General features: G+C 46.0%; 5 protein-coding genes across 5 annotated transcripts; 3 read left to right on the top strand and 2 right to left on the bottom strand.

Moving 5' to 3' along the window:
- The first annotated feature begins 4,896 nt into the window (after positions 1-4,896).
- TMCO1 (transmembrane and coiled-coil domains 1) lies at positions 4,897-22,963 on the top strand. Its single transcript, XM_050307174.1, has 7 exons — positions 4,897-5,009; positions 6,332-6,409; positions 9,619-9,678; positions 12,669-12,715; positions 13,294-13,361; positions 16,890-17,034; positions 22,631-22,963. Exons 1-7 carry the CDS (start codon positions 4,940-4,942, stop codon positions 22,727-22,729), a joined length of 567 nt encoding a protein of 188 aa, XP_050163131.1. The 5' UTR covers positions 4,897-4,939; the 3' UTR covers positions 22,730-22,963.
- Positions 22,964-23,085: 122 nt separating this feature from the next.
- Positions 23,086-32,518, top strand: ALDH9A1 (aldehyde dehydrogenase 9 family member A1). Its single transcript, XM_050307162.1, has 11 exons — positions 23,086-23,309; positions 23,962-24,107; positions 25,202-25,331; positions 25,635-25,769; positions 27,801-27,997; positions 28,800-28,940; positions 29,645-29,833; positions 30,348-30,435; positions 30,786-30,927; positions 31,432-31,544; positions 31,649-32,518. Exons 1-11 carry the CDS (start codon positions 23,129-23,131, stop codon positions 31,741-31,743), a joined length of 1,557 nt encoding a protein of 518 aa, XP_050163119.1. The 5' UTR covers positions 23,086-23,128; the 3' UTR covers positions 31,744-32,518.
- Positions 32,519-32,723: 205 nt separating this feature from the next.
- MGST3 (microsomal glutathione S-transferase 3) lies at positions 32,724-38,399 on the bottom strand. The gene is made up of 6 exons (XM_050307175.1): positions 38,320-38,399; positions 35,668-35,791; positions 34,707-34,780; positions 34,025-34,082; positions 33,284-33,356; positions 32,724-32,948 (listed from the first exon to the last, which is right to left on the bottom strand). The coding sequence occupies exons 2-6, from the start codon at positions 35,782-35,784 to the stop codon at positions 32,821-32,823; spliced, it is 450 nt and encodes a 149-aa protein (XP_050163132.1). The 5' UTR covers positions 35,785-35,791; positions 38,320-38,399; the 3' UTR covers positions 32,724-32,820.
- On the top strand, positions 37,797-58,787 carry NUF2 (NUF2 component of NDC80 kinetochore complex). Its single transcript, XM_050307168.1, has 13 exons — positions 37,797-37,868; positions 45,138-45,212; positions 46,634-46,710; positions 47,354-47,415; positions 48,321-48,418; positions 48,847-48,920; positions 50,098-50,194; positions 51,143-51,205; positions 52,100-52,237; positions 53,203-53,343; positions 54,149-54,324; positions 56,305-56,440; positions 57,093-58,787. The coding sequence occupies exons 2-13, from the start codon at positions 45,162-45,164 to the stop codon at positions 57,240-57,242; spliced, it is 1,263 nt and encodes a 420-aa protein (XP_050163125.1). The 5' UTR covers positions 37,797-37,868; positions 45,138-45,161; the 3' UTR covers positions 57,243-58,787.
- On the bottom strand, positions 39,622-42,819 carry LRRC52 (leucine rich repeat containing 52). Its single transcript, XM_050307126.1, has 2 exons — positions 42,189-42,819; positions 39,622-39,878 (listed from the first exon to the last, which is right to left on the bottom strand). Exons 1-2 carry the CDS (start codon positions 42,811-42,813, stop codon positions 39,622-39,624), a joined length of 882 nt encoding a protein of 293 aa, XP_050163083.1. The 5' UTR covers positions 42,814-42,819.
- Positions 58,788-60,017: the final 1,230 nt, after the last annotated feature.

Raw genomic sequence — 60,017 nt, 5'->3', positions numbered from 1 at the left:
GGCATCCTGGTGTCAGCAATGGTGCGGCCAGCGGGACCAAGGCACTGATCGTCCCCCTGTTCCGGGCACTGCTGAGGCACCTCGAATACTGGGGTCAGTTTTGGGGCCCCTCACGACAAGAAAGACATTGAGGTGCTGGAACGAGTCGAAAGAAGGGGAGCGGAGCTGGGGAAGGGTCTGGAGCACAAGTCTAATGAGCAGTTGGGGGGGATCAGCCTGGAGAAAAGGAGGCTCAGAGGGACCTTATAGCTCTCTGCAACTCCCTGAAAGGAGATTGTGGCCAGGTGGGGGTTGGCCTTTTCCCCCAGGTAACAAGTGATACGAACAAGAGGAAATAGCCTCAAATTATTCCTGGGGGTTTTCAAATCAGATATTTGGAAAAATTTCTTCACCCGAAGTGTGGCAGGCATTGGAACAGACTGCCCAGGGAAATCGTGGAATCACCATCCCTGGAAGCATTCAAGAAAGGTGTAGATATGTCACTTGGGGACACTATTTAGTGGCAAGCACAGTAGTGCTGGGTAAACGGTTGGACTGGATCTTAGAGGTGTTTCCCAAACTTAATGATTTTGTGATTTTCCCACCCCACCTGGGCCCTGGTCCTGTGAGCACTTAAAAGTGCTTAATAACAACCCAAAAGCAGGAATAAAAATTATGCTTATGTCTTTGGCAAATGGACCCGTGTGGGAAGAGTCATGACTGCTCTGGAGGCCACAGTTCAGTCAAAATGCTCTCGACAAAATGGAAAAGACTCTGCAAAATGTAGGGTGCAATTCCATGCAGACAAGTGCAAAGTACTCTACTTAGGTAGGGATAATGATCCGTGAAATGCAAGATGGGAACCTACTGGCTAGCCAGGCCTTTTATAGATAAAGTTCCTAAGTACAATGGATCAAAGAGTCGATTCGTGGTGCTGCAGTGAAAAAGGCAGACGTCCCACTGGGGCATATAAACCTTGGCAGGTACTCTGTTTTGAGAAAGGTGAGGCCTGATGGAGAGACTGCAGTGGGGTCCCGGCATGAGCCTGGGGCCTGGTTTTGCAGGACTGCAGGAACCATCCGTGTTTAGTTTGGGGAAGGTCCCTGCAGGGCTGTAAGGCTGCGGGGATATGATAACCATTTCCAAATACTTAAAAGGCTTCCACAAACAGGAAGGGAATACCTTTATCTCACCTATGGGGAATTAGAACAAAATGTTGCCAGCTCAACACTGTAAGAAAGGCAATTCAGGATAGTCATTCAGGTACATTTTCTAAGTGTGAGAATGGTTAAGTCCTAGAACATGTTGTTTAGGGAGAGCAAGGACTCTAATCCACAGAGTATTTAGAAAAAAAAAAAAAAAAAGCATTAGGCAAGCTCCTGTGTGGAAAATGTTTAAAGGAGCTGATCCTGCATCAAGGCAGGAGATGGCCCAAGCAATGCCCCAAGGCTCCTAGCAGCCCTGTTCATAGGATTAGAACTTTCATTTATGTTTTTAACTCTCCACTTCAACAGAGAGAAACAGGTGTGGAAATGTTTGCCAGAGAGGTCCCACACCCCAGCCCTCATCACACAGGATGTGAGACAGGATCTCCTAGGATGCTGTGCCACCTCTCTGCCCACCATTTCTAATTCCTCTGCAACAGTGCCCCACAAGACTGTGGTTTGTGCCATGGGAGCATGGCACTGCATGTGGCTTCTACCAGGAGAGGAAGTGCTACATGTGCACAAGAACTTCCTGCAGGGATGAATTCCAGTGGATTCCCATGGCCCTGTGCCAGTTTCCAAGCCCTGAACATGGGCACAGCTCCTGTGCATACCACCAGGCCCTGGGAGCTATTCACAGCTCTTCTTCTTACCCCTGCACTGACATAGCTGTATCTGAAAGACAAAACCCCCTCAGTACAGTGAGACCTTCAGGTTCTTTGGTCCTCCTCGTGCCTACAGTCACTGCTGCCCTGTTGTGCTGCAGCTGTTTCAGGCTGTGCTGTCCATCCTGAGAATCTCTGTAGGATGCCCATTGTGGCATTTCACCTCCAGGTCCCCTTATTGCTTGACATGTGGCAGGAACAGACATACCTGCAGGGGTACTCCTGCAGGGAAGGATATTCCTTGATGGGAAGGATACCCCTTGATGGGCCCTGAAGGAGTAAGACCTAAGTATATCCAAGACTTATTTAGAACACAAGAAGAACTTGCAATGGCTGGAAGTGAAGTCCAAGTCCCAGCTAGTTTTAGATGGCACCTTTCCTCAAAACTGAGAATTTTACACACTTTTCCTATCTGCTGGTCACAAACACACTGTGCAAAGCAATTGAATCTTTTGTTCAGTTCAAGTCTGGAGACTTCAGTATATGAAATCTATTGGGACGTGTGCCTCTCTAATCTGGTTTCAAGGTTACCTCCATAAATATTACCTCTGCTGTATCTAGAATGTTTATAGACTGTGCTGGCCCTTAACTCACACATCCAGAATTGTGTATTATGCCAATAGTTTTCTTTTTCTCATATCCCAGGGTGTTACATCGAATCTAACTGCACCCAACTCTCATCTGTCCTTTACAAGTTGATCAAAGCACATAATGCTGTTTTAAAAAGGAAATGCCATTGAGAGTAATATGCTGTCTGTTGTCTGAAAAAACCCTACTGATAAGGATCCTGGTGTGATTCAAAATGACAGGATGAAATTACAAAGAGACTGTGTCACCTCTACCTCCAGTTCAGAGCACTGACACTAGAGAGGAAAGAGGTTCATGTCACTGACTGTCTCCTCCTGGCCCAGCTCTGCCAAAACACCAAAACACCAGTATCAATAACTGATACTCTGTGAATCATTTCCCACAGCAGTATAAGAGAGAGTATTTCAAAACACTACCTTGATTGATGTTGATACCACAGCCAGGAAAGCCAGGGAGCTCTGAAGAGAGAGAGAAAGGGTGGAGGATGGCATACAGCACAGGGAAGTGCATGAGGTGGCACACAGGAGGGCACGAAATAATAGAGAATCACTGAATGGCCTGTGTTGAAAGCAACCTTGAAACTCATCTTGTTCCAGCCCCTGCAATGGGCAGGGATACTTTCCACTGGACCAGGTTGCTCCAAGCCCCATCCAACCTGGCCTTGAACACTTCCAGGGATGGGGCAGCCACAACTTCTTTGGGCAGCATGTTCCAGTGCCTCACCACCCTCACAGTAAAGAATTTCTTCTGTATATCACAAGTCCTGCAATATCATCAGCTGTCAGTATCTTCCCACTGCTCACCCTAAACCGAAATATCCATCCTTAATTTCATCCCTGTCTCCCTGATGGCTCTGAATCCCACTGAACTTGCATCGCTGACGTTCAGTTCTCAGTTCTCCCCTGATGTTGCAGAAAGCTCCCCGTGCCCGGAGACAGCACCAGGACTTTCCTTGGGTGCTTATCTGCAACTTTCAGTGACTGACTCACTGGCAGCCACCTGCACACACGCGGCTCTCGTGTTTCCTCATGTGCATGTCACCAGGCTCCCGGAGGGGTTGTTTGCTGTCTAACCTCACGCTCTCACTCATTGCTTGCACTGTCTCCTCTGAACGACAGTTTCTCACCCTCTTTCTGAATGGAGTGCTTAATTTAAGGGTGATAGGCTTTTTACCTTCCCTGTTTTTCACTCAGCTCTGCCTATGTAATCCCACAGCGCATCACTGTCACTGATAGCAAACTCCTCCGTTATGTAAGGACAGGCACAAACCTGCCCTTCCCTGCCTGCCCTGTTTCCTTTTCTGTATTTCTGCTTTCTAGGTCTCCTCACCCCATTAGAACCTGTGGATTTGGTCTAGTTCTGCTGCTCTAGGTGTAACCGCTGGAGCCTCAATAAGTCAGTTAAGTCTCTCTGCCAAATCCTTGCCATTATTACACTGTCCTTATTAACGTTCTTCTTAGTCTCATCCCATCCATGAATATTTTACACATGCAGAGCAATGGGAGATTTAATTCCCTGCTTCCAGCCCTGTGAATTGGGAAATGCTGTATTCTACTGCTGGCTCTACAGGGACAGCAACAGCCCCTGGTAAAGGGCAAATAACAATATTCCTGAATATTTGATCACAAAAAATGCCTCCTGGTGGGCTGCACTAACAGGATATTCATAGAAACATAGAATGGTTTGGCTTGGAAGAGACATTAAAGATCATCTCGTTCCATGGGCAGGGATGCTTTCCAGATTGCTGCAAAGCCCATCCAACCTGGCCGTGAACACTTCCATTCATGCCACTGGCAAATTCACCCAGGGCAGAGTTTTAGAAACCAAGGCTGTTCGAAGCCAAACTCTTTGCAAGGGGTATGTTGAACAAAAGCAAACGCTTTGTGCATCTTCCCCTCCGAGCGGCTCCAGGCACCACATCCCGGCAAGGCGCAGGGAGGGCGGTGCTGGCTGCACACACACGGACTTTATAGTCTCAAACTGCAGCTGGGAGGTTCAGGTTGGACATTAGGAAGGATTTCTTCACAGAAAGGGCGATTAGACGTTGGGACGGGCTGCCCAGGGAGGCGGCGGAATCACCGCCCCGCGAGGCGCTTAAGGAAAGACTGGACACGGGTCTAGTTGCCAAAGTGATGTTGGGTCACGGGCTGGGCTCGATGAGCTCGGAGGTCTTTTCCAACAAAACTGGTTCCGTGTTTCTATGACCCCCACCTCGGGCACCAGCACGCCCCGTGTGCGAGACTCGGAGAGTGCTGGGGCAGCAGCACACCCAGACCCCCGCAGCCATCACAGAGGCTCCCTCACCTCGCCGTGATTGACAGCCGCCTCAGCCAATCGAGCAGCGAGGCGTCAATCGAGAGGTGTCAAACGTCCCCGCCCTTCGCCCTCTCCGGAATGGCGGATAGTCACTTTCGGTGGTTGCTAGGCAACGCGTAAAGGCAGCTTCCGGTTGTGGGGCGCACTTCCGGGTGCGCGGCGGCGCTGCCGGGGCGGGGTAGCACCATGAGCACCATGTTCGCCGACACCCTCCTCATCGTCTTTATCTCCGTCTGCACCGCGCTGCTGGCCGAGGGTGAGTTGCCGAGTCCGCGGGTGGAGCTCCCCAAGCACCGGGAGGGAGCGGGTGGAGGGGTGCGGTTGGGGGTACTGGGGCTCAGGGCCTCCTGAACCTCACGGGCACCCCGGCGGACAGTGGTGAATAAATCCCGAACGGCAGTGAGTTGTGGTGCAGAGGAATTGGGTTTGTTTCCTCTCGCAGGAGGGGTGGAGGGTGAAGGAAGACACGGTAGTTTTCCACCGTAGCTCTTGTGGGAAGAACGTGAAGAAACCACCTCAACTTGCGACGGTGGTGGCTTGGTCTACTTGAAAGGACTTCTTTTGTTTTTAAATGGTTGAAATAGGTGAAGCTCTTTAAGGATAGATCGGATAGGTGCCTTTTTGGGCTAGTCACAAGCCAGAGGCCCCTTTCCTGGTACTGAGCTGTATCCCTAAATCCCCTTTATCCCCTCTACCCCCAAACCTTCATCCCAGAACTGCAAGACAGCACTCTTGTGCATCCGAGGGAGAGTCCTCAGAGGAATATGGCACTGGTACTCTGGGAGCCCTCCTGGCATTTGGGGTTGGACTGTGTACATGTTCTCTGCCTTTCACAGCATGGACCTGTGTTGACCTGGGAAGTGTTTCCAGGGTTCTCTTCCCTGCAGCTGGTGATTCCAGGGACTCAGCAGCACAACCCTGCTGTCAAGACGAAGCCAAAACAAGAAGGGGCCAAGAGTTTTGTGTAGGGCCTGACACTGAGCTGCTCACAAACCACCTGTGGCTCAACTTGTTTTTATCATGTTTAAGTGCAAGGAATTTAGACTGGAGAAACTCCTGAGGTCTCTTCTAGTCTAGTCTAATATCTTAATTTGCCTTTTCCAAATGTGATGCTGCTAATGGACAGGTCCTGGTAGGAGCAGGAATTATTCCTCAGGCCTTAATTAGCTACCGTGAAAAACCAGAACACAAAGATGTTTATTGCCTTAATCAAGCTTTGATTTTTAAGGTGAGCAACAGCTGGCAAATATGAGCATGAGGTAACCGAAGCTGGTCAATTTCTGAAGAGATTTATCTTATATGTAGTTTATATACAAAATGAAAAACTAAAGACTTTTTTTAGTTTCATATATAGATTATTTCATAGTTTATTTTACAGTTCCATTTTATGTGAAACATGAGAAGGGGTTATGAAGAAAAGGGAGGATACCTCTTGCTGGTGCTTTGTGCTGCCTTGGCTGTTTTGTGACGTGGTTTTGTAGACATAATGTTTAATTTTTGCATGTGCATTTGCTCACTTGCATCACTGTTATTGCAGGAGCCTTTGCTTACCTGGTCACTGCTGAGTGTTTGTTTCAGGTATCACTTGGGTGTTGGTTTACCGGACAGACAAATACAAGAGATTAAAGGCTGAAGTGGAAAAGCAGAGCAAGAAATGTAAGTACCCTTCAGACATCAGAGAAAGTGTCCTGCTGCTCCTGCTTTAGCAGGTGTCACATTGAGCAATGGCTGTGGTATGAGAAATTTCTGCAGGGGGTGAGAACTTCCTTTAGCTTGGATTTCATAGAAGCCAAATTCTACAAGTTATATAAATCTGTAGTGAGTGGACTTATTTCTGTCCTTAATTCTTGCCTTTTGCTGGAGGAGGCTCAGCACAAAGTCCTGTTGCCTTGTCTGAATTGCCCTCTCTGTTAATGGAGTAAGAGATTGGTACTGGCATCTTTTTTTCTGAACAGGAGTGGCTAATGTCTGAAATAAATGCCTGAAATATGTTCAAAGATGCAATTTCTGCCTTTCAGGGGTAAAAAGGTGAATTTGAGGTCTGTTGTGAGAAAGTTCTGGAGTTGATTAATGAATAACATGAGAGGAAAGCATTACATGCGAAGATTAAAAGTGATGATTAATGACGGAGGATGAGTAAAGAGCAAGTCATCATAGAAGGTCTGAGCTATCAGATGATGTAAGAATAAATTATACTAATGTGAACTGAAAACTAACAGAATGGATTAAGGAAATAAGCTCCATTTTCATTCCATAGGGAGGATATTAGAGAGACCTGGGAGAGGCTGAGCAAAGGATGAGGGAGGAAGGGGAAAAGGAGCTGAGGGCAAGCAGTCAGAAGATGTGCTTTGGATATTAAGAGGAATGGTAAAGGAGAGGGGCTGATCATGGAGCGTTTCAATGGACTTGTCTGTATTGGAAACGAAGGAGTAGAGGAGAAATTCATCTTACCTTTCAAACTCAACTGTGTGAACCCTACGCAGGTTACAGCAGTAAGAGACACCACGCGACAGCTGGAGCCAAAACAGAGCTGGTTTTACCTTAAAAATATTTCACTGGGATGTCAGTGCTCCTAGTGCACGAGAGAACAATATTATCACTTATTGCTCTTGCCGGTCCAGCTCATTCCAGCCTTCCACGGGGCAAAATAAACTGAGGAGTTGAAGTGGAGTCATGCTTGTATCACAGCTCCTACATTAGGGGCTTTTGTCACCACAGCAGCAGCAGATGGGGATTGCATCTCTGCCTGCCTCACTTTAATCCCACTTGTCCTATGTGTACGATGGAATTAGCCCCAAAAGAGGAAGTTAGAGAAGTAGTTGAAACCCAGCTGAAAACTTAGTGTCCTTGTGTGTTTGTGCTGTTAAATTCCAAAAGCAGTTAGCAGGGCTTAGTCTCTGGGGCTTAATGACTGCTGTAAGAGTTTAATAGCTCTCCTGGTATCTAGGGTATCATCTGTGAAGGGAAAGACGTGAGGTTCATGCATCTCAATTAGTTTCTGATCTCCTTGTTCGATTCCCCACCCCCAACAACAACAAAAAAAAGGTAAAGCTAAATAAGGAGTCACTAAAAATTCAGCTTTTCCTTCCCCTCCTGTTCTGAGGACATCTGGCTGACTTGGTGGCTTACAACTTGCTAAGTGGACCACTTGAGCCACACCTTTTAGCTGTTATCTAACACATCTGAAACAGGAAAAAACACATTTGAGATCTTTAAGCTCTCCCGTGAGAGTCCTAGGGATCCTTAGGATTTGCAAAAACAAAGGGGCCCGAGTAATGTGCTTAAGGAGATATTGTTACTCCTTAGTTGCGTCTCTTCCTGTCCTCCTAGGGAGGAGGCACAGTTGCCTGAGGCTGCTGCAGAGATTATAGTCAGTGTTCTGGGGGTAACTTTGCAAGGCTGAAGGCTATCTCTGGATTTTCTGCTGTGTTGTCATGTATGTTCCCATGGCTTTAGAGACTGCTTGACACTCTTTGTTCTGCTGGAACCATAGGGCAACTGGGGCTGTTCCTTTGGGTTTGCATAAGGCTGTCTAGAGGTGGGGGCTATGGGGTTATGTGGGCCAGGGTAGGGGTGGACTGATCAATCAGGTTTCCCCATCTGGATTTGGCAAAAGGGAAGTTATGGAGAGAGCTCTCTGTGACTGCTGGGTGCGTTGAGTCATCTGGCACTTCTCTCCAGTATTCCCTAGGGCACAAGCTCCCTGTTTTTCCTCTTGTTTCAGCTTGCCTTTCAGAGATACACTTGTTCTTAGGAAAAAGCAGATGTCTCAATACATTGCTGTGGAAGAGATGATCAGGTAACTCGTCTGGGCCAGAGTGGTTTTCTGAGCAGTTGTGACTGACTGACAGGCGGTGAGGAGGGCAGCTCTACAAATCCTTGTGTGGCTTGGAAGACTAACTGGTCTTTATTTCCTCTGTGCTTTGAAATCAGGGCTAGATCTGTGCTGAGCTGGTCTTTCGTATGGGTGGACAGTCCTAGCACTCAGGTATCTGTGGGCTAACAATGAGCCAAATCTCTTTGTTGATAAGGTAGATATGGTAGATGCAGTTTACATAGATACACAGAGTAAAAAAAAGACTGCTATCTGTTGCTAGACCATGGTCACTCCTCACTTCTTGTAGTACTTTTGTTATTGTTCTTGAATTAAAATGTCTCTTACTTCCTAGAGAGCCCTTCTTGCTGTCAGCAGACATTTGCAGACAAGCAGCACATTTACCATGTTACAAGTTCGCTGTGCTGGCTCTATGTGAACCTTGCTTGCTGCAGTGCTAGTGGGTTGCAGATGCTTGGTGGATGTCTGATTTGGGGTTTTATACCTTTGAGCTTAGGCTCCTACTTTAAGATATTGCAAATACTTCAGTACTAATTCATTGAAGAATGGAGAGGCCGTGGCCTACTGCTTGGTCAGCATTTCTCCTGAGAATGCCAGCCTGTGGAGAAGGGATGTGCAAGAACACAGGCTGTCCTGTATTCTGCTTCCTACTGCAGATAATTGTGAGCAGAGCTGGCCACAAAACTCTTTTCATTGCACTTGCTGAATCAAAAGTACTGTCTAGTACTAATGACAAATCAGCAAGGTCACTTAAGCCAAAATTGTCCCCCAGACTGCTCAGTCTATAATGTAATGGGCTCTTGACAGGGTTGTGAATTAACCCTTTAAATATGTTCATATCTCATACAGGGTTTTGAATTTTTTAATTATAGGTTTTAATTGGTAGGTGTAATCATCCCTGATAGTTGATAACTTACCTAGCTGCTTTGAGCCCCACTTCTCTATAGGAATAAAATGTTTTTATTGATGTGTGAAAAAGGAGTGGTGGTAACCCTGTGCAGAAATGACGGAATATCTTTTCATTTGGCAGTGGAAAAGAAGAAGGAAACGATAACTGAATCAGCAGGCAGACAGCAGAAAAAGAAGATAGGTAAGATTGGTGCCTCAGAAATGGGGAAAGCTGAGAAACTTTTGGAAGCCATGATACTTTCAAAAATATTTATTCATTTGCCTCGCTCTTCCAAGACAGGAGACATCCAGCCTCCTAATTGCTTTGGTCACATGGGCAGATCACGGAGAGGAGCAGCACCACTTGCTGAACTCATTGACTTTCTCTCCCATTTTAGCCATGATTGTTATTAATTACTAACAGAGCTGAAGGTGGCTGTAACTGTCACCTTATGCTGACTGTAACTGTCCGTAGATTTATTTCAAGTTTGATAAATTAGTTTTGGTCAATTTTAGGCAGTGATTTATTTTTCCATTCTTTTTCGTTGTCAATAAGCTGAAGTCTTCCTGGGTAAAGGTAACTCTAAGTACTGAACTAAGCAAGAACAAGGTAAATAGATGTTTAAGGGACGTGAGCTTTAGGAAGTTTTGTTATTTGCAGGACTTGCAACGTGCAGCAAAGCTCAGTTAAGTTTTTTCAGAAATTGTGGCAGGAACACTTCTGAGAGCTCCTGGGAGTTGGTTTCCTCATTCCTTTGTAACTCCAGGTAGCTGGATTAGTCATTTGATCTGTACAAAGCTTGGGAATTATAAACACATCTTCAAACAGTTCTTCCTAGGTAGAAAACCTGTTGTCATTAGATTCCCTTAGGGACAGAAGCCAAAATGCTTCCTCTTGTGCATTTTCAGTTCTTAATCTTGAATAATCCCTATGTGGGATGAACACTGCTTGGTGGATAAGGCAACTCTGAAAGTGACCCTATGTAACAATTACACATAACATTAAAAAGTGTGACGGTAGCTTTTTTTTGCGGGGCACCATCCAAGCTATGCTTTTGGGAGACAGTATTGCACTTGTGCTTGGGCTAAACTAATAAACAGTAGAATCTGAGGAATTCAGATGCTCCACCAGTTTTTTTATGCACTGAAATAATCTTGTTTTGCTGATGAAAAACAAAGCACAAAGGGACTAAGATCAGAACTTAGGAAGTGACCACTGATTTTGTTTGCTGTGATGCTTACTGGCAAAACGTAAGATACTGAAACTGATTTTTTTATTTTTCCAAGTGCTGCATAACTTCAGTGTCTCATTTGTTTTCAGACAAAGCTGAATTTTTGATGTTTCTGAAAAATTAGGCCCTAAATGTCAGGCTGGACTTCCAGAAAATGACTCACAGCTGTTAACTGCTTTTGAAATCTCAGATTTCATTAACTCCGCTGGATGTCAAATCACTCTGCAAGATGTGGTATTGTTGTAACAGCAGATTTACTTGTCCTGGAGTTCCTCTGAATTCTACCATTTTAGCTAATGACAAATAAATATTGACTGGGGCTTTATGGATAAGTAGCAGCTGTGGTACAGACCTGCCTCAGTTGCCATCTGTTCTGTGCACAGAATAAGGCAGGAGGTGTGTGGATGATATTTCTTGGTTTCATAAGGGATGAATCATGCATATGCACAAGGAGGTAGGGTGAAAGTTGCAGGAGAAGGTTTAATTTGCTGCTTCCTACTTATGAAACTATGTCTAAATCACCTTTGACACTGCTGAAAAAGGACACCTTTAACATCATGGTGTGGCTTTTTGTCATTTCATCTTAAGAAATTAATTTATTAGCTTAAACTTTGCTACTGCTTCCTGTGTCCATGTGCCCCTGGAAGGAAAGACTGACATTACTGGGAATCCATGTGAGTGCTGGATGAACAGCAGCACCCAGAGCCTGTTTGTTTGGAATTTGTAGAAATAGGTGAGAGACAGTTCAGGTATATTGGGGGATCAGGGCTGTGTTCTTTTTCCTATGTAACCTTTAGCCCACCTAAAAAGATGGCTAGTTATGTAACAGAGGGGAAAAAACAAGTATTTGTGCCAAATGTGATTCCTGAAGAACTGGCTTGAGGTTGCTGAAATGTCCCAGAACAAAATTCTCCACCTGGGTCAGGAAACAGGTGTCTGGAAAGTTCCTGCCAGAGTGGATGGTTTGTAGTCAGGAGTGATTGAAAATAACCAAGAGGATTCTAAGAAATTGGGTAGGGATGTTGCTATTGCTTTTCATAACACTTACAGTGAGTCCCTGTGCTTAGAGAGAAAACTGTGGAGCTTCTGTGCCATTGCACCTCTTATACTGGAACTTCAGTGGGATCCTTGGAAAATCGTACTTGACAGTACTTCTGCATCACTCCCTCTTCATTCACACTCTGGATCCTCAGAGGAGCACAAGGGATGATGGGGACATGGGACAAGAAAGGTGACAGTAGATAATGCTCAAGGCCAGAGCAGTCCTCCAATGAGGGGCATGGAAGACGTCCTCTCCGATCTCTGAGTATCTTCGAAGTTTGTGGTGACTTAAGGACAGACTAAATTTCCAAAGCAGTATTTTAAAGTATTTTCTGCAAAGCACGATAATACACACATTACTGAATTTCATGTAGGAAATCTTTTCTATCTTTGGAGAACCTCTGAGGTGTGACAGGAGTCCAAAATTCATTACTGAGACAAGCAGGATGTTGGCATTGCTGAGGTGCAGCTCCCAGCTCTTTGTATTGTTTCAAAGTCCCTTCTGACACCTCCAAAATGAAATCTTTACTTATACAATAGATTTACAGTGGTGTGCAGCAAATTGAGACTGCTTTCTGTGGGAACTGCGATATAGGAGCACTGTCTGTTCTCTGGCAGTAATGTTCATGCTACTGTATCGGTTGAGTTAGCAAATGTGACATTCGGTGCATTTCTTTCAAAAGTGCTGAATGTGTGATTCCAGCCGCCTCCTCTTTTTGTGCCAGCCTTGCTGCACATTGCGGTGGAGAAATTGTTGGCTATGTACAGTTTTTCACCTTCTACTGTCTGGCAGAGCTGGAGTTGATTTTGGAAGTGTTATTTGTTTGCACAGCCAAAAAGGTTAAGTCTTCCTGGAAATGAAAACACTCTGGTTTCTAGGTTGACAGAACTGATTATAACTGTTGTTTTTGCTTTGCAGAGAGACAAGAAGAGAAGCTGAAGAATAACAACAGGGACTTGTCAATGGTACGAAAATTAAACAAAGTTCCCAACTGCTGGGGATTTCAGTCAGTTTTCCAGCAGAAAGACTTTATTCAATTGGCAGACATAGCTGCTTTTCCTCCTGAAACGTCCTTCTGGGTTTTCTCTAATAATTCTCTACAAATTTTAGTGTGAGCCACAGAGTTCTCCAGCAGTTACTGCCTCATTTCAGCTTTGTAAGACTCCATGATGTTTTCAAAGTAGAATTTGTCTGACTTCTTGTAACTTCAGTCATTGTAATGATCCCCTGCTGACTGGTTGTATAGGCTTAAGGAAAAAAAAAAAGCCTCTAGAAGGTAACAGGAAAATTCTAGAGCGCTTTTGGTTTTGTCCCCATGATTCCTCACATGTGGCCCACGCTGTGCCTGCCTTTGTACCCAGCTGTTGACCAAACTTATCTTTGGGAGTTCTTCAGTCACTTTTATAATCTCTTTGCCTTTTGGGTCATCCTTTTTCCTTGTAGACTTCAGTGATCCGTACAAAGCCTCTTCATGAGGGTGTGAGCTCATAGTACTTCAGTGTAGGCCTGTTGTTTTGATTACCTCTGACCTTTTTGCTTGCAGGTTCGAATGAAATCCATGTTTGCCATCGGCTTCTGCTTCACTGCCTTGATGGGAATGTTCAACTCCATGTAAGTATCAACTTCCTGGATTTTTTTCCTAAATTTTTATGGTGAATATATTTTCCACCTTCCCTTTAGCATCTGAAGTGTTCCAGTGGCAGAGTCCAGCCAAGAACCAAACTAATCTGTATAAAATGGATCAGTATTTCATATGAAGTTGGGGTGGTTTGGTCACCACGTGCATGTTCTGCTCAAGAGGGAACATTGAATACTGAAGACAATCAAGCTGAATAAATTGCATTCAGTCTAGACACAGTTCTCGTACCCATTCTGTGTGGGAACATCCTGATTAGGGCAAGTTTGGGAGATGTCAGGCAAGCAGCTTCAGTCTTCAGCTGCTTTGGCTTGAGTATAATAGTGTGACCACAGAATGCTCTTGCAAGCAAAACTGGATCAGCTCCCTGGCCTGTAGAAATGAGCTGGAATTGCAGAATTTGTTGTTGCCCTACTTAAGGTGATCAGAGTCCAGATATTGACAGGTCCAGGCATGGGCTCCAATCTTCCTTTGCTTTAAAAGTGACCTGGGATAGGTCTAATCTAAAAACAAAAACAAAGATAAAAACCCCCAAACTGGTTTGCATGGTTATAGAAAGCTTTGGTTTAGATAAGCGAATTTGAAAGACCTGTGCTTAACTTTTAAAACTTTGCTACACTTAAAATGTGAACTGTTGGCAGTTAAATCTGAAGATGACATGAATATGATTAGGATAACCTTTAGGAGGTTGTTTGATATCTGGGCAATATGCTTGTCCTTCCAAATAGGAATTTACATCGTTGGGCACCAAAGCCTTTGGCCTCTATGTTGGCAGTCCCTAGGATACACTCAATTGTTATTTTACTGGAGATCTGTGGGTGGATAAATTGCAAACTTGGGGTAACATAATAACAGAAGTGCCACTGTGTGGATTCTTTATTTATTCAGCTTAGTCGGTCTTCAGCATCTAGCGTTCTCTGGATGCTAGGAAGCTGAGCAGAGCAACACGGCACTAAAGGACTCTAAAATTTGGGTACAGTCTTGAGTCACTGATGTCTCATTTCACTGCAGCCCTGAGCAGGGCTGGAGACGGATTTTGAGTCACATCCCCAGCAACAAGGTGTCTGAGGGGGGATTTATAGCGCTGCTGCACTCGAGGCCTTCAAGTGCTTACTGTGCTATTTGGGTGCAATACAAACATCAGCACTGCCCCTGCACTGAAACAAGTGGAAAAACAAAACTAAAAGGCTTTACCCTACTCTACCCATTTTCCTATAGGGGGAAGAGACAGTTCTGAGTATGCTGTGCCCAAGTAGTGTTACAGAACTGTAAATTTATTAAGAGCTTTAGGAAGGAACTGATTTGGGTTAAATCCTTTTTATCTCTTCCTGCCATAGATATTAACCTAAAAAAAAAAAAAAAAAAAAAGAAACCAATAAACTTAAAACTCACGAAGTTTACTTGTCTTGTTCCTCCTTTGAGGATTCCTGCCCACAGAGATCATGCTACTAGACAGAGGCTTTATGTGAACCTTTGGGCATATTTTTCCTTGAACTGCCTCTTTCTTTACAGAAAGCATGAATACCAGAAGTATCCAGAGAGCTCACTGATTGTTAGAGCTGGAATAACTTTCATGCTAATAGCTGAGGCTATTGAATTAAAATCTAAAGATTTGATTGTCTGCCCTTTGGGGCTCCATAATTAAATCCTTGCTCCTGGTCTCAGTACAAAGTAGCCAGTGGACCTGAATCAAATGGCAGCTTTGGTGGGTGGTACCTGCACTATCTGAAGCTGACAGTGGTCTGATGGAGCTGGTTCCATGTAACATCAGTCTCTTGGCATAATATAAAGAGTAGCTGCTTGTTGCAGGAAGAGCAGCTCAGTTACAGATTCAGGAGGCTCCTAGACTTCCTCTTCTCCCTACTGCTGGTTCAGCCGTGGAGGCACTGTGGGTGTGGTACAAAAAGGAGAAAAAAGGGTGGCTGAGACATGCAGTGACTGCGGCCCCATTTGCTGCTTTTCCTGTTCTTTAGTAAGGTCATGGCTCCAGGGCACAAAAGGAGCAAGGTGTGTGTGCAGGAGCAAGGAGCAATTGAGTGCAAATGCTGCTACTCTGTGGCTCGGCACCTCACTTTTGTCAAGTGCCAGCTCAGCCATAAATGGAAATCACTGCGATGAGCTGTTCTGTTTCTTAGCTGTCAGTAGTAATGGAGCAGCAGGTTGGACCATGCTGGAAAGAAGCGTGAAGAAGGCTGATTTAAACCCAAAGAGCAGACTACTGTGCTCGAGACAAGCAGCTGAATGACTGTTGTGGCTTAAAAGGCGGCGAGATGTATAGCAGTGGTGGCCTCCAAGCCACCGGGGATCTTTCCTCGGAGAGAAATTAGCTTTTGTGTGTCTCAGTTCTCTCTTGCCAGAAACTTTTTAATGCAATCAATTCTCTGCTTTAATCTAGGAGTTGTACATTTCAGTACCTCTTCATAACTGAAAACCTACTGGAATTAAAAGCAGGTACCTCGGGGTGCTACTGCTGAAGTACTTGTCATTCTCACAGCAGGAATAACATAGAATTTAAAGCCACCAGGGGATGTTACAGGGAGATAAACATCCCTTCTGAGCTCCTTTGCCAAACTGCCTGTGAGATGTAAACAAAGTTGGCGTGTGTTTGAGCTGTAGCTGTGTGAATGCCTCTCCACAGGAAAGAAGGCTCATTTAGGATCTCTTGAAACAAGAAACACCTGTTTGAAAATCAGCACATGCAGAGAAAATAACATCCAAATATGCACATGCTGATGAGGCATCATACACACTTACTTCAAAAGATTGGGTTGACTGTCTGACTTGGGAGAAATCTTTGCAAAGTGGCCAGAATTCACACTGCCTGATGCCCTGGAATGTGGACCTGGAGGAATTCCAGGAGTGGGACATGCCGCTTGGAATATGCACTCTCGTACTACCTCTGCACTGCCTCGTCTTCAGCGCTAATGCAGAGAAGACTGTGGGTATTAAATGTGTTCTGTTGATGGGCCCTCTTGTGCTGAGGTTGCTCCAGGAAAGAAAAAGCTGTCTTTTGATTTATTCTCTGCTTAAAAAATGCTCTTTTGCTTAAAACAAAGAGTCTGTCTTGTTGCAGGAACCACAATACAGCAGGGTGACAGTCATGTCTTCTATTGAAGTGCTGAGTGGGAACTGATCTGCTAAATTTGACTGTTAAATAAAATGCACCAGAAAACTGCAAAATACCAACCAAGATTTTATGAAACAACAGCTTATCCAGTCCATCACTTAAATCGCTATGAACCTCTTTGACTGTGCCAAAACTGTCATTGAGGGAAGCCTCCTTACCCTGTGGATGGTTGAGTGTGGAGGGCTTGGTGAGTGAGGCGTACTCAGTCTCCTTGGTGGAGTGTGTGGAGAGGTGGGCTGGATAAGGCAGAAAGGCTTCTTAACCTTCCATGCGGTCTCATCTGCCCTGGCGCCATGTTGAAGATGCTCACTTGTTCTTTCCATATCCAAATGCTCTTTTACTGTCCCTAGTTGTGATGCAGTGCTCTCTTTTCCAGATTTGATGGCCGAGTGGTGGCAAAGCTTCCGTTTATCCCCCTCTCGTACATCCAAGGTCTCTCCCACCGCAACCTGCTGGGTGAGGATTACACCGACTGCTCCTTCATCTTCCTCTACATTCTCTGTACAATGTCAATCAGACAGGTGAGCACGTTGCTATCTCTCCTGTGTGCCTGGAGCAGGGAAAGCACATCTCCATGCATGAAGAGGAATCTACTGCTGCTGTCAGTATTGCACATATTATCTTTGATCCATTGTTTGCCTTCATTCCTCGGCCTCATATTCAAAGCCATTCTAGTCTGAGATCATAAAAACAGTCAATATCCTGGACTGACCTGGAAGACTTGACTGGAGACTTGCACCAGGACTCTAGGACAGAGTTGGCAGAAACGGATTCCTGATTTGTATGATAACTTTATGGATTGCCATACCAAGAGATTGTCTCCATCAGATGGCAATCTAAATCCCACTTTTTAGTAATTATGACATTTTTACAGTAACGTGTACATCTTTACAAACTGGTGTCTTCAGGGGAAATTTCCTTGGTGACTGGTAGTTCTGTAAAGGTTTCATCAGTCCATAAAGTTGCTAGAAAAGTGAGGAAAGAGTTAAACCTGCTCTTTTGGGTTTGTCCTTCCCATTTTTGCTGGCTGCCTGATATTTTTCAGAGTCTTAAGAATTTTATATTGAATGTCAAGTCTCTCCCCGTATCAGGGACTTGACACAGACAGAGGGGGTCTAGTATGATAAGCCAAGAGTAGGATCCACACAGCTCTCCAGATAAGCTTGATAGTCCCATCTTTTGGAAGAGGGTGAGGATATCAGTGAGGATAATAGAAGTGCCTGTTCAGGAAGGTTCACTGGCAGCTTAAGTGTCAGAATGCCCAATAAGGACAGGAGGGCCTTCTCAGTGCAGCCAGAAATTTACTTTGTTTTCCAAGTTTTCCCAGATTAATGGACTCTGGGGGCTGGATGAATGCTGTGCAACTAGCTGCAAATTACCTGCTCTTCTGTATTTCATTTTCCTTTTCTTTGATTTGCTTCCTGAATTCTTGCTGCTTTTACTTGGGGGTGACAGGGGACTTAGGCTTATAGCAGATCAGCAAAGGGAAGTGATGTGTTATGCCAGATGCTGTCAGAAGTTGGGATGAGCTTCATGAAGCAGCTCTGTAACAGAGACTTCCTTTAGTCACGAAGTGCATGCTAGTAAATGGAATTCTCCCTAGCCTTTTGTATTGGGTGCTTGTGTTGAAATGAATCTGTGTCTGGTCCTATGCAAGAGCTGGTAATGAACTGTAGAATAACTTATGTTGAAATGATCACTTGGAGTTCACCTGGCCAACCCCTCACTTCAGCCGGGCGCAGCTTCAGAGTACCAAAGGCCAGGGGCTTCCTGTTTGCTGGAGGACAAACTCACTTCCCAGTGACTTGGGAACTGGTGCAGTGTTTGCTGCTTTGAAAGAAATTAGACATTTTTAGCTCTTAAGATCACCTTCCAGAATTCCTGGTATGCTGTGGTCTGATGCTGTTCCTTCAAGCAATCTTGTCTGGTACTGCTCTATGCTACTCATGGGAAGTCCTCTGTTTGCAATGTTGCAAGTTACATGAAACTAGATAGCACTGCCAGCAAGATTTTTCTTCACCCATCTGGTTGACTGGGGAGCTCCTTTGCTGAAAAATCCCCCATTTTTGTCCAAAAATATAATTTTTGGACAAAAATATAATGTGGTTAGTTCTGGTCCTGGGCATTTCCTGCTGTTTCATATGGTGAAACTGGTGGATGGCAGGAACTCAGAAATGCCGAGCTCTTTGCAGTGGTTTGGGCTTTCAAGAGAAATTCCGGGAAAAAAATTGCCCTTGTGCTTGAGAGTTCGTGCTGGAGGCCCTGTGGAGGAGGGGAGTTAGTTTATTGCTTTGGAGAAGGGTGTTAGACTGCAGTCTTCATAGTGCTGCCTTATCTATGTGATTGTGGTTAACATGGCTTAACCTGGATTCCTGCAGTTCTCCAGCTGTCAGGCAGTTTCTTCCTCCTTGGTACCTGGAGGGAAGGGCAGGGACACTCCAGTTTGCTCAACAAGTAGGAACCAAAGCTCTGATTGCTCCTAGCATCCTGCTCCTGGCTTTATTGCTATTTGAAAGAACCTAGGTGATAACAACATTGGGAAGAGGACTTTGGAGCTCTGTGAGAGGCCTGGGGAGAGGGCATGGAAGTAATTAAGGATTTAAAATGGTGCCAAAGATTTGCACTTAGTGCTTTTCAATGACCTTGGAGGTGAAAGTTTTGTGATCCTTTGTATTTCACTGTGTTCAGAAGGGGAAATCTTGCCATGCTGGCTTCAAAACAGCTGCTAGCCCAAGGGAGGAGAACTGATTTGGGAGTTTGTGTCTGGCTTGATGCTGCTCTCACAAGAGGAGGAGTGGAGATGGACCAAAAGTCAGGGAACAGGTTACAAACAAACGAAGGAGATCATTCATCCTTCAGCCTTCCCTGGAGCTGCCTGTGAAGGGATCAAAGGCAGGGAAGAGAGATGTTCCTGTGGAGCTCAGAGGTGGAGGAACTCTTGTGTGTGTGAAAAAACAGTGACCTGATGGGAAATGCAGGGGAGTACGTGAGGGTGGGAGACTTAACTGGACGGTGGTTAAACTGACATTAGTGGGACAGGCAGGAGCAGCATCAGGCCCTCTCTTCATGGGGCCCTAAGGCATGTGGAGGTAATAAACTCTTCAAACACTGACAGGGAAGCTTGCTGCCTGTGACCTGGCCAGCATCTCCCAAAATAGTCACCTCGCAGTGAGTAACTTCCTTTGCGCTGTTCCCAGCTCTCCCTGGCACGTAAATCCTGTCCCCTAGTTCCTCCTGCCTTCCTGTTTGGAGAGAGGAGGGTTGTTGGGAGAGGCCTTCCAAGGGTCCCTGAGCTGTTGGGTTTCAGCTGGGAAAGTCTGCTGGGCTGGGCGGGAGGTGTAATGTCAGGGTTACATCCTCTTTCCTCACTCATGGTTCTGAGCTCCCAGCCTTCACCTGTGCTGTTTGGGAAGAGGGATACGCTGCTGTTCCTCAGGCATTTGCTGGTCTTCACTTCCTTTTCACACGCATCGGAACTGTAGATTAGGCTGCTTCTCACTGAAATGTGTTCCCAGGGGGAAGGGGAGCCAGCAATTATCCCTACTGCCAGGAGTGCAGTTTCCCACAGAGCCTGGTCTTTAGGGCATGGAGCCACTTGCTGCCTTGAGGCCCCTTCTGGGTTTGAAGACAAAAGCAGAAGCAGCTCCTGTCCTTCCTACAGTCGTTTGAGGAAAGATCAAAAGAGCTCAGATGAGAAATTTGGATTTTTAGTCTTCCCTCCCTGCTTCTGAAGGTAATGGTTGTGTTTGTGTTGGAAGTAGACTCTGCAGACTTCCTTGTGCAAGGTGGCCTGCAGCAGACAGGACAAGGTTTCTGCTGAACCTTGCCCCATCCCTGGTGTTTCCAGCTGTGTAGACTTCAGGATTGCTGTCCAGAAAAACTTGCTTTGGAGCTAGTGCGTGATCCTATCTGCCTTCCACAGCATGGAGGGAACTACATGGAAGGATAATGCTGGAGACTGACTGTGGTCTGGAATTCACATACAGTCTGTCATCTCCCTTCCTCTTAGAACTGTTCAAGCAGTTGGAGTAAACTTTAGCACCATTGTTCTCCTCTCTTTCCATGGTGAAAGGAACAGGTTTGGAGGCAGTGCACATTTCCTTGGTTCCAAGGATGCTCTGCTAGGATCTCTGCTCCACCAGTGAGACGGTAGGAAGCTCACAGGATAATGGTCCCTGCCTGCTGCTGGCTCTACAGCACCCTCTGGTGTTACTGGATCTGTCCCTCGGCTGCTCTTATTTCCTCCTTTCTGTCCACTGCCTGACTAAGTGCCCAGAAGAGGAACCTCACAAAGGAGTTAATGCTCTCGTATATGTTCCGTTGCCGAACATCAGCCAGTGGCTAGTTTATGGACTTTTGGACCTCATGTAATTGCTCTTTAAGTGTTCTTCTCCTTTACTGTCATGCTTCTGTGTGGGCTGAAACCTTCCTTTTCATAGTCTCCACCTGATTGTTTTATTTTAATGTAGCTACTATGGCATTACAAAACTATCTGCCTTTTATTTTCTTTTTTTCTCTCTCTTTTTTTTTTTTTTTTTTGTTTGTCTGTTCTCCTTCCTGTCTGACCTATCCTGACGGTTATTTTGGAGAGGACACTCAGGTTTGAAGAGAATCCTCCTTCCTCCTTTTGTTGTCTCAATAGCCAGGACTCAGCTGGTGACATGAGGAGGACGCAGTTGTTTTCTTCTCTCCCTTGCATAAGATGTCCCTGTTGTGCTAGCACTGCAGGAGCAGCATCTTGAGCTGGAGTTCCTTACAGTGAAGCATGAAACCCAAAGAACTGGTGGCTCTTTGTAGTTGCACTGTTGCAAAATTTAAAAGAAATTTCACAAAAATCAGAAAAAACATCAAATTTAAGTATTCTGCTGTGATTTTTTTTTTTAAGCTTATGCCTGACTCTGCTAATTAATTCTTTCCCTGTTTGTTGTTTTCCACTGAAACATCCTGCTCGGATGCAGATGAGATCATCTCAATAGTCAGGTTTTGCAGTTTGCTACATAGGTCCTGTTATCCTGCATGTCTCCACCACCCCATTGTTCTGTCTGCAGCCCTAGCATTCATGCTAATTCTGTACCTAAGCTCCTGACTTGGACTTGGCACACACTGTGGTTGCCATGCTGCTGACCCAAATTCCTGCTGCATTAGGAGAGGGCCTTCCTTGCCAGCCTGCAGACCCTCTGGCTCTGAGGGCTGCCATAACAGTGCTTTCTGGAATTTGGGAAGACCAAGGGCTGCATGGTTCTGCCCGTGAGCAGCTGTTGGGAACACACTCCTGAGTGTGCACTGCATTTAAATTGCAAAGATGTTATAGGTTGATTTTAAACCAACACGTGCATAAAGACATTGACAAGGCACCTGCCAGCTGACTGTGGGGTGTGTAGCTGGAGGTAGAAAAGAACCCTCAGCCAAAATGTGGATTTGGGAAGGAGTGGTACAGCTCTAAATGTCGTTGTTGGGGATGGTTGTCTGGCTCTGTGCTAAGCTAGTTTGAACATGTAGGGATAGAGGTCCAATATATAGTAGCCAGATGGATAAGGCTGTGTGGGTGAGAACCTGAATCTGTTGAAACTAGGAAGGAGGTTTTACTTGTACCACTAGAGAGGGTCCAGCAGAGGCCACAAAGATTATTTGGGGTCTGGCACATCTCTCTAAGAAGGACAGACACTGTGAGGTCAGCCTGTTTAGTATGGAGAAGACTGAGAGGGGATCTCGTTCATGCACATAAATATCTCAAAGATGGGTGCCAGGAGGATGGTGCCAGAACTCTGTTCACTGGTGCCCAATGACAGGATGAGGAGTAGTGGATGTAAACTAAAACTCAAGAAATTTTACCTCAACAGGTGGAGGAAGAACTTCTTTATGTTGAGGGCGGCAGAGCACTGGAACAAGCTGCCCAGTCTCCCTCTCTAGAGACATTCCAAACTCACCTGGACGCATCCCTATGTCACCTGCTCCAGGTGACCCTGTCTTGGCTTGGTGGGGTTGGACTGAATGATCGCCAGAAGTCCCTTCCAACCTAACAATTCTGTGACTCTGTAAGCAAAGTTGGGATTTCTTCCTCTTTGTCTCCCTCATCATGGTCTGACACTATCCTGCTCTTTGTTCTTGTTTCCGCAGAATATCCAAAAGATGCTCGGTCTTGCTCCTTCCCGGGCTGCCACCAAGCAGGCAGGAGGCTTCCTTGGCCCCCCACCTCAGGCAGGGAAGTTCTCCTAAAGCACAGCCTTCATGGAAGGCCTGGCCAGTGCACAAGACTCCCTTTGGGAGGTCACAAGATGGGATTCTGCACCAGGCATCACCCGTCCAAAACCAGGCTATGCAGTATTGAAATCATCATCCATTTGGAGTATTCCACCAGCAGTTCATCGCTCATTAAACCGGGAAACATCTCTGAGAAGATAACTCGACCTTTTGTTTCTGAGAAATAAACGGCATGGGCATGTTAATTAATTAATGTGTCTTAATTGGGTGATGGAGCGCCGCCCGGGGCCGCGGGTTCGGCTCCGTCCCGGCGGGCACGCCCCTGGATGGGGCGGGACTCGCTGCCCTAACGGGAGAAAAGCGTCGGTGGAAGAGGCGGTGCTTCTCGCCGCGGCGCCTCTTGGGATCCCGCCGATGTTAGCGCAGACCCGGCTACCCACCCTCATTTCCCGGCTCTGCGCACTCGCTCCCAGCCTCACCATGAGTAGCGCGACCGGCACCGTCACCGTCCAGCAGCCCCTCAACTACCGGGCGGGCGCCCGCGTCCAGCCCACCGACGGCGGCCAGGTGGAGGAGGTGTATGAGCCGGCCACAGGTACCGCCCGCAGCCTGCCGGGGTGGGGGTAACCCTGAGTTAGAGAGGTCGGTGCACGGGAGAGCCTCCGCGGTACCTCTCTGCGAGGCCTGGCTGCGCTCTGCTTCCCTCAGCTCGCCTGGGTGCCACCTGTGCGCGTGTCCTGCACGCCCTGCTGCCCCTGTGCCACCGTGCTTTGGTGGCTATTCTACCTCCAGCGTTTCCCCATCGTCAGTCTTTAACAGCAGAAGTCAGCTCTCATTGTCAGGCAAAAAATCCAGTGGTGCTTGATCTTGGCAAAACCCCACGATTAAAATATCTCTCTAAAGTTATATATTTTTAGTTATCAGTGCCTAGGGTTCAGCAGAAATCACTTGAAGAGTGTCTAACGACGCTGAGAAATGTGTAACGGAGCCCTGAAGATGGTAGTAGAAGTGTAACAAACTCCACTGGGAAACAGAGGAATTTTGTAACAACTGGAGCTAATTAGTAACTAGAACGTGGCTATGAAAGGGTGGCAACTCTTTTAATTCAGTGGGAATCATGGGGGAAGTTCTGTACTGGTATGGGTGGCTGGACTGAACTATTTGGTTTTTGGTGCAAGGTAGACCACATTCTGAGCCCCTTTTCTGAGACTTCTATCTTATTTATTCCCTGTTTAAAATGTACACAGGTCGTGTGCTATGCAAGCTGCCCTGCTCTGGGGAGAAGGAAGTTGATCTGGCTGTGCAGAGTGCAAAGGCTGCCTTTAAAATATGGAGTCAGATGTCTGGCATGGAGCGATGCAGGGTGATGCTGGAGGCTGCCAGAATTATCCGGGTATGTCTTAGGAGCCAGCTGAGTCTTTTGGGGAGCAGTGGTTCTGTCTGTGAGCTTCCTTGTGGGTTATTGTGGCTGTTGAGGCCTTCCAGCAGGACTTGCAGAGCTCCAGGAGAAGCTCAGGAGTTAAAACCCACCTTTGACCAGAAGAGACAGGAGGCTGCCATGGGCAGGGCTTTGCTCTTATCACTGAATTCGGCGCCTGTTTGTGCAGCTTTGGTCTTATCACTGGATTCAAGGCCAGTGTGTGCCTTCTCAGCTTAATTCTGTTAGAAGACATATAAAACTGAGGCCATCCAGTCCATATCTTGCAAGGCTTGCGCTTCTTTTAACAACTCCAAAGATTAACTGCCCAAGATTTCAAAGCTAAAATTTCATAACTTGCATTGCTGAACTTTTGGCTGGTTGGAGGCTGTTGTCACATAACTGGAGTGTGTCTTGGCAGCCAGAGAAAGCAGGAATACTGGTTTTTATCAGATAATACACGTGGGAGAGGATACACATAAGTGAACTTTATCACAAACTTCTTTGTGAGATAAGGTTCTTGAGCATCAAAGTTAATCTTCATCAAGGCACTGGTCTGTGAGAACCCAGACCTTCTTTCCCCAGTGTGTATATGTCATGAGAAAATTGTTTTTTTTCTGCCAAATTCCTGCTGCTGCCAGACAGCAGGATAATATTTCTACGTAGTAGCTGACCTGTCCCCAGCTGTGTTGCTTTGCCTATCCTTCACTAAATTCTCTGGTTCCATCCTGGTCTTGATGTTTGCTCTTCTTCCCAATTTAGTTCTGTGAAGTCTTATCGTTGTTTACCTGGCAGCTTCTAAGTTCATGTTTGTTCATGTCTTAGGTAAACAGGGATGTTAAGCAAGACTGGACTAACAGTGAACCCCACCACCTTTCTCTTCAACATTCCCCTGCCTTCAGTCACCACTGGGAAATTGATGTATAGCAATTGGGAATGTCCCTTTTGGAGATGGCAGTTTCCCATGTCAGAGGTTCATTTGGGACTCATGCTTGGGAAGCAGCTGCCTCCTTGTGGAGTTCTACTACGGGCTTCTCTAATGTGCTATATCTGTCCTATGCCTCTCACAGGAGCAGAGAGAAGAAATTGCCACCATGGAAACCATCAACAATGGCAAGTCCGTCTTTGAAGCCAGAGTGGACATCGATATATCCTGGCAGTGCCTGGAGTATTATGCAGGGCTGGCAGGATCTCTGGCTGGTGAGGATGTTGCTGGAGTTTGCTCTTTGTTCTCTGTCCCACATTCCTGATATCTCTGATGGCACCAGGCCATCTTTGCTGCTGATTTCTCTATGAGATGGAGCATTCCATTTTCTGAATATCTTTGAGAGATCTCTACCTGATTCTGCTGTGCTCTGTGGGCACTCACACACCTCCTGTGTTTGAGCTTGCTGGGGTAAAACTGTCTGTCTGTTCCCAGGCAAATCCAGATCTGACTCCTAAAGCTCTGGTAAGAGAGGAAGAGGCTTTGCTCTTTTCTACCTTCTGGCTGTTTCTTTGCAGGTGAACACATCCAACTTCCTGGGGGATGCTTTGGGTACACTCGGAGAGAACCACTCGGGGTGTGTGTTGGGATTGGAGCATGGAATTACCCTTTCCAGATTGCCTGCTGGAAGGCTGGCCCGGCTTTGGCTTGCGGTAATGGAGACCTGCCCACACCAGCGTCTCTTCAGACCAACTCATCCTGTGGTGGAGAGAGTCTAGGATTTGGGGATAAAGTCTAGGATTACCTTGAAGTGTTGAAGGATTAGTAGAATCTTCAGACTGTTGCTCTGGCAGAAAGGGAAAGGAAATTAAAGCAGGAACATCTCAGATGTCAAGAGGGTGGGAATGAATCACGAAAATGCTGATAGCTTGGCTTTGTTCCAGAAGAGGAAGGTCTCTGGAAATGTCTGCAGGGCAGGACCAGCAGCCCCCTCTCCCCCAGCCTTCCCACCAGGAAGTGCACCCTTTTACTAGTTGTCGTGGTTTTGCCCTGGTTCAATTTACTTTTATACCCCCATACAATTACTATCAGTTGAGAGAAGGTTTATGCAGACAAAAAGAGACTGAATTGAAAAAAAAAGTATGAGTATTTATTATTATTATCAAACTAAAACTAAAGAATTATATCTACAATAATTTTACTTAAGTAAAAGGTATTATGTATTTACAGAAGATACTTCTCCCCCCACCTCCCTTTATATCAGTCCAAGGAGGAGAAGCAGTCCTTTTCTGTTCTCGGAATTCCAGCTCTCTCTCTCTCCAGTAACTCTGCAGCACTTTCGTCGCAGCTGGAACTTCTTTATCTCTCTCTCTGTGTTGGCCTCCAGGGCTGGGTCTACCCCCCTCCTGGGCTAAAACCAAAGGCTGGGGGTTACCCAGGTCCTGAAGGGTCTCCTTCCATAGGCTTGCAAGGGGACACTTGCTTACTATGGATCTTCTTCCACAGGGTTACAGGGGATAATGGTTTAAGAGTTCACCCCTGTTTCCCTGTGGAGGTCCCTCCCCATGGGAGAACAGTCCTTGATTGACTTCTCGGCATGGGTCTAGTCTGGATCCCTTACTCAGATCCCAATATCCCACCTGAGCTGTTTTCTGCTCCAGCGTAGGTTCTCTCATTCCCCTCAGGGTCATAAATCTTCAACATCCCTACCCGAGCCATTTTTCTGCTCCAGCGTAGGTTCTCTCAGGATCACAAATCTCCAGCACCAGCAGCATGGATCCCACACATGGATCCCAACATCCCTACCCGAACCGTTTTCTGTTCCAGTGTAGGTTCTCTCAGGGTCACAAATCTTCAGCATTAGCAGCATGGATCTCTCACTGAGATCCCAAGCTTATCTGAGCCGTCTCGCTCCAGCATAAGCATCGTCCCCTTCGAGGGTTACAAAGTCTTTTAACAGGACTCTGCCTCATCTGAGCCGCTCCTGCTCCAGCATAAGGCTTTCTCTTTCTGTTAAAGTCACAAATCTCTGGTGCATCCACAAGCTCCTCTGTGAGCCGCACGGGGGGTCTTTTCACCCCAACAAACTTTCACTAGTGGCAGGGTTTTATTTTTCAGTCTTTACCCTGCGGAAGGGAGGGAGAGCGAAAAGGAGAAAAAGTAGCTCTCCCCCCTTTGAACTTTTCTTCTCTCTCCTGTTGCAGCTTCAGCTGCCAGCTTTGACCTTGGAAGTCCTGTTATCTCATGGCTGGAATTCTGCAGCGGTTTCTCGTCTAAGCAGTTCGTCTTTTAAACCTTTTTTTTCTTCACTCTCTCACAAGAGAGAAGGGAGGCTTCAGTGCTGCACCTGCCCCCCCCAGCCCAAGCCGGGGAGGAGGGGGCCTTGGCCCTCCTCGGGCCCGCTACCCTTCTACATGGCTGCTGTTCCTAATTTCAACTGTGCAACGAACTTTCTCTTCCATTTTCTTAAAGATGTAATTAGCAAAGGCGTCACTGAACTTTTTGATTGGTTTTTTGTCCGGAAATCACCTGGACAAAACCATCCTCAGCCCCAGGGATGGGCTGGTGGGCAAAACCACGACACTAGTTGTCAGTGATCAACTGAAAGTGTTTCCTCCTCTTTTGGGGGAGACTTCTGGTATCTGTTCAGACAAACTCATTGTGTGTGGTGGGGATTTGTTTTGTTTTTTACTCAAAGCAGTTGGGGTGTTAATTCCATTTTGCCTCTTTCTGGGTTCCCTTAGGCAATGCAATGGTCTTCAAGCCTTCTCCCTTCACCCCAGTTTCTGTAGTGAGGTTGGCAGAGATCTTCACAGAGGCCGGGGTGCCCAAGGGGCTCTTCAACGTGGTGCAGGGTGGGGCAGCCACAGGCCAGTTCCTCTGTCATCACCCAGATGTGGCCAAAATCTCCTTCACTGGCAGTGTGCCAACTGGCATGAAGGTAAAGGTGCCTTTGAACTTGAGGACACAGGACACATTGTTGTCGATACTTCCTTGAGGTTTTCTGCATGAGGCTTGTAAAAAATGGGTGCAAGTTGGCATTTTTGGGACTGAGTAAGGAGGTGGCATGTACAGGGTCATGCTGGGGATCTAGTCAGCCTGCTGGACTTGGGCATTTGGTCCTTTCAGAGGAACGCCTTGGTCATCTTCACTTGTTTACCCATGATTGCAGTGAAGTCTCTGAGCTGCCTAAGTGGATGTCAATGTGGGGAGGAGGGTGTGTAAAACAGCAGCACTGCGAAAATGGGTGAATGTTTCTGGCAGTAATACTTTGGTTCAGCTGCACGCAACCTACTGTTTTTAAGCAAGAGGTTAATATCTGTGAATTTGTCACCCTCAATTTATTATTCAAAAATTAAAAGTCCCTAGAAGGACTTTAGAAAAAAATTCTGATTTTGAAAGAGGGGAAATGTCCTTTGAATGCTCCCTATGTGTGTGCACCTGTGGGTTGCAGTGACTCAGGTGCAGCTGCTGGCACCTTTTGCTGAACACAAGAATTCCTTCAGATGCTTTCTCAGGTGCTGTTGGTTTTATCTTTGTAAATGGACAAAACCCAGACTCTCTGAGGCTGTCCTGAGTCTGAACTAAGCACATCTAGGAAACCCAGTTTACCCTTTGTGCTACTTCTCTTGTTGGGGAGGTCATGCAGGGCCCTTTCATCTTTTTGGGTCTCTCTTACCTCTCTCCACCAGTCTCCCCTTGGCCAATGGGTCACTTGTTTTTTCTGTCCTTGTTTCCCTCAGATCATGGAGATGGCAGCTAAGGGGATCAAGCCAGTCACCCTGGAGCTGGGGGGCAAATCCCCCCTTATTATTTTTTCAGACTGTTCCCTTGAGAATGCTGTGAATGGAGCCCTCATGGCCAACTTCCTTACACAGGGCGAGGTGTGTATCCGTGGCACAGGAATGGCTCTTCCCATAGAGGCAGGGTGGTTTCAGAACTGGGCAGTGGAGCCAGCTCATGGTTTTTCTGGTGAGGGATGCCCTAGAGCTCCCGTCCTGACATGCATTTCCCAGAAGAGATTAGAAGGGATGCCCTTGCAGAAGCCAGGGCAGGGTGTACAAGCAGAGTGTGCCTTAGCCAATGCCCTGTCCTCCCCAGACCTGGAGCCTCCCTGACACCCAGTATCCAGCTCATCACAGCTGTTCCTGTGTCCTAGGCCCTGGTCTGGCACTGCTGATGTCCTCTGGAGGGGCAGCAGGTTCCAGTCCGGTGTGCTGAGCTACAGCACTATGGGGCTCTGTCCTTCCTAAATTTGTGATATCCACACATAGTACAGGTTTTGTGTAATCCTTTGCCAAATTTGCTCAACGAGGTCATTTTTGGGAACTGAGAAGTCAGCTCAAGGTCTCTTCTGCTGGTGACCTGATGTGTTTTTGCCACCTGGTGGCATCAGAACCATTGTGTCCAACACGGACTGCTCAGTGCAGCTGTGGGCTGCAGGGTCATGTTGTGTTCCTTGTTCCCAGGGACAAGTTAACTCTTGTAGCAGCTGTGGAGGGTTTTTTCTGTATCTGTAGCAGGATCCGAGCAGGGAAGGAGTGTGGAGTTCTGTTTCCTATTCTGAACAGACTGTCCTGTATCCCAGGTGTGCTGCAACGGCACACGGGTGTTTGTGGAGAGGAAGATCCTGGATACCTTCACAAAGGAGGTGGTGAAACGCACCCAGAAAATCAAAATTGGAGACCCACTTCTGGAAGACACACGGATGGGAGCCCTCATCAACCGGCCCCACCTGAATCGTGTCCAGGGCTTTATCAAGCAGGCCAAGGAGCAGGTGGGGTTGTGATGCTGCCTTGTGACTGCCCTGAAATCTCTCTCTGGTTAGACAAACAGATTAGCAACTGCTTTCCAGCCCAATGCTTTCCTAGTTAAGCTGGGTTTTTTTGTTGATGAGTGTTTTGGGCCACTACATACACAAGTCTATGGGACCTGAGGATGCATCCCAGAGTCCTGAGGGAATTGGCTAATGTAGTTGCCAAGCCACTCCTCATGATACTTGAAAAGTCAGGGTGGTCAAGTCCAGAGGAGGGCCACAAAAATTATCAGGAGGCTGGACCACCTTACCTATGAGGAAAGGCTGAAAGCTGGGGTTGTTTGGCTTGGAGAAGGGAAGGCTCTGGGGACACCTGATTGAGGTGTTTCAGTTCATTAAAAGGGCTTATGAGAAAGATGGAGACAAACTTTTTAGCAGGGCCCGTTGTGATAGGACAAGGCCCAGGCAGAGCTGCAGCAACTGGGCAGGGTGCTCCTGAGTATGCCTGCCTACCTTCCTCTTGCCTCTTTCTCAGGGGGCTGAGGTGCTGTGTGGTGGGGACCTGTATGTGCCAGATGACCCAAAGCTGAAGAATGGCTACTACATGCGACCCTGTGTGCTGGGTATGATCCCTCCTGCTCATGGTACTGTGGTCTTGTGTGTGGATGTGGTTGAGTTTCTTCTAGACAAAGCTGCGTTCAGCATAACCTGTCTCTGTGTATGTCCCCAGTGTGGACAGGATGGGTGTACCAAACACCAAGAGAGGCTCCCAAGAACCGCATCCATCTGCTGTCAGAGGGTCTGACAGAAATTGTGCAGTTAGTGGCTTTTGAAATGCAGGATGGGACTCGCTCCTCTGCAGGGAGGCTGTGCAGTGCTGAGCGCTGTCTCAAAGGCTGTATGGGTTGCTGAATACACAGCCTGTGCTGGTAGCTCTTCGTCCTGAGGCACGTGTCCTCTGCCATGCTTCCAGGGAACTGCAAAGATGATATGACATGTGTGAAGGAAGAGATCTTTGGGCCTGTCATGTCCATCCTACCATTTGACACGGAGGAGGAGGTTTTGGAGAGAGCCAATGCCACCAAATATGGTCTGGCAGGTGGTGTCTTCACCAGGTATGACTGGGTAGCACTGCAGGAAGGCTTTGAGGGAGGGGAAGAGATGGAAAATACTGCAGCAACTTGATGCTGCTCTTGCAGTGCCTTGGTACAGGCATCTTCCTCCAGAAAAGCTGGAGCAACAGATTGCCAAAAGGGAAATCTGTGAATGATGTATCTCTTAGTTTTTCCTGAAGTACTGGGTGGGCCCAGCTGTCCTTTAGACTCCTCCCAGCCTGTGCTGGCCTGCTGCCAGCCTTCTTGCATCTCCAGGATGCACCAGGAGCCTGCTATGCTGCTCTTGGCCACTTGCCCTAATCCGCATTGCTTGTGTCCTTGTCCTGCCCTTGCAAATCAAACCAAATTTTAGTATCCTTGGGAATAGGTGCTGCATCCTTGGAGCAGGGAAAGATGGAGTAGGGAAGGTCAAGCTCCAAACCCCACTGTGACCTGCTGGTCTTTCTCTAATGGAATGTCATCTGTGAGGGAAGGGGATCCAACTGAATTGCCTGTTTCCTGCAGGGATATCCAGAAGGCTCACAGGGTAGTGGCTGCTCTCAAGGCTGGGATGTGCTTCATCAACAACTACAATGCCAGCCCCGTGGAGCTGCCTTTTGGAGGATACAAGTCATCAGGTGAGCTCTGTCTGACCTTCCCTGGTACATGCCAGTTACAGGGGCTGTGAGTGGCACCTGGCACTGCCAGGAGCCGTGTTCTCACTTATTGCTCTTCCCTGCAGGATTTGGGAGGGAGAATGGACGGGCAGCCATCGAGTACTACTCGCAGCTGAAGACTGTCTGTGTGGAGATGGGTGATGTGGAATCGGTGTTTTAGGGGCTCTGGGTCCTGCTCAGGGGAGCATCAGGCAGCCCCTGCCTGTCAGCCAGAGATATAGATCATGTATCCAGCAATAAAGTACTCCAAAACTGTCAGTGCCTGGGGGGAACAGTGCTGGAGCAGCATTTAGCCACCCTGCTCCTGAAAGGGGGAATGTACACACAGGGCTTGGTCTGGGGGCCTGCTCTGTCCTGCCTGGTGAACAGTGGGAACCCTGGGGCAGAAGGCACCAATATGGCCTTTGGTAGCAGCTCTTGCAGCTATGTAAGTTACCAGAAGCTTATCAGTGGCCAAGGCCTGGTCCAGGCTGCTTCCCGTGCTGTGTGCCTTGATTTCCATTGCCTTCTACTCTCAGTCAACTTCAGTTTTGGCTTCTTAACAGGTAGATAATACTCAATGCACGTCTAAGCTCTTGGACACATTGATATCCTGTAGCTCTGTCTATTGCCTGACTACATGAAAGCCTTATGGTAGAACTGTTTATTCCCTCTAGCTCCCTTGTAACCACAAGTTTTGTTTTTTTCTATCTGTACCTTACAAGTGGGACAAAATACTGTGGGAAGGGTTGGCTGATGGTGCCTGGGACAGGCATTTCCCTGAGAATCCCCTCCACACAAGAGTGGTAGCAAGCTCCAGCATAGGAAAATGAAAGCTATTTTACTTCCTTCCTGTAAGCTTACTGTTCTTTATACACATGATGAAGCAACTACTCTAAATGTTTGCCTATGTCTTTTTTTAACAATCAAATAAATACTAACTCTGGAACATCTTAGCACAGAGTGACATGGATTGAGCGGTCCAGAAATGGACCTGCTGCTGTATGAGTTAAATGAGTTTCAAGGTGGCTTTTCAGTCACTAAAATCATACAATCTAGAAAGAACATCTTTGCCTGATGGGCAGATTTCTGTAGTCCTGCAAAACCAGAGTCACTTTAGAATTCTGCAGAGCTTAAAGAAAACGCTCTATAACTTTAGAGTGAAAATACAGAATGGAAAGCTTCATTTTATTGAATGAGACAAGAAAAAATCTACAGGAAATGAAGTGTTCTAGAAGAAAACAGAACAAAACTCCCTTTAGCTTCTGGGGCAGCCTTCCCCTTGACAGACCCAGCCCAGGTGCTGGCAGGCTGAATACACTCCTGTGCCCAGTAGCCCAATGAGTGCCACTGAGCCAATGGCCCCTCTTCTTCGGTTTTTGGGATCTGGAAAAAAGGCAGGTTTTGTCAGTTCAGCAGCCCATCACTGAGAGAGAGACTAACCCATCCTGGAAACTGAAGGCAGAGCAGGAACTAAAGATAAATCCCAGGCCCTGTACCTGCCCTCATTAGCATATCTATCCCTCTTGGATGAGTGCTCTTCCTATCAGCAGGAAGAATGTGCTGCAGTGTTAGCAGCCTGTGGACCTGCACCCTTTCCTTCACACCCTACCGGAAGCTTTATGCTGCCTCCCTTCTGTAGGCTGGAGCAGAGCCCCAAGGTCACTGTAGGAGACTTAAGATTCCACACACCCGCTGTGTGCTGCAGGGTAAAGACCTACCTCCTGTGTAGTAGCCATAGGCATAAAGGATTCTCCCAATGATCCAGGTGATACCAAGCCCTGTGACAACCCGCTGGAGAGAAAGGAAAAGCTTTAAAGTTTTGGAGACTTGAGCAAAGTCATGCAGGCAGCATGTGCCAAATCTCATTTCACCACTGTCCAGTTGGTGAGCCCAGACCAAGGGCCAGGATCTTGGAGGCAGCTGCTGCCCTGGGTCAGGAGGTGTTCCAAACTTCCACCTTGCCTCTTAATCTATAGTTGGCTCCCATTTTCCAGATACGCCTATGCTGCTTCCTTCCCTCTCCAAAAAGGAGTATTCAGGAAAGACCTGGTTTGTCTTTTGGGGGCAAAGACAAAGGTGTTGGCCTTTCCCAAACATCTGCTTCCTCCTGAGTTGTCTATATCTTTCAGTTAAAAATAATCCAGGCTTTTTTGACCTCCTTGGGCAGGGCTTGGAAGAACCAGGCAGGGAAGGATGGAGGGACCCTTCCCACTTGTGGACTGGAGGCTGTGAATGCTTCCCTTTTGTCCAGCAAGGCACCCTTAGGGGAAGGAAAGGGGCCTAGTAGCTGAAATGGCAGTAATGAGTTTATTAAATACCTGTGATTCCCCTGCACAAGTACATTTTTAGAAGGGGCACTGCTGTGCTGTGGCCAGTAAAGGGGCTAACTTGGCCTCCTGCCCCAGTCAGGCAGCAAGAGCCGAGTTTTGACACACAGACCTGACCACAGTGTCACTTACCGGGTGGTAGATTCCACCGGTGGCTAAAAAGAACAGGAAGGCGGGATAAGCTTCCAATCTGAAAATAAAAGTGAAGAGGTGGTGTTTGTGCTCAAGTTGCTTACAAAGAGGAAATTCCGGAGGGCAGAAGCTGCAAACATCCCCTCCCAAGGGCTCTTTGGGCCTATTATGAGTCTCTGTGCTCAATGCTCTGACTAAGAAGGGATCTGAGCATGCACAGGCTTTTAGGGACTTTCCCCAGCATGTGCATCTCTCCTAGGCCACCCACCCACTCTTTCCATTTTGTGCCCTAAGCCACAGCTAAACATCAGCCAGGAATTGTGTCTCCAGCACCCCTCTGATGTGCTGTTGTAGCCTGTCCACAGGAGTGGGGTTGACTTTGGCCTCTTCCCCAGGAGACCCAGGCAGGCTCTTCAGGAAACAAGATTCCTTGTGTCTTAAGATCCACCCATGGAAGCAAGTTGCTGGGACCTGGGGAAGAGGAGGCTGCTTCACAGCCCCATCTCACAGTTTAAGGCATGGGAAGGAGCCAGCACAGCCTTTTTGCTAAGCGTTACAGGGCTGTGTGTAGTCTTCAAGCACTGAGCCTGAACTGGAGCATGTGGCAGCAGCACCTCTGTTGCTGTGGGCCCTGCCCACAGCCCTGTGTGTCTCTAGGCCTCTGTTTGTACATGTTACTCACGTGTTCTGGTGTGCGCGCTGGATGCAGTTGAAGATACGCCCATTTTCAGGGTCTGTGCTGTACATGGTTGGATACTGCCAAAAATATAAACCAGCAGGAAAACATGAGCAGGCACAGTCTGGGCTTGGGAGCCTGTTCTCCAGCAGAGAGGGTGCTGCAGCACCTCTCCCCAGGGCAGCCTGGGTGCTTGCAAGACTGACTTGCAGTGGCAGGTTAGAGCCTGTCTCCTGCCCCATGGCCCACAAAAGCTGTGTTGAAGGTCACTACCTTCCTCACCGCTGGAGCTGCTGCCTGGCTGCAGAGGCTTCCCCAGGCCTCAAATCCAGCCCTCTGTGCACCACGTGCACTGGGTACATTTGCTACAATCCTGACTTAATGTAGTAGGAGTGGGATCACCCCAACAGGCTGTCCTTGTGGCCACCCCTGCTTGCCGTTTCTGTGGTGAAAGAGCAAAGGAGCTCGAGGGTTTGTGCTCCAGCCAAGTGGCACAGCAGCCTCTGCATGCCATTGCCCTGACTCACAGCAGGACTGGCTGACCCCACCCAACCTACAGCCCTGCCCAGCTTAGAGGCTCCTCAGTGGATGCTGAGGGAAGGTCACCTTGAAACGCTTCCTGTGACAGGACTCACGGGCTCGCCTGAGTTTGAGAAACCGTCCTGTCACTTTTGTTCTAGTACGACTCCTTTACCCCCCAATGCCGTATTTGCAGCCCTGTGGTTTCTTGCCCACTGGTGTTGCCAAGCTGTCTCAGCTTGGTGCCAAGTGCCTGATGTCCCAAATCCTGAGCTCTGTCTGAGTGCTGTCTGGGGAGCCATGACAGCTCCATCCCTTCTGCATCTGTGTGGTGGGGCAGGAAGTGTCAGCAAGTCACCCCAAAATAAGCAAGGTGTCCCCTAGCCTGTCTGCAGCACCCGCAGGAGACAGGCTCTGACCTCACTATCCCCTCAACCTGAGCTCTCACCTCCACATTGTACTTCTTGCGGGCCTTGCCCACCTTCACAGCGAGGTGCATGACCAGGACAAAGCTGGCAGCCCCAGTCAGCATGACGTAGCCATACTCCTTGGAGAGAACAGCCATCCTGGTGCTGTCAGAGAGAGGGAGCAGGTTAATATTTTGGCATGTGACTGGCGACATGGCAGCATGCGGCACACGGATATGCCTGCATGGAAGAATTGCTGAGCACGGATCCAAGACCTCCCAGCACGGGGACTGGCTGAAGGAAGAGAGAAATGGTGAGTGGGGGAGAATTTTCAGCTCTTGGAGCCAGCTGGGCATTAAGCAGCACAAAGCAAGAGCTTTCTGCACATTTCCTTCAGGCAAGCCTTAAAATCACCTAAGCATTGGTGGAAGGTGATGTCTGGAGGACACCAGTCCAGACTGTGGCTCTGAGCAGGACAACAGCTGTGTCCCATCAGCTCATGCTACTCTATGCTGCAGGGATACTCTGGAGACAGGGAAAGAAACCTGATTGCTCATGGTCCCTTCCAACCCCAGAGCTAGGGACCACCAAATGAAGTCAGGGAACACACTGGAAACAAACCAAGACAGGTGTTTTCTCATGCAGTGGGAACCTGACCTGTGGAACTCCTTGCTAAGGGTCAATGTGAATGCAGGCAGTCCTCATAAATTCAATAGGAAAGTGGGCAAGCTCTGGGAAGAAGAGGTAAATTGGAAAGAAGGATACAGAGAAATACAAACTGGCTCAGAAACCCCCTGAGCTGAAAGGAGCTGGGCTACATATGAATGGTTATTTTGTTCCACTAAGGTGAAGACTAATAAACCTCACCCCCATGGCAATAGTAAGCGAACCTTTTGAGTACAGAGGCACTGGCTGGACGAGCAATGCTCAGCCCCACAGCTCCCAGCAGCTCTCTCAGTCAGGAATCGGTGACCAGCCCCAACAACACACAGCTGCTGATAGTTACCAACGTCTGCACAAGCAACTCTGCAGCAGGAGATACCAGGGCCTTTATGGCTTTTGTTTAACAGTTCTGTGCTTCCTCAGGCAGCCTGAGACAGAACCACGGAGCAAGGGGAGCATCTTGCAGCCTCTGCCATGCTGGCCAGCATTGCATGTTCTCCCTATTTCCCTCTGCCCATCCCACCATCAGCCTGCCCTGCGCAACACAGAGCACTCCAGCTCCCTCCCAGAACAAGAGAGGACAAGGGCCCTTCCCCACAACTCTCTTGCACAATCCCAAACCTTAGAGGTTTTCTGGGTGACCTAAGAGGGTGCTGCATGACACAGCTCAGCAGAAGACAGGAGAGACTTCCCTCCAGTACCAAGATAATTCCCTCTGCAAACCAAACACCAGTTGGCGCCTGTCTCCAGATGGTGACTCCAGGATATAGTGAGGTTTTGGTGTCTCCTGCTCTCTGCCCCCAGCTCAATCTGTCAGTGTGGGGAAAAACAGGCCACCTCAGAGAACCAGCACAAACAGCCTTCCTATTGCAGCAATGTCTGCACCTCTCACAAGGAATCTTCGGGGACCAGAGGGCTTTATTTCTCATTTGCATAGAGATTATTATTGCTGGAGCAAAGTGAAGAAAACAGCTGGCTTTGTCCACATGAAGTTTGGTAAAATATTATCAGTAAGAACATTAAAAGCCCCAAGTAATAAAGAAGAGTCAATGGCATGCACCTGTAATTAAGGTTAGCACTTGACAGATGACATACTGAAAACAGAACATGTTCCCACCTAGTAGAGCAGGTTGATGGTCACATTTCCCCATTCAAATAACAAGGTTGTTGGAGAACCAGGCATTTTATCTTCCAGCATTAGATTATAATCTGGGGGTTTATTTTGGGAGCAGAACTCAGCAAAGCATTAAGCCAGTTGAGTTATACAATTATGCTACTCTTACACTAGTGGTATAAAAGTGTACCTCAAGCCTTTGCTCTATTAATTTGGAGCCATATAAAGCACTCCAAAGTCACCCAGGACTTTCTGCCTCTCCCCCATGATCGTTTCCGGATTCTGGTGCCCGGAGTGTTTCAGCAACCTTTGTCCCCAGCTGCAAGGGCTTTGCTGCCATGCACCGTCACGGGCACGAGACTCAATTTCTACTTTCCATCCAGAGATGTTTCAGGCTGGAGCCACGCGAACAAGAGATTCTGGAGCACGACAGAGCACACAGTGGGAGCAGAAGTACTACCGGAGGTACTTTTACTGCAGAATAAGGGTTCTTCCCAAATTTGCCATAACACTGAAGCTACTGTGAGTCAGCAAAGTGCATTAAGGCTCCTTGAGCAGACCCACGCGCGGATTCTGACAGGATTTCCCGGTTTAATCTCAAACTTTCCAGGCTTTCTCTCGAGGCAGGAGAACCCTTTGTCGTTCCGTCCCCCCCGTTCGCTCCCAGGGCTGAGCCCTCCCAAACCAGGCGGGGCCAGGCTCAGCCTAAGCCGCCCGTGCTGGGGGGCAGGCATAGCCCCGTGGCCTGCTCGTCCCACAGCCACCTTCCCCCGGAGCCTCTCTCGCGTGGGAGGATGTCCCCGGCGCTCCTTCCATTTTCCCCACCGTCCATCGGGACAACCTGCATAACCAAGCCCTAGAAGCATCCCCCTCGTCCCCGCGACCACGCTACCGAGGTGCCCGGCCTCGCACTCACCCTGGGCGCGCTGCGGGACGCAACCGGGGACCGAGCCGGGGATGTAACCGGGGACGGAACTGGAGCGGCAGCGGGGCCGGGCCGCCCGCAGCACCGCCCGCAGGCGGGGCCCGGGGCTCGACCAGGCACGATCAGTCTCACTGCGAGAGAAGAGTGGAACAGGGATCCATCCGTGTGGCTCTACAGAGAGATTTGCCGTGCCAGTGTGCCCCAGCAGCTCTACGTGTGTCCCCAGCACACGCAGACATCGTTATCCCGCTCCTCGCCCTTTCTGCCATACCCATTATAGCTTAGACAGATCTCGGCTCTCGTTCTGAGAGTCTACAGTTTAATGGCTCTAAATTTGGTAATTCGTACGGTGCTTGCTGAAATCTCCTGCTTTTCCCTTTTATTTCATCAGACTCTGCTAGTGTCAGATGGAGCAGACAGTGTTTCACTCGTGGAGCTGCCGTGCTTGGTCGTTTAGGCAGGTACTTCCCCTGGCAGTTCCCAGGGCCAGTGATAGGAAAGAGGTTTTTTTACATATTGCTTTATTCTGGTCTGTAGATGCAATCCTGGCACTTTGGTATGGACACACAAGCCATTTCCAAGAATACTTGGAGAGTGTGTAAGCAGTATTTTTTACTTAAAAAAAATTCCAATTTTAGGATTATGTGACACCAAACCAGAGCTGGACTTTTCAGTTCTGTAAATGCACATAACTCAGTGGAGGAGATACAGGTGGTCTGGCTGCAGAGGGATAGAGGGTTCTTCTGCTGTCACTGGTGTAATGGGGAAAAAAGTAGGAACCAGTGGGAACCCGGACCCCTAAAAGTCCTGTTTTTAACTTATTTGCCTTTCCACAGCAGAAAGTTCTTGGATTCCTTGCAACTCCAGTAAGCTCTCTAGGCTGGTCCCAGTAAGCTCTGCTGATCTTTTTGGCTAGGAAGAGCCTGGTGACATCCCTAACTACAGCACAGTGCCAGGGCCTTTCCCGTATTGCAGTCAAGCCAGTTCCTGTACCCCTACTCTTCTGTGGTCTCATAGTAAAGTAGGAGTAGAAATGCCTGGCACTGTGCACATCTCTCACTATCCCCTCCAAAATTAACATTTTTCCCGTGTCCTCAGTCCCAGTGGCAGGAGAAAAATGGAGGTAGTAGTACAGCAAGTGAAAATAGATATCAGAGACTTCCTCCTCTTGCAGTTTTATTTCACTTCCAAAAAAAAAAAAAAAAAAGCATCTAGAATGGGACATCATGTGGGAAAATCAGGCAGGAAGGGCCTGCCTTTGGTTTCCACAATGGGAGTTCAGAAGGGCTGGTCCTAAATGGCTGTGTCTTCCTCCTTCTCCTCCTCTTCCTCTCCCTTTGAACCATGGACTTTGTAGATAACAGCACAGATGCCGGCCAGCCAGGCTGTAATGGTGCCAGCAAGGAATATGCAGAAGCCAACGAGGCACAGAAAGACATAGTCTCTCTTGTATAGCTGGGTCAGGCAGCTGACGTGAAGCTGTGCCTCCGCTGCCGGCATCCCCAGGGCTCGCAGGCCTTCTGGGGTATAGCAGGTGATGTTGTCAGCATCTGCAGAGGGAGAAGCAGAATAAGGCTCTCCGGCCTGTGTCTAAAGCTTTAGTGAACAGAAGTCCTGCTAGAGAAATGGTGGAGGAGTTTGCACAATGCCTGAAAAACATCTACACACTTCATACCCCTCTGTCTCTGTGGCTTGGGTGAAATCTGAACAGCCAAACCCCTGCCAAACCACAATTCCTGGGTTGCCAGAATGATTTCTGTGGTGTTGCCTCCACAGGAAAATATTGCCCACTGGATTACGCCACTGCAGCAAACTGCTGTCCCTGCACCGCTCACCTCTGCAGATTGAGCACATTCATCTTCATGTGAGAGCCCTTGTGTGTGTTGGTTTTCTCATTCTCAAACACATTCTGAAGTGATACAGCCTAAATTATGCTGGAATAATGAGGCTGCTGCTCATTTGACAACTAGAGTGGTTTGCAGTTAGGCACAGCCTTACCTGCTCTGTGAGAGAGGCAGAGGCAATTCATCAGTGATTCAGTTCCACTGAAACAACTGTATCCTGTCATATTGAATACCTGCAGTGATAAAAGAGATGCTGGCTGTTCCCTCTCAAGTTAGTGAAGGGTGAGTGGGGTGCCTTATGGAAGCTGGGTGTGCCCTCAGCCATGGCCCTCTCCTTCCTTTGCAGGTTTGGAACCCCCCAGACACTGTGCTGGACACAGGCTGGGCACTGTGTGGGGCACAGGATGGAAGTGCCTAAGGGAAAGGGAGCAGTGGAGAGGAATGAGCCATGGGAGACTTTTATCACATGACATTGTATTGTATATGGCTGAGTGACATCACTGCTGTTCACACTGATCTTTGTAATGGTCCTGCGTAAAACTTGAGAGCTTTTGTTCCTCTATTACCCAAATCCATCCAAACTTGGGCAGCTTTGTGTCCACCCCTAGGCTGCACAGATCCAGCTGAGCCCAAAACATGGGTGCACAGGCATTTGTGAAACATCAGTAGCTTTCTGAAGGTCAGGGTGGAGATCTTCTTGCAGCAGATTCCAGGGCGCTGTTCCCATGTCCCTTTGCAGTGGAGCAAGCAGCCCCTGGAACAACCCTCACTTTAGGGCTACCTTTCCCTGCCCATGTGTTTGTGATACAGGATGTCCATCCTGTGCATGCTTTCCAGCAGCCCTCCTGGAGACACACAGCCTCCTGTGGACTCTCCTGCAGCATCTCACCAGGACAAAGCAAAGTCCAACAGAGCAGGGAAGTGAAACAACCTCTGTGGCTTCCTTGGTTTCTTTGGCCTTCCCATTTTCAAGAGTGCAGGGTAGGGATCCATACTCATACCTTCCAGTCTTTACTATCACTGCCTTTCCTACTCCTACCCTCCCAAGTTGCCTTCAATGACCTTTAATCTCCTGTTGCAGGGTTCAGTGGGTTATCTCTACTCTCACTGCAAAGAACTGTACTTTATTACACTGTTCCATAACTGCTTGTAACCTGTATGTGGAAAAAACCCCACTTTACTTCCTATAGGGAGCTTCATCTAATGAAGACACAGAGATATCTTTAATTGGATTCTTTCCTAACACCAGCTTTTATTTGCCCTTCCCTTTTCTCCCCTTGGATTCTTTTGTGACCCTTTCTTTTTCAATGGACAGACTTTCTCAAACAATTTCTCTCTTGTAGCTCTCTCACCGTCATGTCCTGCATTACTGAAACCAAAGCTTTCCTCTTTTCGCCATGCTGTGCTGTTTCTTTTCCGTTTAGAAATACCAAGTTCATGTGCTGCAGCTGCAGAACAAAGCTTTGCCCTTGGGACCAGCATTTTTCTGGGAAAGGCAGCTGGTGATCACCCTGCCTCAGCCTGTCCATGGCCCAGTTGTAGAATCACTCAATATGATGGGAAACAGCTGATTTTGGGATGGAGATAAGGCAGGAAATTCAGAGCAGCAGTTTTCCCCGTGTACATCTCCCCAGAGCTCTGTTAGGATCCTCATTCTTGGCACTGTGGCCATGGGGTGCGATGACTCACAGGCACGGGAACACCTGAGTCTGGATCCAGATGTTTTAGAGCAGCAGCAATATCCCACCTACAGCCTACACCTCCTTGACTGCCCTGAGGATGTGAGCAAGTATGACTCTCCATGTGCGGAGGGCATGAAACCCAACTTTGGATGGTGTGTAACCCAACTGCTCCCACCCCTGGTTTGTGTAACAGCAGAAGATGGAACCCTCAGATGACATGCAGTGGCACAGCCCCATAAACTGAACTTTGGGCAAAGAGAATAGAGAACCTTCTCCGCTCCACAGAGATCTGTGGAAGTAGGGAGGAGAGAGGTTCTGCTCACACAGCCCTCACCTGGAAAATGAATGTTGCTCTCTATTGTCCAGGTAATGAAGTCCAAAAAGGAACAGTTGCAGTGCCACAGGTTGTCACTGAGCCCCAGAAACTTCAGGTTGGGTAGGTGCTGGACGGTGCTGGTGTCCAGGAATGTTAAGCCTGTCCGGCTCACGTCCAGGTGCCTCAGCCAGGTGTTGTTGGCAAAAGCATCCTTCTCGATGGCCACAAGGTTGGGATTGTCTGAGATCTTCAGCACCACCAGGCTGACGAGGTGTGAGAAGGTGCTGAAGGTGACCTGGGTGAGGTTGTTGAAACTGAGGTCCAGATAGACAAGCTTGACCATGCCAATGAAAGTGAAATCCAGGTCATCCCCAAAGAGGTTCTTGCTGCAGTCCAGGTACACCAAATCAGCCAGGAAGCTCAATTCCACTGCTGGCAGGTACGAGACATTGTTTGCCGCCAGAATCAGCTGCCTGGTGTCCAGAGGGATGTCTGCAGGGAACTCCTGGAACTGCTGCCCAGTGCAGTTCACTTCCAGATACTGACAGCTACACCTGCTCGGACACTTGATCCTCTCTGATGCCATCCCTATCCCAAAATAAACCATGAGGCTCAGAGGCCACAATCTACCCAAAGGAGGCATGGTTTGAGACACTCCAGACCACTCAGCCCTTTGGGGGCTGCGAGCTGCCCTATGAAAGCTGCGCTACCCTCACAGCCATGCCAAGGAGATGTCCAGCTGCCAGGCTGTTGGGAAGCACTTTGTGTCTGTGGCTCATCTGACCCCTTGGCAGAGCGCCCAGCTGGAAACTGAGCCTGGTTTTTACATCGACAAGTGTGGAACAGTGGCTGGAGCGTCTCTGCCAGGTGACACCTCCGTGTCAGTGGCTTGCAGAAGCTGCCTGGTTTCGAGGACAGTGCCGTGACCTTGCTAACCTGCTTCCAGCTGCATTGAGGTGCGGGAAGCTGTGTGTGCGATAAGAGCACTGAAACTGTGTAGGGAGAGCAGTGAACAGTACAAATTTTGTCAGAAATAGTGTCACAATGCAGGAGGTGCTCACTGGTTACTGATTAGGAAAGAGATCTGTGCAATGCTGCACTGGATTGGCATTATCTTATGGCAGGAGCCAGGAGGTTCTTGTCCCCACCTGGAGTGCTGTGTCCAGGTCCAGGATCCTGGGCACAAGGAAGATGTGGACCTGTTGGAGTGGGTCCAGGGGGGCCATGAAGATGCCCAGAAGGCTGGAGCAACTCTGGTAAAGGAAGGGGACAGGATGATAGAGCTGGGGTTGTTCAGTCTGGGAAAGGTTCTGGGGAGACCTCATTGCAGCCCTCCAGTACTTATTACTTAAGCCTTATTCAGGGTTTATGGAAAAGAGGGAGTTTTTACATGGGCAGATAGTGGTAGGACAAGGGGGAATGCTTTTAAACTAAAAGAGGAGAGCTTAAGATTAGATATTTGGAAGAAATTATTCCCTGTGAGGGTGATAAGGCTCAGGTTGCCCAGAGAAACTGTGGCTGCCTCATCCTTGGAAGTGTCCAAGGCCAGAGTGGACGGGGCTTGGAGCAACGCGGTCTACTGGGAGGTGTCTCTGCCCATGTCAGGGGGCTTGGAGCGAGACGACCTTTAATGTCCCTCCCAACCCAAACCACGCTGTGATGTTTTCACGATCCTCCACAGCCCGCGACAGCCGCGGCCCACCCCGCCCCTCACTGCCAACGGCCGCGGCGGGGGCGGGGCCTCGACAAACCACGCCCCGCCCCCCCCGCCCGGCGCGGCCGCGGATAGGTCGGGGACTCCCCAAGCCCTGCCCCCCCCGGCGGCGGCGCTGCCGCTGATAGGCCGGCAGGTGGGGCGGTGCAGTGCGCGGCACATTCAAGCGGTGGTGCGGCCGTTGTGGCTGTGCCGGGCTCGGGTTGTTCCTGCTCTGCTGCCGCCATGGAGACCATGACCTTCCCCCGCTACAGCCCCGACGAGATCATCAACTCCCTCCGCACCTACGTCCTGACGGGCGCCGAGGGCCGAAACCTGGTCAAGGGCGACCTGTTCGGCACCCCCAAGGTGGGTGAGGCGCCGCGGGGCAGCTCGCTGTCTCTCCCCTCCATCCTCCCCGTGCATCATAGGGCGCTACCCTGGCCCTTATCACCGCGGAGTGGGTGCTCCGGGGTTCGTTCGGAGTCCCGGGGCTCTCCTCGTCTCTCGGGTCCCGCCAGTAAGTGGGGGTGGTGTCATCACAGTACCCGGCCTGTCTTTCCCAGTTCTGTGGGACCTGGATTAAAATAGCTGCAGTGTTCGGTAAAGTCCCAGTGTTCCAACAGTTTGGTTGATAAATTAGTGCTTTAAACCGGCCTCCGCTTCTAAACCCCTCCTTGCTTAACCCTTTTCTTCCTGTGTCGCTCTGACCATTAATGTTGCTGTTAGTGTGTGTCCTCAGCGGAAGAAAAGTGGCCTTAAAGTGAAATTGATGCCTCAAGGTGGCTCCGTGTGCTTTTGCCTGTGGAGAGAGGAGTCTGGCCCTAACTGCTTAAAAAATGACAGGATGATGATTTTTAAGAAGCAAAATTGATAATGGATTAGAGCTATAAATGGAAAACTATTTGGGTTATAGATATTTTTTTCCCTTTTGTTTTAATATTGTGATGAAGGGCGCTCTTTGCTACAAGATTCTAGGTTCCTTTTTTTTTTCCACTTGGTTTGAAAACTGCTTAGTGAGCAATAATGTAATGAAAACTGGGCCTGGCATACATAGAGCTGTACTTGTCTGAGCTACCTGCTGTCCCTTAAAACTGAATCATGAGCAAGTATTGCTTGAACTGCAAACTATTGAAAAGCTAAACTTATTTGTCTTGGTGGCTCAGCGAAATCGGCATCCCTGTGTTAAAGGCTGAACTAATTTTATGGCCTAGCCTGGGAGCTCTGAATAATAAAAAATATGGAATAGTGATTCATGTCTTTTCTTCCTGCAGCTTGAAGTTTTACACCTGATTTACATGAGAATCCTTCAGAAAGTGTATGGAATTGGACTGGAGCACTTCTACATGGTATGGCTTTGGTAGCAGAGTAATGGAATGTGAAAGGAAAAGAATATTCACTTTAACAAGTGTTGAAGTATCTCACTCTTGCCTTCTCACTAGTAAATGGCAAGCAGCCTGCTGTTTTGTGTGTTGTAATTGCAGCAATGGGAGCTTAGGAATTCTGCCTCTGTTGCAGAAACAACAGAGGTGGTGTTGTGTGTGAGGTGCCACAGGTGTTTGTGTTCAGGGCAGTTTCTTAGAGAGGAATGGGATTGCAGAAGTGCAGGACAGCCATTGGCATGGGTCGTTAACCAGAGGTAAATGAACCTGGGAGCATCATCTGTGGGCTGTTGCTGAGGCCTTGAGTAGTTGCTTTGGTCATTGCTCCTCATCTGGAAATTAATTTCAGCTCAAGAGATCTGTAGGAATAATGGTTTTGTGTCTGTGCTGCCTCTAGGTTTGCTTTTTTTCTTTTGCCATGTAAAGTGGACTCCCTGCTTCACTACAGGAACTAGTGGGCATGAAGAGGAGGAGCTCACTTACACTTTCTGTAAGCTGTGAGGACAGGCTTTGGAGAGCTGTCTCCTTCTGTGGTTAAGCTGTGAATTTTGTTATTTGAGATGCTGAGGGTGCCAGCAATGTCTGTAAGGTCCAGGAAGGACTGGACAAGCTTATGAAGGGACACCATGTCCAGCACTGAAAATACATATTGTGTATTTTGGGCTTCTGCCTTGGGCTCAGCTGGAGGAAGTTGGACTGATCTAAAAGGAAAGTAAGTATTGCTTTTGATATTTGCTCATCTCCATTCTCCATTAACTGAGAGGAAAGTAAGGAGAGACTGATAACTCTTAATGAACAAGGTACTTGGTCTTCTGTCTATGTTAGGCAAGAACAGATGCCTGAAAATGAGAACAGTGTTGTTTCTCATGGCATTTTTGGATATGCTCTTCCCTTTCAGTTTATGTGCACAAGGTAACTGTTCTTCACAGGCCATGACATTAGCTGGGGTACTGTATCATGAGATTTAAAGTATAAGAAAAATGTGACAGTGTACCACTACTTTCTCATTTTGACTTCCTCATAAAACAGTTAAGTGTCAATTTTGGGGTGTTTAAAGAAAAAGCTTCTTGATGGTAGGTGTGTAATGCAGAGACTGTTGTCCTGCACCAGTTATGAACAAATTAAAGTAGAGTTGGTTGAATTCCAGAGTTTGCAGTGTTGCTGCTTTAGTTATTGTTGTCTTGTATGTTTTCCAGCCAAAAATGACACTTAAAGTAGTCTGCTGATTAACTTGATGACACTTTTCAGCCTTTAATATGTGTTCCCTGTGGATGGGAAGACAATCCTCAGAGCGTGTAACCTATTGGAATTATCTTATGCTGTGAAAACCTGTGTAATTTTTGTTATAAGTATTCTCTACTTATGCACTGACTCTCTTTACTCTTTAGATGCCAGTCAGCGTTGATATAATGTATCCACAGATATATGAAGGCTTTCTACCTGTCTGTAATTTGTATATTCATATGTAAGTAAAAGATGCTACATCTATTCAGTTGCCGTTTCTTGTAAAAGTCCATTTTTTTTTTTTTTTAAGTTTTGGGTTTTTATGCCTTTGTGCTGATGGTGGTTCCACTGCTTGCTGGCTCTGAGCAAAGTTAAATTTGCAGATGAACAGGGGCAGCAATATTTGATAGAGTAAAATTCCTAAATGAATGGGTTAAATAATTTAGCCTCACCAAGATCGGAGCACAAATCCATCCTTGGAGTGGCTGGAAGGCCATCGTTACCTAAAGCAAAGATCTTAAGTTCCTGTTGTGGAAATTTGCTGTCTGAAGTCTGTTGAAATCATGTAAGTGTTAGACTTTAAGCTTTATTTCAGTTGTAAGGGGAGAATTGACTAATAGTTAGGTGTAGGAGTTCCCTAATTAAGCTGAAAAGTTGTTCTACAGGCAAATATTTTGTCAATTGAAACATCTGAGATGCTGTAAGAATGCAAACTATTAATGCTCATCAGTGTGTGGAGTCCTGCTTTGTTACTCTTCTGAGACTTGTGCTTGCTGTGCAAATGCTCTGGGATGAGAGGAAATATCTGTTTTGTAGTAAATGTTTGCAGCACAAAAACTGGGTAATGGTCACCACACATGAGGTGTGTTTTGTTTTCCTTGCAGGGAGCGCTTGCTGCCGGTATGCCGGATTAATGATTTCCAAATTGCTGATGTTTTAAACCCAAGTAAGCAAGTGCACTATAATTCTTGGGTTTCCTGGAGTGGTGGGTGTTGCTTAATATCCAGGTGCTATTTTTTTATTTGGCGTAACCAGATGGACATCTAGTATGGTCCCTGGGTTCCAGCTGCTCTTCTGACCCTTACTGTGGTCCTTAGACAAGTTAGTTCTAGTGAGCAGTTCTTATTCCTTTTGTAGGCTGAGCCAGGTCAATAACTTAGGGCAGTTTTGCTATGCTATGAGTTGTTGAACTGCTGGTCTGGAGAGTGGACTGTGACACACTTAAAATAGTGTAAAAATAAATGGTAATGAAAATTACCCTGACAACTTTGAAACTCTGTAGGATTTCTTATGCTGAGGCCTGTGTAGGAAGTGATTGGATTTTTGCTTCACCCTTTTCAATACCCAGCTGTGATGACTCTTCTATGACACAAACAACCTGGAAGAAGTTGTCATTAAGAACTCTTTCACTTCTGGATCTGTCTTGAATAAAACATATTTGTAATAGTCTTTCACATTCCTTGGAATAAAGCCCAAAAATCCCTGCAGTTCAAATTGCTGCCTTGAGTCAGTCTAAAAGTTACAGAGAGGTTCTCTCTTTGGAGCTGTAGTTCAAGATTGACTCTCTGTCTCCCTGCCTTCTGTTTTAATGGGAGGCTGTGTGTTAAGTCTTTTTCCCAGGTGCCATTATTCATTTGCTAAATTCCACAAAACTGCTAAGAGTTTACAACTAGCTTGGTGCTGGTTTTTGTGTAGTCTGAAATCTTTCCAAGATGAGCAGGGGAAGAACTAATTTGAACTCTGTCTTGTAATTTCTGCCTCTTCTCTGAATTATATTTTTCCCAAATTTTCATAAGCAATTGCAATGCGTATGGAAACCAGCACAATGATGTCTTGCAATTCTTATTTCAGAAACAAAGAGGACTGTTCGCTTCTTGAGTGGCATCCTTAACTTTGTAAACTTCAGAGAATTCCGGCGTCAGGTCTACTTGGAGTTACAACTGAACTATGTAAGGCTGTGGGCTGTTTTACTCCAGGATAGCTATTTCAGTATAATTAATGGTAACCTAGAAATGGGAGCATAAAGATTGTGGTTTAACTTCATGTTTATGTGACATGTTGGGATTTTAAATGTAGCCAAGTAGTACAGGAAGATACCAATTACTACTTAGGATATTATTGAAAGGGTTGGGGTTTTTTTCCAATAATTATTTGATAGTTTAGCCTGGTAAGGGAAGGATTGACACTTGCATTGTTGAGGAAAGATGGGTGTAATGGTCAGCGGGCTGAAGCTTGAATCGTAGGTGGCTTCTCTTCTGGATATCTCAGTAGTTCAGAGAAGCATTTTATGTGAAATAATGATGAGCAAGGCTAACAGATGCCCAGAGAGAAGCTATATTCCTCTAAAATAAAAAACATCTGAATATTTAATTTGCAGAAAACAGCTCTGGAGAAACACCAACAACTGGAGGCTGCGAATCGTGAGGCAGCAATGAAGCTGGAGAAACTGAAGTGAGTATGAGGAGTAAGCACCAGGAGAGCACTACTTGACTTGCCTGTTCAGGCTGGATCAATGGGACAATGCCAGTTGTGTGAGGTTCAACAAGGCCAATTAAGTATGTAGTCCTGCTCTTGTGACATAATAACTGTGTAGTCCTATAGTCTTGGGGAAAAGGAGCTGGAAAGCTGCTGGACAGAAAAGGACCTGAGGGTGCTGGTCAACAGCAGCTGAACATGAGCCTAGGTGGGCAAGAAGGCCAATAGAACCTGGCTTGGGTCAGCAGGACCAGGGCAGTGATTGCTCTCCTGTGCTGGGCACTGGTGACACCACAAATCCCAGGTTCAGTTTTGGGCCCCTCACAAGAAAGACATTGAGGGGCTGGAGCCTGCCCAGAGAAGGGCAATGGAGCTGCTGAAGGATCTGGACTGCATCTGAGGGAGCTGTGGGTGTTTATTCTCTGCAGGCAGAGAATGAAAATGAGTTTGGGAATATATGGCTACTTTGAGAGAATCCTATTATTTGTATACTGGGGACTAGGGTGAAACTTTTTGCTGTTACAGTTAGTTTCTAATGATGTCTCTCTTCAATAGCTGTAGGAAGCTCATTTTTAACTTAATAGATGAATAAAGTCATCTTCCTTAGTTATTTGGCCTGTTTGCCACAATTTCTGTTTCAAGCCATTTAGTCCTACTGCCTGAGTATTTGCACCATTAAGTTTTGGTTTTGTTTGTGCGTAATAGGATGAAGAGATGGCTAGTTTCCAAGACAGCTTTCAAAACAGATTTTTTTCTGGCAGCTGCTTTTGGTGTATGCTATGCTGGAGGTTTTCTATCTAGTATAGGTCTACCTTGTAACAAGCTGTTTCTGTGGCAGGTAATATGAAATTTCGTAAATGAAAATCACTACAAAAATTTATAGGAGTGTTGTTCTTTTATGCTTTGCTTAACGTGATCTTTAAACTTAGTCCTCTTTTATGCTTGTACCACTTCTTGCCAAAATAGCCCTTTAGATTATGCTTCAAAGTCTTGCAAGCAAAGGAAAATAAATATATTAATTTAAGTCTGTCTTGCTCTGATTACTAAAGTTACTGACTGTAAACTCTCTGGAGAGAGTGATTGTTGTATCTACTGTACTCTGACTTGATTGTAATGATGCTGAAGCTATGCAATATATTAATTTCTCACTTAGCACCATTCCAGCTGAACATCAAGAAGAGGTCAAGCAGCTGACAGAGAGCATTAGGGAACTGGAGCACCTGCTAAGGCAAGAGTATCGTCGGAAACAGGTATGATCTTGTTATATATTTCTCTGAAATGCTGCTATGATTTCTGATTGTGGATGTTCCTCACTTCTGTTGAATTTTTTTTTTTTTTTTTTTGTTCCATTCCCTGTAACACAGGATAAAGGGGAATTTTCTGACTTACAGCATTGTGTTGCAATGACCTTTATCTGACCCCTCTACATTTTGCTATAAGGAGTGTAAAACATATTTGAAATCAGACTTGGGGAATACAAAAGTATATTTGACTCTTTCTTTTGGAAATGATACCTGTGTTTCTTTTGGGGGATACCTGTGTTACTATTCAGAACTGTAATGTATATTTTTCCCTTTGTTTTCCATCTGAATTTAGAGAATTGGAACTAGAGGTGAGCCATGGCAAGAAATGAGACCTAAGAAGGGTTACCCAAGAGAATGCCTGGCAAAAAGAGTGGGGTTAATTGCAGGAGTAACTGTTCAGCAATGGAAATTTGCCTCTAAGGTCTCATGTGTAACCTTTTCATCAACTTTGGGGGAAAAGAAAAGTAATAATCCACGCTTAGGGGTTTTTGTTATATCAAGTCATGTCTCTACTATTAATATTATGAACCATATGCTTGACTTCTATATTATTTGGAACCTTAAATTAGATTTTTTTTTTCCTGAAGAACAGGGCCTCTGGCAAAGAAGGTTGTGGGGGTATAACAATATTGGGGTCAGTAGGAATAGAGGTAGTCGGCTTTTTATCCCTGTTCCTAGTTACCTACTGCTGGCTACATGCCCAGTGCTCCCAGTGGCTTTTGCAAGAACATTCTTCTTTCCTGTCTTTAAAATCTTATAGACTGCAGCTTTGTCTGCTGGTTATGAGACTCCAAAGGACCCATAAATGGGATTTCTCCTGTAGGCAGGTCTGATAGAAAGATAAAGCAGGTAGCAGTTGCAGAGATGCTTATTTAAAGCTTGTTGCTTTTTTAGACAGCTCTGCAAGAAGTGATTTCGCAGAAGAAGACTGATATTGCCGAGAATACCCGAAAACTGGTGAGTACACCCCTGTGTAGGTGCAGGATGTAGCTTTCACCTTAAATCAACTAATAGATCATCTCTCTTTCTAGGATCAAATCATTCTTGGAACTAGGTTGCTTTCAGTTTAATCAGTTTAATCAGTGATCAGATTAATGATCACCAGATCATTAATTTTCTAAAAAAAATTATTTGGCTTAATTTTTTCCTTTCATGGAAGCTTTACTGCAGTAGCTTGTTTTGTTAACTTTAAATACACATCTCTACAATGTCAAGCTCTCTGTGTTCAGGAAACTGAACAAGGGCAAGAAATCTGGACTTTTGAGATGCCATGGGCTTATCTCAAATGCACAAAGTGGGCTAATAAGGCAGCACTGACCCAGTGGGGACAAAACAGGAGGTTTTGAGAGACTGCACAGGAAACTTGTTGCTCTTCTACCAGGCTAGTAAAGCTGACTCTGAAACCCTCCAGTGACTGCCTTGGTTTTCCTAAATGAGATATTCTGAGGGAGAGAGCTGCTAGTAATATGCCAGGCTGAATGGGGCTCTGAGCACCCTGGTCTGTGGAAGGTGTCCCTGCCTATGACAGGGGGTTGGAATGAGATGATGTTGAAGGTCCCTTCCAACCCAAACCATTCTAGGATGGAATGGCAGACTCCTTGTGGAGTACTAGTTAAGTGCAATTCTTGTGACTTAGTATTGCACCCTGTAAACAAGTTAGGGAAGCAAAATGGACTGTTAACTGCTTTGAAATGTTAATGCTGTTTAGAGGAATTTATTCATAAAAACCTTAACAAGAAATGACTACAGAGCAAAGAACCTGTCTAGTTATAAGATCCTGGCAAACAATGCTGTACAGTTCTTTGTTCACCTAATTACTAATATTGAAAGTGCATTTGTCTTGTTAACCAGAATGACCTTAAAGTGGCTATGGCTACTTTGAAAGAAGAACAAGAACAGCTGAAATCAAAAATTGTGGAGAGTCCAGAGGAACTGAAAAATTACAAAGAACAGATGAAAGAGACCGTTAAGAAACTGAAGAAATCCAAGGTGAGGTCTTCCTCTGTCCACACAAGGAGGTATTCTGTTAGAAAAAGCACATGTTTTACCAAACTGTCATCTAGAACTGCTTCTTGAATGACATATAGTAAAACAGCAACAGAACAGTGGTTAGTCCGAAATGAAATCATAACTTCAGAGAACTGAAGGTTCATGATGGAGTTGGGTTTTTTTGTTTGTTTGTGGTTTTTTTTGTTTGTTTGGTTGGTTTTTTTTTTGGTTGGTTGGTTTTGGGGGGGTTTTTTGCTTGGGCTGATATTTATTTTTTTTTCTTTTTTAAGCAGGATTGCAGTCAGTTCTGCTTATTCCTCAATGAGTAATTGTTTGTTTGTAAGGCTAGATGTAGAACTCTTGAATCTGTAATGTACCTGTCTGGCTGTTTGCTCTCAAGAAACGACAATCTTTGGCAGCTCCCGAACGCCTTTGGATTTAGAATATGTGCTATGTAATGGTTCTGTTATCATTCACTGTTTCTGGAATTGATGGCTGTCTCAACTAGTATGCTAATCACTGAGTTCCCTTCCTAGCTTTTTTTTTTCTTTTTTTTAAATTTATTTTAATATACAGTCTTTTAATTTCTGTTGTTCATGATTGTTCATACCTCTGTAGGTATTTTTGTTCCAAAGGTATAAACTCTATTTCTGTAATTCGAGGTATCTGCTTTTATGATGCTTTATGAGAGTCTTGTTTTACCAGTATAGAATATCTTCACAGCTTTTTGTTCTGTCTTGGAAGCTCTTTTAGCAAACTAGTTAGTTCAGTGTAAAACACTGTAATTCCAAATAAATCCTTTTGTTTATTTATTTTTTACAAACTTAAGCTCTCATTTCAGTAACTGTTAAATGTTACTTCTAGTGTCCAGTAAACAATGAGGGAATGGGTTCAGAAGTCAATATGCTTTAATTCTATATAGAATAACTCCAAAGCTGTTTATTAATAGTCTTTTCTCTTTAAAGGAAGAAATTACTCAGAAATATGAGAGTTATAGAGACTTAGTTGAGATTCTGCCATCATGCCAACTGGAGTTGCAGTTATACAAAAAGAAGATGGAAAGGCAAGGAGCAAATGTGGAGAGACTGGCCAGTGTATTATCAGAGGTTTGTATTATCCAAAATTACATCTGATTAGCATGAATGTAATGTCTAAGCAAGACAGGTGACCATCAATAAATGTTAGTACTGTGAAATTTTCCGTCTGTCCTCTTCCCTGGAAAGAAGGAATTTGGATAACTTAAAAATGCTGTTCTTTATAATGTCAGTAAAACATTGCTGCTGCTTTGCTGTGTGGCACTAACTAATGTACTATGCACTGGCTATTGACCACTTTGAATAGTCAAAGCCTTTGTTGCCATAGAAACCTGACCTAAAATAGTTTGAACTGTCTTGGGCTTTTTGGTAAGAAATGATGGAAGAAGAAGAGTCAAATCGAGTTTCTTCTGCCTTGAGAGTGGAAACTAAGAGCAAAAAAATTTCTATTTCAGGAAGAGTCATGTCTTGTATGCCTTTATTAATATTACTAAGGCAGACATTCTGTGATGAAGTGTTTGTCACGATACAGTACCTTGCTATTTGCTACTTGGTTTTGGGAGAACGCAATTGTTAGGAGCATTCGAAAAATGCTGTGGAGTCTCTTTGGGTATTTGTATAGCATGTGTTGCAATTACCCTTGGCAAAGAGCTATAGCAGAAGTCAGTAACTTCTGAAAGTCATTCTAAGTAATGGGATCTTGTCCATTTGGATGTATTTATAATCAGATAAAGAATTGGTATTTCACTGGGAGAATGAGTCAGCAGTCAGATTTTCAAAAAGCATCAACCTAGTTCTAATCTTAGTACACTAACAGGGAATGTTGTCTTGATTATTTTTCCCTTATTTAATTTTTTTCTGTCCTTATGTACTCCAGGCCAGAAATCTGGAGGACCAGATTGATAGTGCTCAGATAGAGCTGAAAAGGGTGAAGACAGATGAAATGTCCCTAAAGAGACTGGTCACTGCAAAACATGAGGCGCTGTCTACGGTTGAGATAAAGATACAAAAGAAGCGTGAAGATGTTGAGCAGCACAAGTGCACTGTGCTTGAGTAAGAGCTGATGTTTCTGCCTGATGCTGCTTTTATGTCTTCTTTATGTGCTGCCAAAGTTCATGTCTCATACAAACTCACAGCTTATCAGTAAGAAGAAAATGAGCAGTGTGGGACAGCTTTGTATGAAGACCAGTAATGCTTCAGGCAGGGACTTGGGGTCTCAAATCAATAATTGCAATGTGACTTGACAGAAATTCTTTTATTGGAGCACTAATTTAATTTATAATGCTTATTCTTGATTCTTTTATCTTCTTGAAGAGAATGTCACATTGGGATAATTTTCCAACTTATCAGACTTCAACAAAGCCCCATTTGCCTTTCATGAATTTTTCATAATTTCCCTTGCCACTTTTGCTCATTATCAAAGATGTTCAAGACCCACGGGGAAAGGGGGCTCCCATCTTTGAGGAGCATTATACTGACATGATGCTTCTAAAACAAAAGGAAAAGTGTCATTTGATCAAAGCCTCTCAGTCCCTCTTCCTTCCTACCATGTGCTAAAGGCAGGTTGCAGGGCCCTGTTTGCAGCATGTCAGTCACTCCTGCAGCAGCAAACTGCAGCCTTGTAAGGTTGTGACTTCACTGAGAGATTAGAAGAGCTGAACTGTTATAGAAAATTTATTATATAACAATTTTTTTTGTACATGGATAGGAAAGGGAATGTGGAAAATTATTGGCTGAGTAGATTAACTGTGACAGAAGAGAGCTTCTTCCACAGACCTGAGGGAGTCAAGGAAGATTTAGTCATGCTCAAGGTTTGTGTGGTCTGTAGAATGGCAGCAAGGTTTAGTTATTTAGTGTGTTATACCAGCTCAATGAGATTATTTGGAAGGAAAATAGATTGGACACTAGGAGGAATTTCTTCACAGAAAGGGTGGCTACAAGTGGGAATGGTCTGCCCATGGAGGTGGTGGAGTCACTGTCCCTGGAGATGCTTAAGGTTGGACATGACACTTGATGCCCTGGTCTGGTTGACATGGTGGTGCTGGCTCAGAGGTTGGACTTAATAACCTCAGAGGTCTTTTCCAACCCAATTGATTCTATGTTCTGTGAAAAGTAGCTTTTAACTAAAGAACAAAAATAATATAATCTAATGCTTCTTTATGTCAAAAGTTGCTGCTGATTTCTAGTTTTAATGTGTTAGGTATTTCCCTTGAGTGATAAAACTAGATGCTTTGATAAGCAAGAGGGGAAGGGAGGTAACCTTGGTTTGAAGACAAGAGTTTTTGTTGGTGAATAAGAGAATGTGTCCTGACTGTCCCCTTGAGGTAGGAAGGTGTAAGTGGGTTCTTGCCAAGTATGAGTTATTTTAGTCATTCTTTACAGAAAGCTGTTGCTGCAATTCCAGCTGTAATTACCCTAAGCATTTGTATAATAAACTGGTAGGTGGTAGAGCCACGCCTAGTCAGGGTAGAGCCCCTGTTCCCACACTCACCCTTTGCTGATGATGTGGCAACTCACAGCTGGAGCTACCTGTATTTACCTGCATGCTGGGGAAATATTATTTGGTCCTTGGGACACAGTGAAATGATGGACTGGATGTTGCAGGTAACAGATGTAGATGTATGGGATTAGAGTCCGGTGGGATGGGATCTAGGGCTAAGGAAAATGTGTGACATTCAGTTATGCTGAAACATCAAGTGCAGCTCTATTGCTTTTAACCCGCATCACTCAAAGACAGCAAGACAGTGTCCAGCTGCCTGTTGGAGTTGCTCCACTGAGGTCACTTGAGTTGCCTTGACTGGCAGCAACTGAGGATCTTCAACATCCTTCTTTAATTCCACTTCGAATTTCCCTTCTTCTACATAAGATTTGCTAGTTTAAAAATTGGATTGATTTCCAAACAAGTAAATTCTAGACATCATTGTTAGTTTCAAGCTGCTAGTTTCATGCTCCTAAAAATTGCTCGTAGTGGGGTTAAGTTTAATCCGCAATTAGTCAAATGGCTCAGTAGTAACTTTTTTCTCTCACCTTTAGATATTGTAACAAAGTCCAGGAGAAGAGGGGTGCTGTTTATGATAAAGTGATGGCCATTCACAAGGAAATCCAACAGACAAGGTACAAAATTGAGGAGCTGAAGGAGAATGCTGGAAAAGAAGCAATGAAAGCCAAGGTGAGGTTTTTTTACCCCCTCCCCACAAAGAAATCTTCTTCTTGGAAAACAACCAACTGATTTTTAACTTGAGCTGTGTGGATAAAGGAACAGTTATTGTAGTATGGGGAGTACAACAATCCTCCCAACAGCCTCCTTCAAACACGGGACCACTTGCCATATTACAGATACTTTCTTCCTAGAGTTTTATTAAGATGTCTGTCCAACTCTGCCTTGGAAGGAGGCAGAAATCCTGATGGGTTGAAAGTAGGGGATCACAGTTTGCCTGTAGCATCTCATCCTATCTATTCATTACTGAAGTAGTGTCCATGCTGGGAGGGCAGGGGTTAGTAGTCACAGTGGCAGAGACCTGGGTGACGCGGGTTAACCCAGAATGGGGCAGGAGTGGTGTGAATGCTGGGCTGGTGATGGTTGCTTGATCATCTTGTTGTAACCACTAGAATTTCAACAGAATCATAATAATGGGATTTTGTTTGTGGCTTCCCTTATTTTTCTCATGTTCTGTAACTTCCCTGTGTTCTGTGAGTGCTTTTTAAGCTATGGATCTTTGAAATCACTTGAGTCCACAACATCACTTACTTAACACTTATGCTTGGTAAGGATTTAACTTTGTTGATGGATTTTTTTTTTTTTCTTCATCTTCTCTTTCTAGGAAATACACCAAATTTTGAAGGCTGCATTGGAGAAGTGTCATGAATCTCTCATTAAGACAGCAAAGAGTTATGAAGCCTCAAGAGAAGAAAGAATTGCTGAACTAAAGAAAGGGCTGCTTAGCATTCAGTCCTCTGGAAGTAGTTGCTAAGCTTGTCTGCATTTGTGTTCTGCTTTCATTATGTTTGTCCTCATACCTGAATTCAAGAGCTTGTGCTTTGCATGGGGTGGATAATGATTCCAGGCAAAAGCCAGCTTTCTCAAAAACCATGTCAGAACACGTTTAGCTTTGTTTGCAGGTCCTCATGTTGTGAGCTCACTAACATGGATAAGAAAACACTCAGTTTCTATTGTTCCAGTTAGTACCTGGTTTTAGTGGTAATACTGCAATTCTTGCTAGCCCCAAATTGCTCAAGACTTTAGACAGAATCCTGATTTTTGTAGGAACTGTTCTGTAAATTTTGCTCTGGGAAGACCTGGTGTCTTGGTCTGGCCTGAGTGTATGGACTGTTCAAGATAAGTCAGTAACAGGTGATATTTCATGACCATCACTCAGTTAAGATGAAATCCATGTAAATGCTAAGTTGCTCTCAGCACAAATATTGGTAACTGTAAACACACAGGAGTATCATTTTAGTTAACAGTACAGTCCCATTCAATCCTTGAATTTATTTCTGCTCTATGGAGTATTGAACCCCCACCTGTGTTTATTAAAATGTCTGTGTTAGGGTGCTTAATTCTCTTAAATTATAGATTGATATTTTGTACCTTAAATTGTGATGGCACCCAGTGTGCCACACTGGTTTTAATTATTTTGAAAATGTTCCTTTTTACAATAGTTGATATAAGGATATTTAATCCTTTTTCTCTTGTCTCTTCCTTCTCTACTCCTCTAACTGACTTGGCATGACATTTCAATTGAAAAACTTTGCTTTGTACATTTTTAGGAATGTGTGCTACGCAGCTTTTTATGATGAAGGGAGGAGGAGGATTCAAGCTATCTTTCTAGTTTTAATTCTTCTCCATCTCTTATTACCTAGAGGTGCTTTAAGTCAGTCAGGGCTTGATCCTTGCTTCTAAAGCTCTTACTGAGGCATCAAACCCTTCTATGGTTTTGCTTTGAGGGTTTTTTCCTTGCCCTGTAGCATAGAATTGTTTAGATTGGAAAAGCCCTTGAATATTGAATCCAACCCAGCACTGCCAACTCCACCACTAAACTGTGTCCCCACATGCCACAACCACACTTGTAAATATCTCCAGGGATGGGGACCCCACCACTTTCCTCTGTGTGAGACTTTTCAGAGGAAGCCAGTGTTAATCTGCTAACTTCAACCTAGTAAAAAGCTTCTCATAGTTTTCCAATTCCACCAAATATATTCTGTGTGATAGGTGTGTGTGTGTGGCACCACTTCACATTTTTAAGTGAGTGTACTCTTCATCTCAAAGTTCTGTTGTATTGTGCAGAGATTAGGGAAAGTGTAACTGCTAAGGTGGTTGATTTCCTCCAAGAGCTGAAGGTGCTGAGTACATACAAGGCAGAGAAAAATTATCTTTGGGCTTCATGCTCTAGGCCACACGTAGAATTGGATATTGTACTTCAGAAGTGAGTTTTAAATTAATATCTCCTCTTGTGCTGTGTATTAAAACACTGTTCTTCACATGCCCCACTGTTGGGGAGCCCAGCTGGTTCTGGGCTCTCAGTAAACTGAGATACTGAAGATGGAACTTCTTACACCTGGCAGAGGATTAACCACGGACAGTGGGGACCGTGACACAGTGGGTTTCCTGTGAGGAATGTCAGCCTATTGTGTCACGGTCCCCACTGTCCGTGGTTAATCCTCTGCCAGGTGTAAGAAGTTCCATCTTCAGTATCTCAGTTTACTGAGAGCCCAGAACCAGCTGGGCTCCCCATCACCCCACTCCTTTGCCATAGGATGGATTGTAGTGTAACATGGCTACTATCTATGGGAAGATATGGCTTCTCATTGCAGTACTTAACAATGAACTTTATGCCTGTGCAAAATGCTGTGGTAATTTCTAGGTATCTCCAGCCTTACAATACTGTGACATTTGAAGACAGATGACTTTGAAGTTTTCCCTGAGCTTTCTTGTGATATCCCTGCTGTCAGTCTAGCCTATATCCCGGCTTGACAAGATGCTGGAAGCCAAGCATTTCTTCTTTTAATTTCCCTGACAATTTTGGGGTGTGACTTAAATTTTTTTATTTGGTGATGCTATAAAGATTTAAAGTGGTATTCCCAAAAGCTTCCAATAGATACTACAAGGGATTACTCCAACCAGCAGATGAAGATTCCTAGGTTGTAGAGATGATACTTGTGTATCCCACTGACTAGGAATTTGCAGCACAAAGAAAAAGCTGGATTCTGGTTCCTGCTCTCGGAGGTTTTGCAACTCTGGCTGTTGGATAAAATAAAAGGCTGCAATTCATGAAGAAAGAAAACTGTTGATTTCAAGGGACAGGTTTTTGTATTTCCAATAGGCTCTTGTGCCTTCACAGTCACCTGTCTATTTTTACCTAAAGTACTTAAAATACACTTTGCTTATGTTTTATTTATATCTAGAAATTATTGATTCCTAGGTGTGAGTCTACTGTCTTTTAAAAACTTCTACCCACCTTGAACCATATGGCAGTGAGGGGAATTTAGTGTGGCCTGAAAAGCAGGGAAGGAAGGATGGCTTTGCTAAGGCAATACAACTCTTCCCCTCAAGAGGGCAGTGTTAAACTAAAAAAAAAATTAACAAGAAAATTTTGACTTTCTGTCTAAACTACTGCTTAAATATGCAGTTTAAATTTTTTTTTATATGCTTAAGTGTAATACATAATATATATGACATAAATTGTAGCAAGATTGCATTGTACTGCTTGGACTGGCCACACTTGTTTTGAAATGTGTTGAGTTACTAA

The sequence above is a fragment of the Myiozetetes cayanensis genome, unplaced genomic scaffold, assembly GCF_022539395.1.
Source record: "Myiozetetes cayanensis isolate MyiCay16 unplaced genomic scaffold, myiCay2020 scf12, whole genome shotgun sequence".
In the NCBI taxonomy this organism is placed as follows: domain Eukaryota; kingdom Metazoa; phylum Chordata; class Aves; order Passeriformes; family Tyrannidae; genus Myiozetetes; species Myiozetetes cayanensis.
The sequence above is the reverse complement of the archived record's forward strand: the minus strand, read 5'-3'. Positions and strand labels throughout refer to the sequence as shown.

What these genes read in the sequence shown, in the direction of transcription:
- TMCO1 (XM_050307174.1), top strand. Translation starts at nt 4,940, where the DNA reads ATGAGCACCATGTTCGCCGACACCCTCCTCATCGTCTTTATCTCCGTC. An exon ending in CACCGCGCTGCTGGCCGAGG is followed by an intron (nt 5,010 to 6,331) that starts GTGAGTTGCCGA and finishes TGTTTGTTTCAG; the next exon opens with GTATCACTTGGGTGTTGGTT. An exon ending in ACAGCAGAAAAAGAAGATAG is followed by an intron (nt 9,679 to 12,668) that starts GTAAGATTGGTG and finishes TTTGCTTTGCAG; the next exon opens with AGAGACAAGAAGAGAAGCTG.
- ALDH9A1 (XM_050307162.1), top strand. Translation starts at nt 23,129, where the DNA reads ATGTTAGCGCAGACCCGGCTACCCACCCTCATTTCCCGGCTCTGCGCA. An exon ending in AGGCTGCCAGAATTATCCGG is followed by an intron (nt 24,108 to 25,201) that starts GTATGTCTTAGG and finishes TGCCTCTCACAG; the next exon opens with GAGCAGAGAGAAGAAATTGC. An exon ending in GTGTGCCAACTGGCATGAAG is followed by an intron (nt 27,998 to 28,799) that starts GTAAAGGTGCCT and finishes TGTTTCCCTCAG; the next exon opens with ATCATGGAGATGGCAGCTAA.
- MGST3 (XM_050307175.1), bottom strand. Translation starts at nt 35,784, where the DNA reads ATGGCTGTTCTCTCCAAGGAGTATGGCTACGTCATGCTGACTGGGGCT. An exon ending in CCGGTGGAATCTACCACCCG is followed by an intron (nt 33,357 to 34,024) that starts GTAAGTGACACT and finishes CTTTCTCTCCAG; the next exon opens with CGGGTTGTCACAGGGCTTGG. An exon ending in CTATGGCTACTACACAGGAG is followed by an intron (nt 32,949 to 33,283) that starts GTAGGTCTTTAC and finishes CCTTTTTTCCAG; the next exon opens with ATCCCAAAAACCGAAGAAGA.
- LRRC52 (XM_050307126.1), bottom strand. Translation starts at nt 42,813, where the DNA reads ATGCCTCCTTTGGGTAGATTGTGGCCTCTGAGCCTCATGGTTTATTTT. An exon ending in GAGCAACATTCATTTTCCAG is followed by an intron (nt 39,879 to 42,188) that starts GTGAGGGCTGTG and finishes CTCCCTCTGCAG; the next exon opens with ATGCTGACAACATCACCTGC.
- NUF2 (XM_050307168.1), top strand. Translation starts at nt 45,162, where the DNA reads ATGAGAATCCTTCAGAAAGTGTATGGAATTGGACTGGAGCACTTCTAC. An exon ending in TGCTGATGTTTTAAACCCAA is followed by an intron (nt 47,416 to 48,320) that starts GTAAGCAAGTGC and finishes TTCTTATTTCAG; the next exon opens with AAACAAAGAGGACTGTTCGC. An exon ending in AAGAGTATCGTCGGAAACAG is followed by an intron (nt 50,195 to 51,142) that starts GTATGATCTTGT and finishes TTGCTTTTTTAG; the next exon opens with ACAGCTCTGCAAGAAGTGAT.